The sequence below is a fragment of the Rhinolophus ferrumequinum genome, chromosome 2 (genome assembly GCF_004115265.2).
Source record: "Rhinolophus ferrumequinum isolate MPI-CBG mRhiFer1 chromosome 2, mRhiFer1_v1.p, whole genome shotgun sequence".
Classification (NCBI taxonomy): domain Eukaryota; kingdom Metazoa; phylum Chordata; class Mammalia; order Chiroptera; family Rhinolophidae; genus Rhinolophus; species Rhinolophus ferrumequinum.
The window spans coordinates 4,946,547-5,018,635 of NC_046285.1; positions in this window are offsets into that span (position 1 = coordinate 4,946,547).

Here is a 72,089-nt window from a genome sequence, read left to right on the forward strand (position 1 = left end):
TCTATTTAGTCATTCAAAATATTCATTGAAAACTACTCATTCAAAAATACTTATTGAGCTCTCACTATTAGCAGGCACTTTTATAAGTGCTAGGAACAAAACTGTGTATGAAGAGACATTACTCTTCACTCTAGTATAACTTACATTCTAATGGGGGGATAAAGAGGCTGACAAGTCAAATAAATAAGTAAAATATATACATAGGGTGCCAAAAAATGTATATTTTAAGAAAGGAAAAAAAACTGTATTAAAATTGTAATACTCAATGCATACCAATAACAAAAGATGAATACAGATCATGCATATACACTTTTTTGACACTCTCTGTATTATGCAAGATCAATATAAAACAAAAAGAGGACCAGGAAAAACAGAAGGATAGTTCAATTATCAAATCAAAATACATTGGTGGTTTGGCCCAGGTAGAGGTGGGGGTCGAGAGACTGAATAGAGTTGTTGTATGGTTGTAAAAAATTTTAAGAAAGGGAACTTTCTAAATTAGACCATTGTTCATTGCCAGCATTTGAGCAAATTATTTTTGATAAGTCTGTGTTGGCTCTTAGGATGAGCTAATGTTGAGGTTAAAAATTTAGCTTCTAGGTCAACATTTCTAAACTTCTTAAGTTGCCAACAACAAATCTATTTAATAGATTTTATTTAAGAGATTTTATTTTCTATTAAGAGTATTTATTTAAGCCTTTCACAAATGGATTTATTAGCCCAGCTCTACTAATATTTCCTAACCTCTGTGTAAAGCAGTGTCTTCAAAGCTTGCTTGTTTGTAACAATCACCTGCCTTGCTCATTAACACTGTCAATTTCTGAGGTTCACTGCAGACTCAATAAATCCGAATCTCTGTGTCTTACACAAAACAGTAGTTTTAATAAACAGCCCAGGTAATTTACACGTCCCTAAAATCATTCGCTAATGTGACAAGATATGATGAACAAATCCTTATTTACTCAGCTTTCACTCTTAGATATTTAGAAATCTCTGTACAGCACAAGATCAGTCAGATTCTGTCTTGCTAACCTTACCATCTCCCTTACATTTGTTTATAATCAGAGATTACCACTAAGACACAGAAGGGTAAACTGCCGGGCCCCTCAATGTCATGGGCTCTGCCATGGCCTCGTGCTTCACTCTGTGATCATGCTGAATTGCATAAACCTATGGTCTCAGCAAACATAAGTAGTCTCTGTGTATATGCATCCTTTTACAGAATCATCTTTGCAAACTAGAAATGAGATGTGAGGTACCCAGTGCGAGAGCCAATATTACAACCCAGGATCTTTTCATACCTCGTAAAAATCACACACTTGTGATCCGCTTAAACAATTGCAGCCTCTTGATTTGAAATGACTTATTAGCCTTTTATATGAGATTGTGTTAACATTTTTAGTGAAAAAGAAAATTTTGGTATTTGAAAGGAAAAAACCAATCATCCTCACGAACATGTAGGTTTAAGGTTCTTCACTTTTTGCTATTGATTTACTAATACTACTAAAGATAACTACCGTGCACACACGCACGCAAGCACACACACTCACGCACGCACATGCACACATGCACGCACAAACGCACGAATGCACGCACACGCACGCACACGCATACAAAGGTATTTCAGATTATCAGGAGGTCATTCAGTATAGTTTAGTTATGTTAAGAAAACATGAAAGAGTATGTTTGCCTACTTAGAAACAGATGCCTTGGTGAGTTTTAAATACTCAACTGGCCTAATCGCTTTAAAATATTTAATATAGTCCTTCCATATATGTTTTCAGATTTGTAAAGTAGCTGGTGGTTTATCTTGCACAATGAAAATATTGTAAAATCACTTTTAAAAATAAATGAAGTCCAGCATCAATTTATATAAATATACCAGAGCCTTAAAATTAGTTATAACCTAATCTTTGTTATTTTGAGACACACAAATAAGCCATTACCAGAAAGCACACTCACATGCGTACACACACACACACACACACACACACACACACAATTGCGGACAGATGATTGAAAATGCAATTTTTCCTGGCAAATAAGATATGTTTGTAGCAAACTTAGAGATCCTCAAAGGCAGTAATAGGTGCTTCTGGAGTTTTCGTGGGCGGCAGTGACGGCGGGTGGTGCAGACTTAGCATCCAGTGAATGTCTGATGATGAATGAATAAGTGAAAGAATCCAGATTCATGTTCTTGACTGAAAAATAAGGTGACTTCCTCACCATATGTTTGAATAAAGAGATGTTTAACTACAAACTAGATCACGACTATTGCTTCAGTAATTTGAGACTCTAATCAGATCAACTTTCCACCAGACCCTTGTCATGATCCAGCATGATTGCTCAGGATTGAGAACTAATGACTCCTTCCAGCGCAGACCTTCAGGTTGAAAAAAAAAAAAAAATCTATGCACAGGCATCAAGCTGACGTGCAATTTCAGTTCCTAGAAACATGTTAGTGAAAATGGGTACTTTTTTTTAAAGAATTCCTTTCCTGTACGTGTTGCAGTGTGATATTCACACTGCTGCCTGTGTTTATCATGGGTAGTATCGGTTATACAGTGGGAGCGCCAATGTAATTGAGTGGCTTATTCTAACGTGGGACTGTAGTTTAGTTTACCTCAGGGTGTTCTTATTGCCTAGGAAACAAACAAAACAAAATTCAGTCATCTTTCCTGTTCCTGATTGAGCGATATGCCATCCATAGAAAACAAAGGTCACGAAAGGGGACTTTATTAATTACTTGTGAAAATCAAAAATTAAGAGAATGATGTATTTCAAACAGTAGACTGACTAGCAGGAGTTAAATTCTATTTGGACAAAATAGGGTAATTCAAAGTTATACTAGTGCATTCAGGCTTTAAATCCCCTGTGTAGTATTCAAAGATTTCCTTAAATACATAAGAATGGCAAAACAATAACACTTTTGCAATTTTATGTAAAATATTTTTATGATTCCTGGTATGTTTTTTTAACGGAAGACAATAAATACTGATCTTTAGGGAAAAGTCTGTTATATTTGACCATGTTATAATATCAATAGACATCATTCAGAGAGAAAACACATGTCGCAGAGTGGCAAAAGATATTAGCATCACATACAGCAAAGAATTTATATTTAGTTTATATAAGAAAAGAATGCCCAAATGGCTAATAAGTGTGAGGCAATACAATGTATATTAGAGCAACAATATAATACCATTAACAGCCTAACAATGGCTAAAAATATAAAGACTGAAAAGATGGGACATGGCAAAGATGGAGACCAAGGGAAACTCATATATTGCTGGAAGCAGAGACTATTGATACATTCACTTTGTAAAAAAGTTTGACATTGTCTATTAAAGATGAACATGCACAACTGCTCCTCCGCAGCCACCCTCATGTAGGTATATACACAACGAAAACATTTGTGTACCAAGAGGCATTTACAAGAATAATCTTAGTTTCTTTATTTGTAATAGTCAATATCCAGAGCTATTAAGATATCCATCAAGAGTAGAAATGGATGAACATAATGTATACACACACACACAGACACACACACACACACACACACATAGTGGAATTACACACAAAAATAAAAAAAACTACAGCATTACATGATATGGATGAATCCCACAAACATGATAATTATGAAAGAAACTCAAATACAATCCCAGTTTGTTGAGTTCCATCCGAATCATAACAAATTAAACACTAGGTTTTGTGATGAATGTCCCAACATGGAATGTTAAACATATGAAGAGAAGTAGAAAAAATTAATTACCTGGCAATAAGATTAGCTGTCATTCTCAAGTTCCAGGGAGGAAGTTATGTATAAGTTGGAGGAATGGTGATTTCTCATGCTTAGACTGAGCAGTGGTTACGTGGGTTTTCACTGTATAATAATTTTGTGTATTTAACTTAAGAATTAAATTATACATAACACTGAAGATGGTTTGATGGTATCAGTATTACCAAATATTGTTAGTGAATATGCCAATCAAAAAAATTCTGGATAATAATTTGACAAGTGCTTTTGGATATTATTTCCAATCTCATTCTAGAAATCTCAAAGAATTAATCCAAAGCAAGAAAAATATATATATAATAGATTAATCATTGTATAATTTATAAAAACAGCATTGGAAACCAAACAAATGGCTAGCAATAGAGAATATTTTGCATTTATTAAATGGACAACTGGATTTTTAATATACTTTTGATTATTATGTGCAGAAAATTGACATACATCATACAATATTGAATACGCAGGAAAAATTTTTTTTAGAAACATGAAATATACTTGCTACCGTCTGAACATTTGTATTCCCCCAGAATTTACATATTGGAATTCTAAAGCGCAATTTCATGGTATTAAGAGATGAGGCCGTTGGAAAGTGAGGGTGCAAAGAGGTCTGTGACACAGAAGGAGGCCCTCCCCCAAACATGTGGACACAAATCTAGGACTTTCAGGATCCAGAATTATGAGAAACAAAGTCCTATTGTTTATAAGCCCCTCAATCTGTGGTATTTTGCTGTAGAAGCCGGAACAGACTAAGACAATGTCAAAATGTTAACTTTGGCATATTTTTGAGCAATGTAAATATACATTGTTTTTTCTTCATCATTATTTTTCCTTGGAGGACATTTCCTTGGAGGGCATTTGGTCCTGTGTAAAACATCCATGGAGACATTTGGTCCACAACAAAAAGTCCTTGAAATTTGGTTCTATCAGAAACATCCATGAGCATATTTGATCCACGGCAAATGATCCTTGATATTTGGCCCTACAAAAAATGTGTATGCTTAGAATACGTCCCTGGGTGTAAATAGCCCATAACATTTATGTACACTTTTGGTTTACAGGATTAACACATAAAAAAGTGCTATCATGTTTTATTGACCAATGATTGTGTTGTTGCTGCATTGCCAATAACAAGGATCTTTCAGAAGGGACAAAATATCTCCATGGAGGTTTTGGACAGAACCAATGTCCACTAATCTTTTTTGTTGTTGTTGTTTTTCTATATTTCATGCACTAAGTATAGTTTATTCCCATAATCTGAGACAATAAACAAAAACATACAAACTCGATTCATCTAATATTTTTTTTTCTACCTTTTACTTCTTAATTTCCAATCTGAATATATTTTATTTCACTTTATGACTGGTAGCAACCTCTAGAACTTCTAGTACAAAGTTGAAAAGAAGAAGCAAGAGTGGACATCCTTGAAGTTTCCCCTATCTAAGGAGAAAATATTCAGTGTTTCATCATTAAGTTAGATGCAGGTTTTTCAAAGTCCCTTATCAAGTTTAGAAATCTTCTATTTCAAGTTTCTTGAGAGTTATTATCATAAATACGTGAAGGATTTTAGCAAAATTTTTATTCTCTATATTAAGGTGATCATGTGACCTTTGTTCTTTGTTCTATCAATCTGGTATATTTAATTAATTAAATTTTAAATGTAAGCCACATTAAATTCCTGGGATAAATCCCACTTGGTCATGATGTGTAATCCTACTTATACGTTGCTGGATTCAGTGAGCTAATATTTTATTAATTATTTTTGCTTTTATATTCATGAGGGATTTTGGTCTCTTGTTTGCTTTTCTTGTGATATCCTTAACTGGCTTTGGTGTCGAGAAAATATTGGTTTTATAAAGTGAATTGTGCAGCACCCTTTCCTCCATTTGGATAAACTATCTTTCATATTGTTGCTACAAATAAAGTCCTACGGTGTATCATGCATCTGTTGAATTTTTAAAATAATTAAGTAGGAAACTGTGCAGTGAGTATGCAGCTTATTTTTCCTTATTCCCCAGAGTTAGCTCTGAAATACAGATTTAATTATCTACATCTCTATTATGCTTATTTTGCTAACTAGAACTACTTTTAGGAATCATTTAATCTTTTCCTGAATCCAGTCACAGCATTTTGCTATCCTCTTGGAACTACCGAATCTCATCACCTAATGTACCTGGGAGAGAGGCCATATTTATTCTTAAATTACTTTATGTTTTATCTATATTAATTAGTTATGTCAAATAAAAATATTATTACATGTAATACCTTATGAACTTATGCATTTTTCCCACAGTAAAGTTGAAAACAAGCATAGGGGCTTTAAGCTCTTTAATAAATACTAAAGAAGGACATTCTTATCAGGATAAAAGGCTTATAAATGCAAATTTTGAATTAGTATTAACTCTTCCATTTTTCCCCTTGATTGCATACTGCTAGTTTAAAAGAAATTTGAATCAAAGCTGTGGCGTTTTATTTTTTTATTTATAGAAAATAATTTTTCATAGCAATGATTTTTTTCTCAACTTCCTTGCTTTTAAATACTTCATTCTTATTCTTTTAGCAAATATATCTTTATATGTAACATACCTTCTGCATTCTCTATGCTGTTTGCTTGGATTAGTAATCAAATATTGAAAGACAGAAGTAAGGAAGAAAGTCAGTGAAGGAGGGAGAGAAAGAGAGGGAGAAAGAAAGGGAGAAAGAAAGGAAAAGAAAAATGAAACACATGCAAAAATTTAATTGCTATCACTATGATTTAATGATTTATCATTTACAAATTTATATTCTCATTTCTTAAATGACCATTTCATAATATCCTTTCTGCTGAAAATTCCAGGTACCTCCACAACTCCAGTCTCTACTAATAACCTCAGTTAGGCTATTTATTAAAATTAGAGCTACCAGACACAAACTCCATTATTTTACCACCAGAAATATTACAATTTACCTGAATGTTCATTTAATTTCTCCTTCTGCACTTTGCTCAATGTTCAGGGACTGTCCCTGCTCCTATCCAAGTCCAGCTGCTCCACATGTGTTCAAAATCCCTTCCTTTTTCAAACTTCAACCTTATATTCTCCATCTCCTGCATCTTCACTTTGTTGCTATGTATTATGTTATTATTCTATATTAGCTCATTCCCTTATGCTCCCAAATATGGTGTTCTTAAAAAGCAAATAAACCCAACTCTTTCCCAAAAGCCACATCAGATCTAGTTATATCACATTTCATTGCATCCTATTCTTCACAGCCATTTATAAAAAGGTGTTCACTTTCTTATATAATTTATTTATAGAATATTATATTTTACATATTTTGTTTTGAAATATTTACTTTCACAAGTTACAAATATAAAATAGAGTAAAATAATATAGGAAAACTTCTCCTCCACCAGCTCACTTCTCCATCCTACTCTTCTTCAGAGGTCACCAATTTTCACTACACCCTGAGCTTACATGGTGGAAAGTTCACAAACTTAATTATTTGACCTCTTATTCTTTATTAATGTTTTTCTATGCATTTACATATGTGTGTGTGTGTGTATATGTATATATATGTATGTATATATATATATATATATATATATATATACATATATATATATATATACCTTAAATATCATTTTATTTTATAGGTTTTAAAAATTAAATAGGACTACAGTGTACACATTTTGTGTTATGTTGCTTCTTTTTTTCCTATAGAAATACTATTGGAGATTAGTCCAGGCCAATGCATATAAATCTACATTGTTTGCATTAGCAACTGCATCGTTTTACATATTATGGACACAGGACAGTTTATTTGATAACTTTGGTGTAGATAAATAGTTAACTTGTTTCCAATTTGTTGGTATTATAAATGACATGGCAACAAAACATTTTCGTATACCTGACTGTCTATACATGGAAATTTTCACTCAAATAGTTAAGACTGGAATTAACAGTCAAACATATTGTAAGTTTAGTTATAAGTAATATATTTTCAAAGACTTCTAGGTATCCTGATTGGGTTGAATGGTGACCTTAAAAATATATTTCCAAATCCTTACAACACCGTGAAAGTGAACTTATTTAGAAATAGTTTCTTTGCAGATATAATTAAGTTGAGCATCTTGAGATGAGATTGTCCTGTAATTAGATTGGGCCCCGAATCCAATGAGAGGTGTCCCTCTCATAAAAAAGAGAGAGATATTTAATATATAGAGATACACAGGGGAGATGGTGATGTGTACATGGGGCCAGAAAATGGAGTCATGCAGTCCCAAGCCAAGGAATGCCTGGAGACCCCCTAAACAGCAAGAGGAAAAAAAAAATCTCTAGAACTTTGTAGGGCATGAGGCTTTTAAGGCACCCTGACTGTGGACTTCAAGACTTCACAACTGTGAGAGGATACATTTCTGTTGTTTTAGGCCATCAAGTTTGTAGTAATTTGATATATCACCCAAGGAAAATTAGATAATATGATAGTATCTTTCACATGTATTATTCAAAGAGATGGATTTTTCAAAAAAATTAATCAGACCAAGAAAACACATAGTGTGAATATCATTGTTCTTTCCATTTTTAACATTTTAATACTGAAACATTGTAAACCTACACAAAAATTGTAAAGGATAGTACAATGAACCACATATACCAGTTATCTAGATTCACCAATTGTCACCTTTTGCCACATTTTCTTTATTTTGTTAGTTTTTTCTTGAATTATTGGAGAGTAGTTTGCAGATATAATAAAATTTCACCGTTATTCTTCAGTGTGTTTCCAAAGAATAATGACATTGACATTTTGGAAGAGAACAGGCTGGTTGTTTTGTAGAATGTTACTCAATATTGGTTTGTCTGATTATTTCTCCTGATTATAGAAATCATGGGTTTTAACTGGAATAATACTTAAATAATATTATGTGTATCTCAGTACAACATATCATGAAGCATCGAGTACACCCCACTGTAAAGAAACCCAAAAAGCAATTGGGGATAAGACACACCATCTTTGGCCTACCAAGGGGTAGCCACCCTAGCTATTACTAGTTTCATCGTCTCACTGTCCCATCTTCCATAATTTCTATTGTTAGCTCTAAATATCAGGGAAATATCTCTTCTAAGGTCTAGCCAAGTGAAGGGGCCACTCCAAGGAAATCATTCTCAGAGCCTAGAGTTACCTGCAAGTAGAATAAATGGACATTTCGTTTTTCATGCATGGACTGCAGCCATGCAGTAAATTGGCTGTTCTCCTAGACCAGCAGGAAACAAGAAAAGCAATAGGAAGTCTATGGAGAAAGTAGGCATGCAGTGGTCCACCTGATACACCCAGGTGTGGAGATGATGAGGATTTCCTGTGTGTTAAGTAAACATCAAGGAAAGTATCCGACTTAAGGTAACTTCTTAGCATGAAAATGATGACCGGTAGATAAGGAGATTCCTGAATCAAAAGTCAGTGTGTTGTGCCAGATTCAGACAGATCTCTTCACAAGAGAGCCTCCAACACGGTCTCATTTATACACATCCATTTCATTGTGGGGACAACATTTGGTTACCTGCTCACAGGAGTCATTAATGCTCAACCAGCATAGCCTGAGAAGCATCACCAACAGAGGACTGATATATATACCCAGATAATTAAAACAACGACAAGAATAGCAACAACAACAAAAACAACCTATGCCTAGTTTCCCAAATAGCCCCTCCCTGCCCAATGCCAGAGAAAACATAACAGAAGATTGGCACAAGAAAGAGACACAAAGACATAATATACTCCTCGACTTCAAGTAGCTTGCTCTGAAACCTGGTCTGTGGTAAGATCTGAGCATAAGCTGAATACGAGAGGGAAGTTTCCTATAGGGCAGGATTAGTAATAATAGAATATGTAACAAAAAAAAAAGAATGACGAGCACTCCTAAAATGTTAAGGGACACACAGGGAACTTTAACAGAGGAGTCTTCATGGCTAAGATTATAGAAAATAAACTTGTCTCATGTGTCTGCCTTTCTGAGTTTAGACTATTCACTGGTGTGGTTTACTCTGTAATTGAGACAGCTTTCTAGGACCACTCTCTCTGTCTATGTTCAGGAGTGTCTGATGATGAGGAGGCACAAGGAAAACCAAGTATAAATCAGGAACCCACCTTTGGTATTTGAGAGTCCCTGCTCTTCCTGGTTAAAAGACTTGCTAGCTCCACTTCTACTTTGTCTATCTCGCAGAAGATTCCTCTTTATTTTATGAGAGGAGCCTCTGTTTCTCATAGTTCAGTCTGGCAAGAAGATCAGAATGAGAATAGGGATTAAGGTGAAGTGGAGGTGTGTGTTGGGGTGGAATGTCTTGTTACTCACAGATATGCTAATTACTATTCCATCGCCAATCAATCATCAGTTCCACTGCCCCAGAACACCCACTAGCAATTTGCATCCTGTGTCTGAGTTGAAGCATTGTGGATCATTTCTAGAATTTTATGTCTTTCCTGCTACATTTTGGACTCAGGTTTTTTGATATCAGGGCAATCCATCTTTTAGAGATCTCTCAAAATTGGTTTACTACTCTTGACATTATTTTCTCTTTTGTTGGTACTATTAGGTTATACATTCTTAAACACACATATATATTTTTTAAAAAATCCTAAATATATGTAAATTTAAGAAGAAATGTTAAAGTGAATCATATCACCAACCTGCCTGAAAATCTACCAATACTACCCACTGTAGTTGGGAAAACGTGCTGTTGTCTTACTTCGGCCCACAGAACCACAGAGGACTGACCTTTGTCTGTTTCTCCCACCTCACTCCACAATGCCCACTTCCATCCTCCAGAGAACCCAGACTAACACAGTTTTTTAACTCAGAAAGTATTGAAATGGTCTTGATTAAGAAGAGAAAGAACTAGATCCATGGAGCTGGCCCACTCCATCCCCTAAGGGATTTTTTTTGCCTCCCTTATAAATATATTGTAAGAAAAAGAAAGAGAGTAGTGGACGATAATGACTATCTGAAGCACATACTTATAAAAAGACACATCAGAAAAAAATGACTAAAAAGCAGTGGAAATCTATAACAAAAGCTCTGAAAGGTATAAAAAGTCTTCAATTAGTTGGGTAGGTAGGCAACAGAAACACATAGAAAGAGATCTGACACGTATGGAAAATAAGTAGAAATAACATTTTTAATAGTTCAGAAGTGAAGGTTAAACTAGAAGGAAAATAAAAGCAAATGGGCACCAGGAAAGGGTGTGCTATTAATTCGTCTTAATATGTTTGGAGTGAGGATATTTATTGTGGGCAAACATCTACCAAAGCAATTACACATACAAACAAATTACCATGCCAAAGGAAGCAAACACTCTAATGAATGGACCATTTTTACTGATAACGGCTGATAAGTGAATGCCCTATAATTAAACAATAACTTAATGATGAATGATTTGTTGAGGTCACATTACGAGAACTGTGAAATGAATGTTTTTGGGTTAATTGTCAATACAGTTCCTGACAGAAGAAGAGACATTATAATCAAAGACCCAGGAATCAACCTTTTGTCCAGTGAAATGTTCTCCCTTCAGCAGGACACTGGCATAGGCTATGCTGCACTGGGGTTTAGCAATCTCATTGTGAGACCCCACAATGAGTTTCTAGTAAAAAACCCTCCAGTAAAGAGCTTTTACTTTGGCAAAGTTTCTGCTAAGCCATTAACTGCACACTTGATTTATTCAGCAGGACCAGAATAAGGCAAATTTTCTGTCTTCAGTTCTTCAAGTCCAAGAAATAATATTAATCCCATAACAACTCTAATGTATCGTTCATTTCTCATTTACTAGATGCTCTGCCAGTCATTTTATATAATGCAATCTATTATGAGGTGAGGTGGTAATTGTTTTTATCATTGTGTAGATAAAAGCATTGACAGCAAAGTTAAACAACTTATAGTAAGTAAGTGATTAAAACCGTTTAAACATATATTCGTTCAGTTCGAAACCTGGTCCCTTATTTATTAAGCCATCAGTAAATTTCAAAATTGTCTTTTCCATACTATTCTGTCTCACTTTGAATTTTTATTCAAAGCCCAAAATTTCAACATCAAGGATGTAATGCTGATAGGATTCTCATCTTTTCAGGTACCATATCAAATCCATACCTAATAATTGTTTTCACTTAAACATAAAAATAATGTATTTTTTGAAATAGTATTACAAAAAATACTGAAATACTGGAAAACAATTTTGTTAAGTCAATACAATGAATTTAGATTACACAATGACTACAAATAACTAAATGCATAACTAAATTATATGACAACCTGAGTAGATATATATAATATGACACATTAAAATAATTGGAAGTGATGTGAAGCATTATTTGTAATTAAAATCAAATTTTAAGGCTTTAATATTTTTTCATAATTTCATAATCTTTTTGAAGTTATAGCTACTGTTTCATTTAAATTTACAATTGTAAAGCCAGCTGCCTGTAATGTAAAGCTGACAACATGACTGAAGAGTATGTCTTAAATCTTTATTATGTAATATATATTGGAATGTGGGGTTCTATATAGAATAACAGTTCATTGCTGAAAGAATAATAATAACTCAAGCTTTATTTAATTTTTTCTTCTTGAAAATACATATTTTAGTGATGTGATTTATTCCTATTAATTCTTAAAATTTCATGTTTATAGTTCTTCTGTGAGATAAGAACTAAGTAAGAAAAAGGTAAAATTAACTTGGCTTATTGTAACTATTGACAGTGAATGGCTTCCTTGGAAAAGAGAAACTAACATTTATTCACTATAATCATACACATTAATCATGTCATTCCTTGAATACATATGAAATACTTGTAAAATATGAAAAGAAACAGAATCATTGACATTTAAAAGCTGGAACTGACTTTGGAGATTATCCAGTCTAAGCCACTGGCTTTATAAAAAGATAAAACTGAGGTTTTTTTCAAACTAAATATTTGCCTAACATCAAAAACTAATTAATGGCAGAATACGGATTTTTTGAGGCAGAGTTCCAACGAAAACTAGGAGGAAACCAATAAAAACCAGGCTAAAGGCTAAAGATTTTTAAATTCTGCTTGTAATTCTCACTTCAAAATAAATAGTGTTTTGGTGGAAGATAATCTCCCATGGAGATCTGCTGGAATTAAACATTGACCTGCCATAAATTCAGATTTATTATGAGTGGAAACCCCAGTGATTTTAACAATTGCATGTAACCAATTTTGATAAATTCCTACATAAAAGATGCTTGATTCTTTGGTTCCACAGCCAGAAATGAAAGGCATGTATTTCTAAAAAGTCAATATGCCTAAACAATTTCTTGCTCATACGACCAATTTTAACTATCTCATTATTCAGCCCATTAAATAGTAGCATAACTTCCCAGGGTTTTTTGAATGTTTGTTTGAAAAGACACTGCAATTTATTTATTTATTTTAAACTTGTATTTGTTAAATAAGGAGTCTTACAGGCAGCTGACAAAGTCATACCTAATGTAAGAAAGTGAACACTTAAGTGTGGAAATCAGAGAGAAAAACAAAAGTTAGAGAGGTAAAAAGATTACATCATTGGAAATATATTTCATAACTTGCTGTACTCCCTGGTAGATACAAAGAGAAAATTAAGATCATAGTGTCCTAGTATCACACACAAGGAAAGAATTATGATCAGCAGTATGACTCAATTATTCTATCTTACAAATACAAGCAATTTGCTCTAGAGAAGAAATTGAGAACAAATTAAGCAGGTTATATTGTTTATCAAAAACTGGAGTAAAAACAAAAATAGTAGAAGGAAATCTTTCTCCTAATTAGAAAATACAATTACATATAGAGGGAGTCCAAAATCATTGTGTAGTTTTGAGTCTCAATAACTTTATAACAGCCCGAATATAAAAAAGAATCATTTGAAAGTTTAATTACTTAAATATTCTCTGACCTATTTCTTTTTGAGCATTTTGAATTTTATATATAACTTTAATTACTTTGAGCAGGCAAATAAAGAGAATAGTAAAATATGAGAAAACTATTTAGGGAATGGTCAAACTTTGTGGCATCTACAAACATGGGATAACTGAATCAGAGATTGACGTGAGCCTAAAAAGAATCTGATTCAAATATAGTCCTTCTAGGTCACTTTTATGCTATTGTCTATTTATCCTCACCAAGGAAATCTAATTAATTTTAAAAATGGGTGTAAACTTACAGGATTGGAATAAAACAATATATCCAACTCATTTTTAGTATTCATATTTTTTCAAACTATTCTTGCTTGAATTATTTTAAATGAACATACTAGTATTAAAAATTCAACAGTTGAGACTTTAGATTTAATGTTATATTATTTAATGCAATTATAGTTTGCAAAGAAATCGTTAAAGCAGTGCTACACTGAAATTTAGTTAATCACTGAATGACTAATTAGTTATATATGAATCTATAATCAAACTACCTTTTTTTTGGAAACAAAATCAACAAATCTTGAATCACTTGATAGAATTAATGTCCACACGGTCAAACAAACAAAAAAGACTCTTAAATGCCTTAGTTTATAAAAATTATTAAAAATCAATTAAACAGTTCTGATATATTTCTATATTTTTCACTAAATAATTTAGTTGTAATGTAAAATGTATAGATACTATCAGGAATTGTATGCCAAAAATTTGGACAATCTAGATAAAATGGATAAATTTCTAGTCGTATATAACTTTCCAGGACTGAACCTGAAAAAAACAAAAATCTAAACAAACTAATTACTAACAATAAAATTGAAACAGTAAAGAAAAACTCCCAAAAAATAGAAATCCAGTACCAGATAGCTTCACAGGTGATTTCTACCAAACATTTAAAGAAGAATTAATACCTATCATTCTTAAACCATTCAAAAAATTGAAGAGGAAGGAATGCTTCCAAATTTATCTCTGAAGCCAGCATTATCTTGATACCAAAACCAGAGAAAGACATTACAATAAAAAGAAAATTGCAGGCTAATATCCTTAATGAAGATAAATGCAAAAATTCTCAACAAAACATAAGCAAATTGTATTCAACAATATATTAAAAAGATTACACACCATATCCAAATGGGATTCATCCCAGGGGTGCAAGAATGGTTTTAAATGTGTAAATCTATCAATATGATAAATCACACTAATAAAATAAGGAGAAAAATCATATATAATCATCTAAATAGATGCAGAATAAGAATTTGACAAAATTCAACATCCATTTATGATAAAAACTCTCAACAAAGTGAGTAGAGAAGAAACATCTCTCAACAAAATAAAGCCTACATATGACAAGCCCACAATTAATATCATACAGAGTGGTGAAAAGCTGGAAGATGTTTCCTTTAAAATCAGGGACAAGTTAAGGATGCTCCCTATCACCACTTCTATTCAATATAGTATCAAAAGTCTTAGCCACAGCAATCAGACAAGAAAAATAAATAAAAGTCATCCAAATTAGAAAGGAAGAAGTAAAACTCTCATTATTTTCAGATGACATGACACTATACATAAAAATCCCCAAAAAACTAAGAAAATAAATTCAATAAGTTGTAGGATACAAAATCAATATACAGAAATCTGTTGTGTTTCTATTCAACCGATAATGAATAATCATAAGGAAAAATTAAGAAAAATATCCCAGCTGCAGTTGTATAAAAAAGCATAAAATACCTAGAAATAAATTTAACCAAAGAGATGAAAGACCTGTACTCTAAAAACTACAAAAGATTAAAAGAAGAAATTGAAGAGGGTAAAAGTAAATGGAAGTATATACCATGCTCACAGATTGGAACGATTAATATTGTTAAAATGTCCTTACTACCAAAAGCAATATACAGATTCAATCAATACCTATTAAAATAACAGTGGCATTCTCAGAACTAGAACAACTAATCCTAAAAATTTTATGGCACCACAAAATACCCTAAACAGTCAAAGAAACCTTGAGGAGGAAAAATCATGCTCCCAGATTTCAAACTATTCTACAAAGCTATAAAAATCAAAACAGTATGGTATTGGCATAGAAACTGACATATAGATCAATGGAATAAAATAGAGAGCCCATAAATAAATCCTCTCTTATGTGGTCAATTATTCTATGACAAATGTGGCAAGAATATACAATAGGTTAAAGACAGTCTCTTCAATAAATAGTGTTGAGAAAACTGGACAGATATATGTGAAAAATTAAATTAGGCCACTTTCTTACAAAAATAAATTCAAAATGGGTTAAAGACTTACAGTTTGTTATCAACATTTATTAAAAATTTTTATTAAATTTATTTGGGTGTCATTGGTTAGCAAAATTATATAGGTTTCAAGTGTACAATTCTATAATGCATTATCTGTATGTTGTATTGTGTGTTCATCACCCAGAGTCAGTTAATTATTTATGTGTAATTTGTCTTTCATTTGTGTGACATCAGGAATTTTATTTCAGTTATAGTAATAAATTTATGACTTAAGAAAAAGGAAAAAATTTTTGAAAGTATAAATTAATTAACTAAGAGGTAAGTGAACACTAAGAACTCAACAAAAGGAAATTCATGGTATCAGATGATTTCTAAATTGTCCAGTAAAACTATCACTATTTACAGCAGTCAACTGGTTAAGAGTGCTCAGAAGAATCTTCATTTAACAAAATGACTCATGATGGAATTTGATACTCAATGAACTTATAAAAGAGATTGAAGATCTAATTGACTAAAGGATAATAAAAGTAAATTATTTTAATATAATTTGGCATATTTTATTAGTGAATAACTATGTGTTAGGATCCATGCAATGCTCAGAAAAAGCAGTACCACTGGACAGAATTCACCATGAAATTTAGGATGTCAATTTGATTGAAGGAACTAAAATACAAACAAAACTACCATGTGTGTCTAGAACAGAATTCCGAAAGATAATATGTTGAAACAGTCATGTGGGTTTTTTTTAACAGTTAAAGGGCTGTGAATTCTTTTTATTTTTTTGTCCCTATTTTCATAAACTCTCTTTAATGAGCATCAGTTTTTAATAAAACTATTTGAAAATAAAAAGAATATTTATATTACATAATTATAAAGAATTTACAATTTGAAATAGCATTTAATACAGGCATAACTATTTTCCAGAGTGGCCCTTCTATATCTTATTTATTACATCAGAATTGATTGCACACATATCAATTTTTTTATTTTAATCTAAAAATAACACAAACTTCCCTGTATTTAAATTCACAAAAATATCTCAGCCCTTCTCTTACAGGTATTATTCATATCTCTAGCCAGTACATTTGTGTATTTAATCTTGATCCACATGCCTCAAATTTTAAAAAAGACGTTTCTCATTGAATTCAATTCATTGTTCATGAAAAATATTTGTCAACACTGCTGTCAAAGTGAATGATTAGGCATATTTGTCATGTATGATAAATTGAATTAGGTTGATAGTTATGAAGGGACCATAGTTTATATTTGGTAATATAAGCTAAACAGCTGAATGGCTTCATTTTACTGTGGTCTGCTAAGCAAGGATTTATTATTTTTCCTTGCTTCTCCTTGTCAATGAAAGGTATAGAGCCAAGAGACTTAAGTTTATATTCACTATTTCATTATTTTAAAAAAGCAACTCCAAGGAAATGAAGATGTTCAATAAATTTAAAGTAAAATACTTGCTTCATTCTAGTTTTTCTGTATGTAGTACATTTTAGTTGTAAAAGGGACTTGGAAACTAGAGAGCATAAAATCTAGCCAGTCAGCCCACCTGTGTGTTTCCACTGAGAAATTATTAGTTTCTTATAAGTAACATAACAGTATAATACACTATAAAGTATTACATGTCATTGGCAAATTCATTTATTCCCACTTTAAATTGTCAAGTACATGATGGGATCATATGGCCTGCTACACAGAAATATGTACCTTCTATCCTGCCCATAACCCCTTGAATTAACAACTTTGATGCTAAAAGTATACAAAATTAGCAATGCAAAGCACTGAAAAGAAACCATGAGGATTCGTGAATTGTAGAACTCAGAAACAATAGGAGTGATAGGAGAAAAGGTAATAGTAAACCACAGCTGAACAATGCACCGGAGAGAATTGTTCTAAAAATGGGAGCAAGCTGTTCTCTCAGCCAAGAATGAATGATAGCAAAAAGTAGACGGAACCCTGAAGCAGTCATCATGTGATCAGCTAGACCTTGCATTCTGGAATCTGGGCCATGGAGCCCACAATGTGACTTTGTTAAGTAGCAGGCAACAGTGGCAGTCACCCATAGGCTTGTTAACCTAAAAATAAAAAGCCATAAAAAGCCAAAGTAAGAGGCAACAAGTGTGTATTTGAGAATAAAAATAATTGTAATTTGGGGAAGCACTGATTCAGGCTGAAACCCAAATAGTGTTCTGATTATGAGGTGAAGGCAAGGGGTTTTTTATTAGAAAGGGAAGGAAAATAATTACATGAATAGAAGAAAAGAATGTCTATTGGTGATAATAAGCTAAGCAAGGAATTTCTATAGGTGCTAATAAACTAAGTTATTTGTGTTGCCAATTTAAAGAATGTCCTTAATTTTCAGTCTTTCTAGTCAGAATGTCTGCTTTCCAGTTAGCTGTACAAACATTTATTTGGAATACATTGTTGTTTTAGGCCAGGCCAAAGGTTATCCTGCCCAGTTCAAACATTTCAAAGGTTTGAGGAATAAGACGTGTAAGGTGATTCCTCTGGGATGTTGACTCTGACTCCATTTTGGAATGTCTCCCTTTATGTAATTTTTCACAGGTTAAAGCAGTGAGTGTGGGCACTGAGACCTGAAAAGATGGGCTCTGCTAGTAAAATCTGGATGACTAAAAGTAAGCCTACCACAAAGTTAATATAGCTGGAAAACCCTCACTGTCTCTGCTGCTCTCTCCTCATACTACCGCTGGTAGCAAGCTCCAAGTCCCTCTCATCAGAACCGGCACCCCCTGGTAGTCAAAACAGGATTCATCGAAGATGGATTAATTATAGTAGAATAATTATAATCTGGGGTATGCTAGTAGATGTTCAATTAATAACTGACACTTAAGAAATGAAAAGAAGAAAAAAAACCCTGATTTATGGTACTGCTGATTTCTATGGTATAAATATTTCTACCAAAACCTATTTTGAGCTAACAAAGTGAAGTCCCTGAATGGCAAACTGGGGAAAGATGCCCACAATTGGCTCCCTGAGCCAGTCTGAGAAAGCACGCTGCTGACTGTCACACAATGGGTTGTCAATTGTCATTTACTTTGAAAACATTCATTGAGCTCCTCATATATCAGGTACTGTTTAAGATGTCACAGATATGTGCAGAACGTAGCAAAAATAGTCTCTATTTTTATGAGGTTAACATTCTAGTTAGGGCAGGAAGAAAACAAATAGTTGAAAAGTAGACAATACCAAATTTTTGATAAGTGCTATAAATCAATGAAATAGAGTGACTGGGGATAGAGTGGGTTTACCTTAGAGCAATTAGTGAAGATTTCACATTCAAATCGGTGCCTGATTGGTAAGAAGGAAACAGTCAGGGAAAATTCTGCGCTGAGAGTTTCAGGCAGAGAGGACAGCAATGGCAGGGACCGGTCTGGTGTGCCAGGTACAGAAAGGAGATGTGGTGGCTAGAGGCAGAAAATAGGGAAGAAAGTCAGGGGTGATGAAACTAGGAAAATGGCTGAAGTCAGATAAAGCCTTATAGAGAGAGAATGGTGAGGAAACTGGAGTTTATTCTAAGGGCAAAGTGAAAACTTTTGAGGCTCTTAAGCATGGACCTAAAATTATTGATATTTTGAGAATATGCTAGAAGCAGGAAGACTAGTTAAGAGTCTACTGCACCACAGACTGGTAGGAAATAATTGCCATCCTTATTTCATATGAAAGAGTTTGCCAAAAATCACACTCACCACACAACCTCATGTAAAAATAGGCAAATCATTTGAACCAACATAACAAAAGGAGATGTACAAATGATGAATAAGCACATGAAAGGATCCTCAACATCATTAGTTCATATACGACACACGTAGTATTGATGTCTGAAATTGACTTGCATTATCAAATGTTGCCAAGGACGTTGCATAAATGAAATTCTCACACCTTGCCATTCAACTTCTAGTTAGGCATTTAGCAAAGAGAGAATAAAACATATTTCTACATAAACACTTATACCCAAATGTTCATGGCAGCTTTAATTGTAATAGCCAAAAAAACACTGGAGTCAATCAAATACCCTTCAACAATTAAATGGATAAACAAATTGTAGTATATCCAAATAATGAAATATTGGTAGGCAACAAATGGTAAATATCAAAATAATTATGTTAAGTGAAAGAATCCAGGATAAAAAGCAGATGAGTTATGATTTTATATACAGAAAGTTCTAGAAAATGCAATCATTTAGTGTCATGAAGCAGACCTCTGTTTGCCTGAGGACGAAGAGTAGGGAGAGACAGTTTTAAGGGTGCATGAAAAAACTTTGAAAAGTGATAAAAATGTTCATCATCTTGATTGTGATGACAGTTGTATACACATGTCCAAACTGATCAAATTATACACCTTGAATATGTATGGTTCACTGCACTTCACGTGCGCTCAATATCAATGAGAGCGGAAAACAGCATCAATTGCAGATCCAAGCAAGAAAATATTACTATGTAATTACTCGATCTGAAATGGTAGCAGTTTCAGATTATGGGGAGTTTCAGATTTAAAATCTATTCTAAAGTTGAATCTGAGAAGAGTTTTAGCAGGCTTAAAGGAGTGCTGGGAAAGGGAGCAATGCACCTTGATTTCAAAGCATAGGAACATGGGGAGTGGTTTTTACTTTGTAATCTTTTACCTCCCTCATTATCCTTTGTATTTACTGGGAGAAAGGTGTTTTCACCTTTAGTTACAAAAATACTTCTGGTTGATCTTCACTGTATGTGTGTCTGCTAATTTAAGTAAAACTGATAAAACATTTCAAAATAATAATTATTTTAATCGGATTTTTCTTCTGATTTTCATCACAATTTATTTCCCTTGCAATTAGATGGAGAAGCTGGATGCTGAAATTTCCGAACCATTTGTTGTGTGTTTGACCATAGATGGCATGTGCCATCATATTTCCACTTATAAAGAATATTAGTTAGGGACAAAGAAGAGAGGAAAAATTCATTATATATCCAAAAAATATAAAATAATGCAGAAACATAGCAAAAGTGGTAATATTCTTGTTAAAGACTCAATATTTATCTAAATGTTGCATAATAAATACTTTTAAAATAAGTAAACAATTTAATATTTATAATATTTGTTAGTATTAAAAGTATTTACAGATAAGATTGTTAAACCTTGGAAAATTAAATTACATCTGTGGGCAGTCATACAGCTAGCATTACATGATGTTATTGAACTTGAGTACTCGAATTGTGTATCAAACCATCACTTTCCCTAATAGATTTATTGTAATCTTAGAATATCGTATCAAACATTTACCTTAGAACACTTTAATTTCAGGTTACTTTCTTTTTCTCTAGCTCTAGCAATAACTTAATTGTCTTAGCATGAAAAGCTTATCTGAGATTGAGCTGTCAGAATTGAGCTACGTTACTTTTTCGTTTCATCACAATGAACAGAGAACAACAGAAGTAGTATTCCCCGCTCCTCCCATCTTACTGGGAGAAAAGTAACTAATGAACAATGTAGGACTTCGTTCCCTATACAAAAATGTGTGCGTCTAGGAACAAAGAGCCAAAACTGGAATGTCAAATCGTTTGGCCCATTCGAAACCTGTGTTCCATCCTTATGCTTTTGAATGTTGCTGGGTTAGAAGTCTTAGTACCAGTAAAAGTAGTTTATGTTATGGTAAATATATATATATATATGTGTGTATATATATATATATATATATATATATATATATATATATATATATATATATATATATATATATATTTATGTCTCTTTGGCATGACAAAAGTGATTTATGTCACATACATTCATCACAGTCTGATGCAGATCAGGCAATATTTCCCATTTGGTAACTACAGCTAGTAAATGTGGCTTCCAGCTCCATTGCAGAAGGGAAGAGAAAACTGTAGGTTCAAATGGGATCCTTTTAAGGACCACGTTTGTGAACAGCTAATATTACTTCTAACCAGGTTACATTAACCAAACTAGTCACATGCCCCAATAAAATTGCAAATAAAAATGAAAAAAGTTTTCCTCTGGTCCTTGAAAAAGAAAGCATTATGGTAAATACATAGCAGGGCTTCTACCACAGAACCCAAGAAAGGAATACATCCACATAATGAAAAACATTGATTCTATTGAATTTAAAGCCAAAATTGCTAAAAATTTGCCATTAATAGCTTCCTTACAGCACAGAAGAAGGGACAAAAAAATGAGCAATGTTGACTGGACGGATTGATCCTGATTATTACATATAGAATAATTTTATTGCTCTTCAATGCTTGCTGAGAGACATATGTTTGGAATTTAGGGTATTCTTTAGGATCTGTGAGTGTTTCCACATAACCTCTAAGAGAAGATGATAGTGAACTTTGACAGGCAAGAGTACTGAGGCATCAGTTTGATATAGAATCAGTGTTTGGGCCATGGTGCCAGGTAAAAGTTATGGACAAGCTGCCTCTAGCTGAAGGCCAAGGGTACGTAGAGTAGACAGTGGAGAAAGAGGTTCACGTAGAGGCTATAAGCTCAAGATCATTTGCAAAAGTGATTCTAACATCTAAACAAACATTCATTACAACATCAAACATACTATCCTGTCTCTATTTTTTAAATTTTAACTAACTGTTCTTTTTCTAACCTTCTAACATTTTCTAATATTTCTTTATTAAGGTAATTTTTAGAGATTTACCTTACTAGGTAAATATAGCTAGATATCAAGATATGATTTGAAGGTAGCGTAGGGATGGACATCACCTAGGTGGTTAGTATGATGCAGTATGCATCCACTACTGGAATTCACAGATTTCAATCTTTTCAGAAGGTGAGTATATATATATATATATATATATATATATATATATATAAATTTTTTTTTTTCCTCCACAGGAAAGTTGCATCAACTTGCATAGGATCATTCTTCCATTAGGAAATTTAAGAATGTAAAAGGGATGTATATTGACATAGAGAAGACAATATTGTATATTTATTGAATTTTGTTGTCTCCCAAAATTTTTGAACACTCCACCCTATATTTAAGATATTTATATGACTAATTCCTACATGCCTGAGAAAGAAGCCAGAAACACATTTTCTCAGCTTTCTTGAACACAGGGTACAGGCATTTAAGCTAGGCTTTCCCAGTGAAATGAAGCTGCTTAGACCTTGATTTGGAAAAGTTGTGTGAGGACTTATGGGTTCTGCAGGAAGTAGTATCTGATTGAAAGGTAGAAGATGTGTCAGGCATCGAAGTGCCTCCTTGGTGAAGATTTTGACTTCTGATGCAATCGTGGGGTGAGCTGTGTTATCTGTGCCCTGGGGAACCCACAGTGGGGGCTTTCCTGTACCAGTAAACACTATGATATTAACTCTGACTCTTGAACTATTCCAGAATGCAGTTTTACATTTTACTTTGGATGGGTCTTATTTCATGTCCTCCTGCCTCTCTCCAGTCAATTCTAAATGAAGTCTAATTTCCTAAGCTCTAAATGCTATTTGGCTTTTGTTTACTTGGGAATTTCAGAGCTGATATTCTAAATTTGCTTCCCCATCTTTAGAAATGAAAAAGAGAAAAAAAAAACTGTAATAAACAAGATGGAAAAAAAAACACACAATATGGAGATGGATGAGCAAATTACCAATTAACTAATTACCAAGAGCTATAATTTATCTTCATTGAAATACTGAAACAAGTGTGATTGGCAAATTGAATGTGAAGGGAATGAATCCCATTTGGAGGCTTAATAGAATAGGCTGGTCCAGACTTACAATGGGATGCATTTAAACTATTTTATTTTCCATTAGTGCCCCCTAGAAACATTCTGAGAAGAATAAAAGTTCTATTTTCCCAATATGGAAATAGGCATTGTTTTTCTAGAATTTGGGGGGTAAATCTTGCTGACCAAAGCTCTGCTCATTTGCTGATGGAACTTGGATAATGTCTTCTAAAAAATTACCAAATAATCAGGAAAGGATGATTCAAATAAAGACTGGTTTCCCAAAGCCAATTGATCAGTGCCTAAATAAAACTTGTAAGTACATTTTCCCAGTCAGTGTCAAAGATATTTTTAATTCTATTGAATGTTTGTGTGTGTCTATGTGTCTGTGTGTCTGTGTATTTCTAGAGAGGTGTAGGAGAGAAATAGGCAAAATAGCAGGCCTAAACCTTTCGTGTAGGAGTCTAATCAAATCTACAATGACCTTATAGTGAAGTGGCAGCAAGTGTTCTGGTGTTCTGATCCAGACCCAGGTTAGCCCTAGTTCAAAAAAAGTGATTACCTCAGAGCATCTTTTATTTACTCTTTTCAGAGTGAGATGCTGATACTCACAAGCAGGTTGTTGTGCTAAATAACAAATCCCAGAAATGTTCTTGCTAAAATATGTGAACAATGAAGTCCAAGTTGTCAAAACAGAAAATAGCAAGCATTGGCCACGCTCTACATTGTTTCTGTCTAACAATAATATGGAAAACGTACTTACACCCCAAGATTTGTGCTTGTACCCAGAAATGAAGAAATGTAACTAATCCAATTAGTGATCATAATTACAAACGTGTCACAATTCGTTTGCTTAAACTACTAAAGGAGAACACACTTCACAGAGTAAATAATGACAGTCGTAAAGACAATGAAGATTTGACACTCTAGTTGCTCTTTATGTAATGATAATTTTTCCAGTGTGCAAACTGAGAACATTTAGACAACAATGGCCCAGCATTCACATTTGTAATTTAAAAGGTTTCACAACTCTTTTTTGCTGTATTTTATACAGACAGGATGCGGATGGTTCTTTATATCCTCCTGCTGTGTGCTTTATAGTTACTCTCTTTCCAAGAGCAGATACTCACTTAGTAATTTTTGAATTAATTGTTATGAATTTTGATGAGTCTGAGTATTGAAAACATATCTACTTACAAATAAAACTCATTTCACCTCAGAAAATTCTTATTTTATGGTGATGATAGCTGTAGGTATAGAATCATCTGAACTCTTAATGAATGTTTAATAAATGTCTCAAGCTATTTTATTGTTTTTAATTTAAATTGATAAAGTACACATTAGATGTAAGATTAGCCTTTCCCAAATATAGCTATTTAAAAAGCAGATTACTTATATATGTTTAAACAAAATCAACAAAATTCAGCTAAGCATATAAGGCAGGATTCATAGTTACTCACTAACAATTTTTTAGCTTTAAGTTATTCCAAGTAATGTCATAAAAGAGAGCACACACTAGTAATTACTTATTTTAATTAAATATGACATCATTTTCTTTTTAATTTTTGTTTTTAAATGACTATTATTTTATGATTCCTAAGAAATTATATATTCATATATAAAAATCTATAGGTACAGAAAACTCATTTGAAAACATGATTTTTTAGAACTTTTTAGTTCTTTGTAGATGCTTTTTGAAATATTTGGGATATTCACCACAAACACAGAAACAAAACGTTTATAGATATTTTTATTTGTAGTCTTGATATTAATATTAAAATATTCATACTATTACTTAGTTTATTCTAATCAACAATTGAATAAAAAAAGTCATACACCTTTTGTAATATTATATGATGTTATAAGTTTTGTTTAAATCATCAAATATGATTTGTAAAATTCATGTGGAAAAGTAGCCTATTGTATGTATGAATATTTCTACTTTTCCCATTCTTCCTTCTTCCTTCTTGGTGTTCCATGATTCTTTCTTTTAGCATTTTCTTTCTCTTTGAAAAACTTCCTTTAACCAGTTTTTAGGAGTAGGTGTGATAGTGACAAATTCTGTTAATTTCCTTAGTCTGAGAATGTCTGCTTTTCCTTTATTCCTGGAATTTATTTTTATTGGATATAGAATTCCCAAGTTGACAGCCCCTTTTTTTCTTTGTCACTTGAGAAATGTTGTGCCACTTTTTCTGACCTCTTTGGTTTCAGATGAGAAATCCATCATTCTAATTGTTGTTTCTCTATAGGCAATGCACCATTTCTCTCTGCCTTCTTCCAAGGTGTTTTTTCTTTATTTGTCAAGTTTAGTTAAGATGTGTATTGGTATGTATTTCCTTGAGTTTATCTTTTCTTGTTGTTCTCTCACCTTCTTGAATCTGTAGATCTGTGTCTTTGGCCAAATTTGGGAAGGTTTCAGCCATTATTTCTTCAAATACTGTTTCTGTCCCACTCTCTTTTCCCTTTCCTTCTGGGGCTCTGATGATATGAGTATTGAATCTTTTGTTACAGTCTCACAGGTCCTTGGAAATCTGTTCATTTTTTTCACTCTATAATATTTTCTTTATTGTTTAGATTAAATTTTCTTGATCTGTTCACTGAATCCATCATCTGTCTTTACCTCTCTACTTTTGAATCTATACAGTGATTTTTTTAAAAGTTTTGTTATATTTTTCAGTTATATTAGCTCCATTTGATTTTTTATTATGTCTTTATTGAGAACTTATATACTTTAATTTGTTTTAAATAAATTTCTCATTGATTTGAAAACATTCTTATGATGGCTATTGTAAAGTCTTGTCAGATAATTCCAACATCTCAGTGTTGTTATCATTTTATTTTATTTTCTCATTCACGTGTTATTTTCTGATTCTTGGTAAGATGGGCAATCTTTTATGCTGAACATGTGGTCTATGATGTTGGGAGAACCTGGGTCCTATTTAATTTCTTTACTTTAGCAGGCAGTCACTTTGTTTCAGTTAAGCCCATTGTTCTCACCCTAATTTGGGGGACTGAGTTTCCATAAGTTTAATTTTCAGAGGCTCTGTGATCAGTATCTTTGGTCTGCTTATTTTATGATGCCCCTAGGGCTCCCACGCATACTCGCTAGTGGTACCTGAGGAAGTCGAAGGTTTTCTCCTGGCCCGGCCACTCAGTGTCTCTTGGTAGGAAAGGGAGTGTGGGGACAGAGCCCCAAGAAGCAGTTTCCAGGCTCTCGGCCTCACATAGAAAGGTGCTGGCTCAGGTAGTAAATGGCCATCGACTGTGATCAAATGGCCAGCAGCTGTGGCTAGTTGGCCGTCAGCTGTAACCAGTGAGCCATTGGGCACTAATATAACTGCCGTGGCTAGGCTAGCAGAAAAAGGGGGAGCTAGCAAGAAGATGGTGGCTGAGCCTGCAAGCGGCACAGTGAGGGTTGAGAATTGTGTGGCTCCTGTTTCCTGTGTCTCCAACCCAGCCGCCAGTGAGAGTATAGTGGTGTGACTGCCCTACCTATGGCTCCGTGGGTGTTCCTTTTTGGCCTCACCATGTCCTGCGTTCTTATGTGGGGAGTGGGAGCTGAGACCCTGCATGACAGGGAGTCTCAGGCACACAGGGACAAAAAAGTCTTCCTTATGTGGGCTGGCTGTGGTGTGGTATTCCCCATGTGAGTGCCACCCAAGACCTTGCCTAGTAAAGTTAGGGTCTCTTGAAAATCACATTTAATTTCCGTGATGTCCATTTTATCATTTTGTGTCTTGTTTATATATGTGGGGGTTTTTTGTTTGTTGGATTTTTATTTTTATGCTTAGTGTTTTATGTGTTGTAAAAAATATCTCCTACCCAGTGGTTATAGAAACGTTTTCCTATACAAATTTGCTGGTTTAACTTTTGTGTTTTAAGTCAAGGATCCAAAAATTAATTTTCATTCATGGGGTGAGGTAGGGATTGAGGATTTATATATATATAAATATATATATATATTTTTACACATATTTTTCAAGTTGTTTCAGTACTATGAATTGAAACAACCATGTTGTCTCCATTGAATTACCTTTGCAACTTTATATAAAAATCAATTGACCTTACACACTTGGGCTACTTCTGGACCCTCTATTTTGTTCTATTGATCAATTCCTCTAAAAGTAAGCCGATACCACATATCTTGAGTATTATAGACTTACATTAAGTCTTGAAGGCAGGTTGAGTGAGCCTTCTAATATGTGTCTTCTTTTTTAAAAAGTTTTGGCTATTCTTGGTCCTTGGAATATTTATATGTTTAGAATCAGATTGTTAATATCTACCTGCTAGGAATTTCTACTGAAACTATATAGAAACTACAGATAAATTTGTAGAGTATTGTTTGTTCCACCTAAAATTCATATGTTGATATCCTAACTCTTAATACCTAAAAATGTGGCCTTATTTGGAAATAGGGTCGAAGAGCTAATGCTTTAAAATTGAGCCATATTGGAGCAGAGTGGCCAATATGAGTGGTACTTTGAGTGGTACTTTGCTATGGCAGCCTCAGAAACCCAATATAAGAAGAAAGGACATCTTGACAGTATTGTCTTCTTGTTCATAAACCTGTTACGTTCACCCTACGTACTTAGGTTTTCTTTAATTACTCTCTGAAATATTTTGTAGTTTTCATTACAGAGGGTTTTGCATATCTTTCACTAAGTTTTTTGTTTGTTGATGCATTGTACAAGATACTTTAAATTTTTTATTTCTAATTATCTGCTACTTGAATATAAAAATTCACTTGATTTTTATGTATTGACCATATGCCCTGCCTTAGTAAATTCACTTTTTAATTTGAGTAGTTTCCTTTCGAGGACCCATGACTTTATTTGATTTTCTTGCATTATTTCCCTGACTAGGATTTCCAATATGTTAACTAAAAAAGGAGCAAATGGTAGTCCATTTCTTGTATCTCATCTTGGAGGAGGCATTAAATATATAATTGTTGAGTATTATGTTTGATATGGGATTTCCTTAGATGTCCTTCATCAGATTGAGGGACTTCTATTGCATTCTTAGTTTGCTCAAAGATTTTATTATGAAGGGCTATTAAATGTAGCCAATTTTTTTTTTGGTTATTTGTTTGTTTTTGCTATTTAATTTAATGAAATGCTCATCTGATAGTCTCCTTAGCCCACCTGCTAGCTTAATTTATGTAGATATAGACAGTAGAAATTTTCATGAATAATTAATACTTTCTCACTCCAACTCAACTCTCTTTACTTTTTCAGCCTATCAAAAACACACATTTAAAACTAAAAACATTCTCAATAAACTGTACCAGTCTTCACAAATAAAGCATATGCATTCTTCCTGTGACAAAGATGAAAAGGCTATGTTTTTTCATACATCTCTACACTTTATACCAAGTCAGACTTCAATGAATTTAATTACTGCAATCATTGTAGTATGAAATCTGTAATGTAAAAGAATCTACTGCTTAGTGATAAAACAATTAAGTGGTGACGCAAGATGTTTAGAAACATTAACTTTTGATAGTGTCACATTATTAATTAATCTATTATAGACCTATCTATAATTTTATACCTGTGACTTTACTGTGTTAAATACAACATGCATATTGGAAAAGCAACATTTAGCCTTTTGCATTTCTCAGGAGGGACTGACTCAATTGTCATAAGATTTAACCATGTGTAAAGATCAAATTACGGTGACTTAGTCCCAAATAAGTCACCTTGATCATTTTTTCTAGCTCTACAAGATTAAACCTAAATCCACCTAATCAGAGTCTAAAATCCTCCAGCTAGTTATCATAAACTGGTAAAATTGTTAGCCAGGGTACAGATGGTATGATATATCTTCTTTTATTTGTTACTTTTCAAGAAAATGTCTAGGCATTATTTATTCCTGTATGTCTTAGGAAAGTTAACATAAACTCTTTTAAAGATGACTAATTTTCTAGTACTTAGTAAAACTGACCATCATTTCTACTAAAGTATACAGTTACAGTATTTGCTACATTTTCTCTAGTCAGCACAAAAAAATGAACAGCTGGTCTTTGGTGTCCAAGTTGATAATCAAGGAATATATGAATTGCACAATTAGTGTGGTTCATGCTGTGGTGTGCCACCCAGATTCACTTCAGGAGTCTGGCACAGATTCTCCTAGCTGCCTCTTGTCGTTGGCCTCCAGAAGAGAGCTGCCTGCCCTCATGTATGCCCTCTTCTCAGCAGCAGCCCTCATGTAATAGAAGGTCAATGTAGGGATATAAGGCCCGACCCACTTGCCTTGACTGGGGACCATTCTGAGGGATGGTCCAGATCCAGAACTTCGGAAGTTTTCCTGTGGCTTCTGTTCCAATGACATCATGGTTCTGTTTTCCTACTTTCCTCGTTAGTGCTGTTGTTCCTGGAGCTTTTCCCAAAAAACCTTCTACAGAAAATCTCCAACTTAGCATCTGTTTCTCATACAAATAACCTAACATAATGAATCACAATGTTTTATTTTTCAAAAGCACTTTACCTCTAGAAAGTGTTTCCTTTTAATTCATGGAATAGTTTCTCTTATGCTCTATTCACCAGTTAGATCTCCTGTATCCTACTAATCATTTTAGTACCAGTTCAAAAATAATCTCCTCTTAGAAGAACCCACCTGATCTTCCCCATCCCCGACAAGGAATTGTTGCTTCCGTTGTGTTACCATATGAATCAAGTCATGGCTGTTTCCCAGCATGCATCATATTATAAGCTAGTGATTTATTATTACTAGAGAAAATATATTTATCAGCACTTCAGTGGGGTTTAGACAGGCAGAACTACCTGGGGCACTAGAGAAGGGATATGGTAGCAGGATTAACCTCATGAGAAAAAAGTAGAGCAGAGAACAAAGATACACTGTGCAGGGTGCTCCCTGTGATGGGCAGATAATTAGAAGGGAGTGGGCTTTCCATGGCCGAAGAATGTCAGGGTTGATGGTATTGACGGGGCTGAGGTTGTACAGGGCGTGTATGATTCTGCGCTATACACTGAGAGTCAGGAGTAAGGTCACTACATCCAAACACTGCTGAGTGTCATTGTGTTGCTTATGGGAAATAGTCAAGTAGGCCAAGATTCATTCAGGTTTGATGTGGACGGCGCTAATAGGTAAGGAGATGAGGAAGGCACAGAAACATAGCAGTGGCACCACTGGCACCCATAAGAAGACTCTGAGCAGCTGGCCCTTCTTCCATGGACACATCTGTAGCTTATGGGTGGACTGTAAGTAACTTCATCATTCTCACCTTGGTATGGCTACAGTAGTGTGATCAGGTTTCAATCTGTCATCCTAATGGAAAAGTTTACTCATAATTATAGATTTGCATACCTCTATAGGCAGTGTTTTACGTGTTTCAAATGTTTTAAGTGTTTGCCCCAACTTTAATTCTTTAGAGTATATCTGTTTTTCACTGATTTTTCCTCTTTCTCCCAAGGCCATTATATCAGAAGCAAGTGTTGATCTCTCTCTCTGGGTTACATCCACTTAAAACTAAAAGCAGTGGGAACTAAGGTTATATTTGCTCAATTGTTATGCCCCATTAAGAATACAAAATGTACCCTTAATACATATAAAATGTACCCAAAAAAGTGTCGTTAAGTGGTAGATGATTATTTTGTATATAAAAACATGATTTTCATATATTATAATAAATCAAAAGTTTACAAATTGGTATTTTCTGTATCAATATGTCTTGTACTTACATAAAAAGTAAATATCTCGATTCTTAATTGAGTCTTCTAGTTCAAAATGCCTGTTTCCAAACATAACTAGAATACCTACTGGAAGTAAAAATAATTTTTTACAGTGAATAGGAATTCAAGTCGTTGGTGAACATAAAACAACAAATAGCCACAATAACTTTCTATCCGCAAAGCACTCTATAAAATGACAGTTGTGGGGTGCACAAATACAGTGCTGTGAATGTAAAATGTAACCCAAGGAACTGACAAAATGAAGTGACTGGAATTACGGTTCTCCTATGTTGTATAAATGTCTTGTAACCAAACATTTTTATAAAAGACAGTGAGAATTGCAAAGAAAATGTAGCAGAAATACTTGATTTCAATAAACAAGGTTATAAAAATTATAGAGTCTGGCTTAGCAATACCTCTACGATCTCTGTGAGTGGTAGAGTTTAATAGTCTTCTATAAACTCAAGTCTTTATTTTGGGTATTTTGATAGAGCTCTCAGAACTGAAAATACAGCAATCCAAGGCCTCTTAGTTAGACACTAGCTGCTTATCACAACTTAACAGAAAGTGAGATGAACCTTGTCAACAGGACAATATACAGCATTTTGGTGGAAAATCCACTAAGACTAGGCTGCACACAGTTATATGATAAATATAAAATAGACCAGGTTTTCAAAATTATTTCCCAGCAAAGACATTGCTGAATGACACAGAATTGATATGGTGTGGTGCAAAAACAGCTGATAAGGTACTAGACTCCAGTCTACACTAATCGAATTCCAAACTCTAAGGCCCAAGGGAGTTCAAACTCTTCCAGCCAGGGCTACAAACTCTAGCCAATTCCATCAGAGTCATTATAACAATATGCAAATGGATTGCATAGCTCTCTCTCTATTAGAGGAAAACACAGGAATATATGAGAGAGAAGTTTTTGAAGAAAGCTACATAAAGAAGTGCTTTATATAATGAGTTTAAGTAACAACACATTTAGGTATGAAATGGTGATGGGATCATTATTCAACAAGCCCTCTTTTATTCATTCATTCTTCAAATGTTTATTAATTACATACATACTAAAGCCCAGTATAGAATATTTTTACTAAAAAGTTAACTAAAAAATCCTGAATGAGACACAAAAAAGCACTTTTCTTAAGGACAAATATTATATTCCACATGTGAATGAAATCATATGGTTGTTGTCCTTTTCCATCTGTCTTATTTCACTAGTATAATTCCCTCAAGATCCATCCATGTGTATCAATAAGTATTATCGATTGCTGTGCACAGACTTATTTTCAAGGCCGGATACGCAAGACACACCACCACAAGCCCGGATGAAGGGATTAAAGAGTTTTATTACAAAGTGAAAGTAAGTAAGACGAGACAGAGATTAGGGGAATATATTATTATACCACTAACAAGCAAGGAGGCAATTCATCGTACCACCAGAGCCCAGTCAATTAGACCCGTAGAAACTGCAACGGCCTTTCATCAACATGGGCAAAACATCATGTGCAGAAACAGCACCGGCCCTTCATCAGCGTAGGCAAAATCTCAGTCAAGTGAAATCATCAACCCGGGCGGAATATCTTGCAGCAGCCCAGGCGGCTGGAGAACAACATCTACTGCTGTGCCCTACTCGGCTTTCTGGGGTTTTGAGGACTTCACTAACAACAGCGGCAAGGAGCCAATAAGCATACGTGTTAACAACACAAGGAACTGGTCTCGGATCTGGCTAGGAGCCGGGGCCGGTCTTTGGTACGAGATTAGATGTGTCGGAGCTCGGCCCACCTGCGCCAAGGCGAAGGCCAGGCTCCACATCCTGTAAATATTTTCTTGGTCCTTGGCAGGGTAGCCAATCCTTCCAAGGCCAAGCACGTACCCCAGCCACTGTGAGAGTTTCCATCCCCAAATGTTCCCATGTAGACCTTCATATTTTCTATTCCTTACACCATGTCATAGCAAATGGCAATATTTCATCTTTTTTTTATGGCTGAGTGGTATTCCATTGTGTGTATGTGTATATATGTATATTCATCCTCTTTATCCATTCTTCCGTCAATGGACACTTATGTTGTTTCCATGTCTTGGCTATAGTAAATAATGCTACAATGAACATACGGGTACTTACATCTTTTCAAATTAGTGTTTTCATATTCTTTGTAAAAGTAGCTAGATGAGGAATTGCTGGATTGCATGGTAGTTCTATTCTTAATTTTTTTGAAGAAACTCCATATTGGTTTTCATAGTGGCTGCACTCATTTACAATCTCACAGTATATGAAGGGTCCCTTTTTCCCACAACCTCTCCAACACTAGTTATTTATTGTCTTTGATAATAGTCATTTTCACTGGTGTGTGGTCTTATCTCCTTGTGGTTTTGATTTGCATTTCCCTGATGATTAGTGATGCTGAACATCTTTCATATGCCTGTTGGCCATCTGTATGTCTTCCTGGAAAAATATCTATTCAGATTCTCTGTCCATTTTCTAATCAGGTTGTTTGAATCTTACTATTGAGTTGTATGAGTTCTTTTATATATTGTAAGATATTAATCCCTTATTAGAAATATTATCTGCAAACATCTTCCCCCATTAGGCTGGTTGCCTTTTTATTTTGTTGATGGTTTCCTGTGCTGTGTAAAAGCTATTTAGTTTGATGTAGTCCCATTTGTTTATTTTTGTCTTTGTTTCCCTTGCCTTTGGAGTCAAATTCACAAAAACACCACCAAGACTTATTTCCAAAATCTTAGGGCCTATGTTTTCTTTTATGTATTTTATTGGTTCAGGTCTTATATTCAAATCTGTAATCCATTTTGAGTTAATTTTTGTATATGTTATAAGATAGTGGTCTAGTTTAATTTTTTCTCATGTGGCTGACCAGTTTTCCCAATGAACTATCAGAAAGAGAAATGAAGAAAAGAATCCCATTTACAAGCACAACAAAATTAAAATACATAAGAATAAACTTAACACAGGAGGTGAAAGACCTGTACACTGAAAAATATAAGACACTGATGAAAGAAATTGAAGAAGACACAAAGAAATGAAAAGATATTCTGTGTCCATTGATTAGAAGAATGAACATTGTTAAAATGTCCATAATACATAAAGCAATCTACAGATTCAATGCCATCCTTATCAAAATCCCAATGGCGTATTTCACAAAAATAGAATTTAAAAATCCTATAATTTACATGGAACCACAGAAGACCCCATATGGTCAAAACAATCCTGAGAAAAGAAGAACAGAGCCAAAGGTTTCACACTCCCTGGTTTCAAAATATACTACAAAGCTATAATAATCAAAATTGTATGGTACTGGCAGAAAAACAGACACACAGACCAATGGAACAGAATTGAAAGCCCAGAAATAAACCTACATATATAGTCAACTAATTTATGACAAAGGAATTAAGAATATACGGTGGAGAAAGGAAAGTCTCTTCAATAAATCATGTTGACAATATTCTATTTTTATCTATCATGCTTCATATATTCAATTTGCAACATTTTATTAAACTCTATATATTTGATTTTTATACTCTTAATGTGTTGTCTATTTCTATAAATAAACATTTTTAAAAAGCAGGCTATGGATATGAAAATTTAGAGAGACCATAATTAATTTATTTCACTTATATTTTTCCATTTATGTATGTGTGGCAGGTAGAATGATGGTACTCAAATATGTCCACATCCTAATCCCCAAAACTTATGAATATGTTACCGTGCATGCTAAAAAGGATGTTACAGATATGACTAAGTTAAGGATTTTGAAATAGGAAGATTATCCTAGACTATTTATGTGGGCCCAATGTGATCACAAAGATTCTTCTTATAAGAGAGAGAGGAAGGAGGATTAGATCAGAGAAGTTCATGTGATAACAGAAGCAGATATAAGAGTTGGGGAAAGATGTGGGGTAAAAAAAAGAGATAGGGAAGAAAGGAAGGAAGGGAGGGTTAGAGGGATGGGCAGAGAAATACGAAGGTATTCTGTTTTTGGTTTTGAAGATGGAGGAATGGGTTAAGCCATGGATTGTCAGAAGCTTCTAAAAGCTGGAAAAGGTAAGGAATGGATTCTTCCTTAGATCTGCAGAAGTAACACAGTGCTGGTGACCCATTTTGGACTTCTGAATTCTGAATCTCTAAAATAATAAATCTGTGTTGTTTTAAACCATTAAGTTTGTGGTAATTTGTTATAGCAACAATAAGAAACTAATACAATATGCAAAGTGGTGGTGATTTATGAAATTCAGACTACGCCACCCCAAAATATGCCATTTATTTCCAGGAATAAAGAAACATTCTTATCACTAGGGATGGGTAGTGGAGGCTGAGAGAAATCTGTATAAATAAAGTTGGTTAAACTTGGTTAAAATAATTCTTATTTTCCTAGTCACTTTTTCATGATTATTTAGCCTAGCCCAACCCCATTTGCCTTATCACATTTTCATAATTTACTACTGTTTGACCAACTTAGCATATAAGAGTTTGACTCTGATTCTTTGGGTCTTCATTTTTCTTTTAAAGGCTCCAATGTACATATAAAAAAATAATTAAAACATTTATGCTTTTCTCCTGTCAATCTTTCTTATGTCAGTATAATTCTTAGGCACAGCTGGAGACAGACAGTAGCAGAGTATAGGAGAACTTTTTTCTTTCTTACATTAAAAAAAAAAAAGTCTATGTCTAAATGAGTTTGTAAAGAATTTTTTCCAAAAATATAAACTAATTTTTTAAGTTAGAAAGTATGATATTATTATTTATTAAAAGTAGTATTTTCTTATTGATAAATAAAAAAGAAGAGTTGTATTATCTTAAGTTTGGTGAAATATGAAATACATTTCTGTAATGGCTGGATTTTGCATAATGAACATTAGTAATCAGAAAAAATATATATAGGAATAAGGAGGTGATTAAGTGTGTTACTTTCTTCCATTAGAACCTATTTTTAGTTCAAAGAGCTTAATATACATAGGGTTAATTTTAGGATACGTTTATGAAAATGATGACAAGTAAATTTGTTTGGACTAGCGGGCCTTACTGGTATCGACTGGGGAAATCATGAACCACTGTGAAACAAATAGATCTTTAACACTACTCATTGCAAAATCTGCTTGTAGCTGTGATATCAAAATAGGCTTCTCTGAGGAATGTTTATCTTTTTGAGGTATTGTATGAATCTCCAAAGTAAATTTTCAACGTGTCACATAGCATTCATTCCAAACTAGACTATTCCAAAATTACTCTCCAAAATTTGGCAAAAATTTATTCAACAACTTTCCTATGATTTGATTAAAAGTACAGAGACAATTAAAAAATCATTTATTTATACGGATTAGTTTCCTGTTGACTGTAACTGGTAAAATATTGGGACATGTACTACAATGCCACCACTGTTCTTCACATCCACTCTGACTGCCTTGTAGAATATATGTCAGAATAAAGGCTAATTCTGACTATTGTGAGTGGAGGCATAGTCTGAGGTAGGTGCTAAAGAAAATGGCAAAAGCACCAGGTGTAAAATTTCACCTCACTTATTCCAAATAAGAATATCTGGATAACATTCCAGATGCTATTGCTATTTCACTCATGACTGGAATAAATGTAGACTGGGTGAGATGCTAAAATGCTTTTGACTCACAGAAAGAGATGGTAAAGCACTAACTTTGATTAAATGATTTACAAATAATTAGTTTCCATTTAAAAATATAACAGTTTAGATAAATGTCTAAGTGACCTCTTACAATGCAAAATACAATTAAATGTGTGTCTCTTTCTTTTGAAAGATGGCAAACGGTCACCTCATTGGTGTAACATATTTAAGATAGCTATTCTTTACTCCTGAAAAGTTAATTTAGTCCTATTCTAGTTACCTTCGAATAATGTTTGCCACCGAATTTTTAAGATTATAGCTAAACAGGAAATAATTTAGTATTTCAATATTTCAGAATATTAAAAAGCCAATATTTAGGATTTATTTTTGCAGTTATCAACACAAAAGATAGTTATTCACATTTCCTAAAATAAAAGTTTATACAAATTTTACTATAACTGCATTTTCATGCTAATAGTAATTCCAATCCTTATTAATTAAATTACTTAAATGAACTGATCATATAACACATAGAAAACCATCAAATTTTAAAAATATAAAAAAATTACTTTGAAATTCTGTTGATTCATCTGATCATACTATATTATAAATTGTTTATTTAATAATATACTCATTCCCAGCAAAACTTTTTAATAGAAGTTTATAAAGAAAATTACCCAGCTGTGAAATTGGAAGCAAAACTGTTGCAACTCAACTGAATTTTATTTTTTATTATTTTGCCAACAGTAATCTGCACTTGATTTTATAGTGCCTCCAACTAAAAAGGATTATCTAGTCAGAATATATCAGTACATAATAAATGTGCTTCATTTTTTCCAAGTTCTTTTTGCTGACAGCCAAAATGAATGTTTGTCTCAGTGCTGGCACCAGGGGTACTTCTGCAGAGACTATTTCATGGTCCATTGAACCCTAAAGGACATTGTTTTTAAAGGCATATTATCAGAAATGGAGAAGCAAGCCATCTGAGAGGCTATTACCGGTACTACTGCAACTGGAGTATGTCCTTCTGGTTTAGTTGGTATTTTCAAAATACTACTATCCCAAAGATATCGGCTTTAAATTGTGTATTACTCAAAGTCTTAACAATATTACCCACTTGATAAATAAAATATCTATAGGTGCGTATTTGGAGGGTTTAGCAAGGTAAGCATGCAAGTTTTAATGCCCTAAATAATATATACTTACAGATATAACAACTTTATTTGTCATCATTCAAAATTTTCATCAGAAATTCCTGCTTCCTTAAATCATCACCGGGCCTTCCAATTGCTAGAAAGAATTATACACTTCATAACCTTCTTTTCCCTCTGTGCTGTATGTTTAAGACATTTATTGATGCCCTTATTACCAAGCATTGTGTTGTTTGTTTACATGCGCTTTCCCTACAAGACTAAATGACTTGAGGGCAGAGTCCAAGGGTTTTCATCCTTACATCCTAATTTCAAGCACAATGACTGACTGACAACATTGAAAGAGTTCAATTTTTGAATATAGAGTAGCTATCAAAAAAAATGATACTATAATAGCTACATCACAAATGTTGTAGAAGTCATTCAACCTCTATGTTTCATGTTTGGTAATTGGCATAATTTCCTAATGTATTTTTGTTTAAGCTTTGTTCACATACCTTTCTGAACATTTTCACAGACACACACAAATATATACCTTCTTGTATTTACAATAAATATAAGAAAATTCAATTAAAGCAAAACCACTTGGTGAGCAGAGATTCTTATCATTCTGTTTATGAACAATAGATGCATACAGTTTGATTTGATTTTATGTGAAGCTTTTTGCTAATGCATTTATTTAATTTGGTAATTTATAAAATCACTGAATTTTCTAATTAGAAAACACTATGAAGATTATCAAATTTCTGTACTTTGGAGATTAAATAAATAGAAAAGATTGAAATCACTTTGTACAAATTGAGATGCCTAGACAAGATTTTTTTTGACATAATTAATGGTCAACTCTATTAGGAGAGAGAATTATTTCTAGCTGCCACAGCAAACAAACCTCCAAAACTCAGAGCCTTCTGACAATAATTGTTTCTTACTTTAAAAAGTCCGCAAAAATCCTGTGCATGGATTTTTATATCAGCTTTACTCGTAATTACGACACTTGGAATTAACCAAGATGTCCTTCACTGGGTTAATGGACAAATAAATTATGGCCCCATCCAATCAGAGGGATATTACTCAGTACTAAAAAGAAATGAGCTATCAAGCCATGAATAAACATGGAGGATCCTTAAATGCATACTACTAAGTGAAAGAAGTCGATATGAATAGGCTATACACTGTATGATCCCAACTGTATGACTATTGAGACAGTTGAAAGGTCAGTAGTTGCTAGGGGGTAGGGGGAAGGAGAGTAGAATAGGCAGAGCATGAGGGGATTTTTAGGGCAGTGAAACTATTCTGTATGGTACTGCAGTGGAGTATACATATTATTATACATTTGTCAAAACCCATAAACTGTACAACACCAAGAGTGAACTTTCATGTAAACTATTGACTTCACATGCTAATGATGTGTGAACGTGGGTCCATGCATTTTAACAAATGTCCCACTCTGGTGGGGAAGGTTGATACTGGGGGAAGGTGTGCATGGTGGGGGGCGCGGAGAGCAGGGCATATATAAGAACTCCCTGTACTTTCTACTCAATATTTCTTTGAACCTAAAGATGCTCTGAAAAATAAAGTATATTTAAAAGGGGAAAGAGTTAAATGTGGCTTAGAAATTTTTGTTTCATCTTGAAGCTAGTCATTTGGAACAATGCAGAATACACCTTTGCTCCTGTACACTGAACCATTTCAGCTCCCTTCATGTCCCACATTCTCTGGGCCTCTGTACCTTTACACTTGCTGCTGTCACTGCCGTGGGATGCACACTTTCCTGCATTGTTTTCCATTCAACTATCTGCAAGTTGTTCTTTCTGAAAGAGCCCAGGCAGAAGCAGAGTCTTCTTAGACCCCTATTTTTCCTGGAACAAACAGAATTCAAGCTATGACAGCATCAATGAAGTGTAACCTGAAAATTAACTTTTCTTTCTTTAGAAAATTTGGGGTCTCCATCTGCCTGCCTGCTGCTCATCCAGAGACGTGTGTCTGTCCAAGATTTCTACACATGACTCATTCCCATTCAAGAGAAACAAATCAACACAATTGCAGAGGAAATCCACACCAGTAACAAATACTGCAGTCTTGGAGTCATAAATAAAATAAGACCAATCTAACATCTGACACTTCAAGAACTCAAACAACATGAAAATGATGGACAAGCCTGAAATAGCAAAGCAAGTAAATTTGGAGGAGTCTATTGATGAAAGAAAAAGAAGTTTTAAAGTATCTATTTATAGAAAGAGATGGACAGTATAAGCAAAACATAAAGAGACATGGATAAAGCCAAGAGATAGAACATGTATATAATAGAGTGTTAGAGGGAAGTACCATTAGTGCAAGAAAGGAACTAATAAGAAGAAAATATAATTACCAGAATGAAAGGGATTACCAATGGTTGAGCCAGATTTTAAAATGAGACTGATATTTAGTATTATCTTGCTAAATTTTCATAACTATGAGTGTAAAATGCCAAGACAGAGAGACAGAAATAAAGAAATGAAAACCAACTGTCATCACATTTTTGATAGCCAGTCATATTCCACATGACAAGAATTTGTTTAAGTATTAGGAATTAACTCTATTCTTAGAAAAACTGTCAATCAAATTCTAAGGCAAAATGAAGTTAAACATTCAACAAACTCAAAATGTCTTGTTCTAAAATGAAGAAAATCAAGATCTCAGAATAAAAGAATGTTGGAATTTTTTAAAGGCAAATAAGTATGACTCAGAAGACAGGATATGTTAGAGTAGAATTAAAGGAGACTATTTTAGAATATAACATGTGGAAGATCATCCATTGACTGGTAGATGTTAAATAGTATACAATTAAATTTTTGTCTTTCTGTATTTAATAACATTATTTTAGAATAAAAGATTGTTATATCATGTTAATGTTTTCAATGTCTTTATATTTTCCAATTTTTAGAATTAAGCTGTCAATAAAATATAGAAGGCCATCATATTTAAAAAGTAACTTATAACTCTTATAAACCGGAACTGTGCAAATAAAACTACAACAAACAGAAATCAGAAGGTAGAAATTGGCAGAAGAGGTTGGAGAAAAAAGAGAAATAGCAAATAGTCTCATAGTCAGCTTAATATAAGTAAATTCTGTCTAATTAACAGATGCTCAATGAGTTTCAATTATATAGATTAACACTAGATTATATAAATATATTACATAAATATGCAATATAAATTACTAAATAGCTACAACATATTTTAAGTTAAAGAGAAATTAGTAAAAGCCTATAAATATGTCAATGCTGAAATTTAGAAGATACTAGATAAAGAGAGAGGAGAATGAAACTAATTAAAGCTAGGAGCCAAGAGATCCTGTTCAAAACTAATATATCCACAAACAGAAATGTAAGTATGTAAATATACATTTATAGCACAATTATTTGAAGAACTAAATAAAGAAGAAAAGTTAGGCAATGTTTGCCTCAGGAGAGACGGGCTTCAAAAGGGGTATAGTGAGGAAAATAAACCTTCACTTGTACTACATTTTGTGCCCTCATGTACTGTTACTGTGATTTTTAAGTGGTATGCACAGATCACCTGACTATTATGCTGACAATAACTAAAAATAATAATAGCTGTAAAAACATATTAACTCTTTCAATCTTTAACATTTAATTGTGCATAAAAAATCTGGTTCCTGTGAAGCTTGTGCTAATTTAAATGATCAGACTTTCAAAATGTTGATTGAAATAAAAGAAATCTGATAGAGGCTCACATTTTGTCTTACTTATATCCATGTAGAAGAAGAATGTGCTTAAGTGCTTATGTTAATCTAATCAAAATCAAAATACAAGTCTTCATGGCTTTCAGAATTCAGTGATGGCCATTTAAATACAATTTTCAATCATAATTATATATTACAAAAGGTTAAAGAAAGCTTTCAGTAGGACTGAAATCATCCCTAAATCTAGGTATCTTATAAGATGCCTTCATCGGAAATAATATTTTCAAGAACAAGTTATGAAGTAGAAGAGTATTTGCTTTAATACAGCTACATGAAAGAATAAACCATTTTCTAATATTTATTTTGCTGACCAGCACTGAGAAGTTTCACAAGTTGCTATTGTAAAGAAAAAACCTGGACTCATAAGGTTGAAACTTATATTAGGGGAGGGAAAAAAAAGATGGAACAAAAATATTAACAAATGGCTATGAAGTTTGTGGTGATTTGCATCTACATATGGAATAAACACTTTACCATGGGCAGAAATTCTATAAATTGTAAGTTGTAAATTGTCTAATTCTCATAAGTATCATTCAAGGGGGATAGTATAGCTAAACTCCTTTCTTTATTAAGTAAAAAAGGGCCAGGCTTTGAATTTGATAAAAATAAATATATCTATAATTTTAAAAACAGTAGGTTTTAACAGTCCTACCAGGATTGCTCTAATTTCTAACGACAAACAAAAACCAGCATTAAAATAATGCTTTTCAAAATTAAGAGTACTCTACAAGACTTAGAAAGCCAAAAAGACTTTTGCCTGTTGTTATATAATTTAAGAAAGAGAACCGGTAATATTTTGCAATTACGTTCGTTTTAAAACCCTACTCTGCAATTATTCTACAATATTTCCTGGTAAGTATTAATAAATCTCCAAGTTTTATTTTTCTAAGATTTTTCAGCACACAGATATTGCTTAAAAAAAAAAAAAAACAATTCCAGAAATGTTTTACATAAAACACAATTTCTATTATTTACCCTATTTTCCACAGATTTCCAATTTAAAATTTGAAATGTGTATTATTGAAAATTAATAGCCCCTAGCAAGTGTATGATACATTGTGAATGATGATGACAGACAGGTTAATCAAGCATAAAGAGGAAAAAACAATGAAGTGAAAATAAAGAAGCCAGGAAAAAATAAACAATGGCAATAATTCTATAGGAAGCACACTTTGATTTCCTGCTTCTTATCCTCTCCAATATTTTTGTTAATATATCTCATACTTAGTAGAGGTCTTATACATACTTAGAGCTAGGGTCCTGAGAAGGCATTGCTCTCCTTGTACTGAAGTTCGTTGCAAGGAATGAAGTCAGTCTAATCTGTCCAATTTTTACAGTATGGTATTGCAACTATTCTTCTGGGTTTGCTGGAGAAAGTCACAATTTACATCTTTTGATCCTGTGCAATTAATTATCAATAGTTTCCACTTTCACGCAAAAAGTCATCTTGATTTGGATGACATATGATCACTCTCTGTATAAAGTTTAACTAAGAAAAGCTCAATCACATCAGAAAAAATCGTCACCATACCCTTGATGTTTATAAGGGGGGAAAAGATTATTTTAAAAACAGGCTTAAGAAATTAAAATAATAATTGGCTGACAAAACTGAAAAAAATCAGAGATATTTTGGCTTTAAGTGTGACTGCAATCGAGCCTTAAAAAATGTCATCTGGTTTCTCTTTCTCTCAGCTCTGCTTTCTTGAGGGTTTGGCTTTCTTCTCAAACAGTCCCTTGAACTGTGGCAATAAGATACCTATCAAGAGCTTCACAATCATATGTTTATTTCTTCCAAGTTCAGCATAAAAGAAAGGCTGTTTCTTCTCTGTGGGCTTAACCCTCCTGGGCTTAAATTTAGCCCCATGCCCATGCTCGAATGAATCGTTGTGGTAGGGATAGTAGAGTACTGCCGGAAGCCCCAGCAGAATGCCTATCACAAGAACTGGTAGTAAGGTCTAGGCCATACGAGCAAGATGGAGATACACCTAACGAAAATAAAGATGCCATCACCGGAACGGGGAATGCATGTCAGGTTTTCAAACAACAAATGTTCCTTTAAACAGATAGAAACTCATCTGGCTGAAACGTACACGTCAAGCTTCATTCAGAACCCACGGTAAACTCAGTTACGATTTATTCCACAGCAGTAGTTTTTTGAATTTCTTACAATTTCTCCACCAATAATATAAATCAACCACTCTCTTGCCATTTTCTTTTGCTCCAAACCTCCTACTACCAAGTAATATACTCAGTTAATTCATGATTTCCAGAATATAGCCCTAGTTAAGTAAGTAGTAGTTAATTAAGTCACTAGATGAGAACAAAATCACCTTAGTCAACTCCACCTTTGACAATGTCTTTGAACAGAGATTATAAGAGGGGTCTTATCTCCCTTAGAAAGAGGAGTAAGTAGACAGATAAATGTATCAATACAGATATAGATATCTGTATCTATAGATAGATAGATGAAAAATAGATAGATAATAGATAGATAGATAAATAGATAGATATAGATATCTATTGGTTATTTTTTATTTACATATTTATATATTTACATAATGTATCACAAATTCTGGAAATATGTCAAATATAAACTTTGAAGAAGACTCTGTAATTGGGGTAGTAATTTATTAATAATAAAACTAAAAATAATTGAAAGAACAATTCCTCTATTATTGTGTCAAGAATAAAAGCAGGAATATTTCTATATATTTTATAAATATTAATTTCAAAAGATTACATTGTCCTTATAGCACAAAAATAATTTGAAATTTGGACATAGTAATAAAACCCAAAAGCTGGAAGAATGCCATGTCCCCTTTCTTGTCTTGAAGAAATGGATTAAATTTTATTTCCCTAATGAATAAACTCTCTCTAGCAAGGCTACTAAATGTTGAACAATATTTCTCTTTTCTGTAGGATTTTGGCACTAGAATGTGTTACTATAAGGAAGATTTTTTTTTTTCTGTCAATATCGGGAATGCCAGATTCTAGTTTTCCTACTAATAAAGAAGGATATCACTCAATTTTTAGTGTGGGTGCTGCAATACAAAGACTATGGTAATCATACCTTTATGAGCTTCCTTAGGACAAAATGAATAAATCTCTAAAGTTAAAAAGGCAGGGTCTAATTTTAGCTTGCATTATTTCTTTTTAGCCATGTAATTTATGTGAAATGGGGTACTGTCCTCCAGGATGCAGTCTGTGTTCTAAATTAGACTAAATTAAGCATGTTGTAAATACATGGTGTTGTTTTATCTAGAACCAGGATTTACTTCCAGGAATCAAGAGGTGAAAACGGGAGTGACTCCACTCATTGTTGTCCTCTAGTTATCTACTTGCTAGTGATGATCCACTAGTAAAAAAATTTGCTTCCCATCTTGGCCACCTTAGGTTCTGATGGTCTAGAGGTCTTAGTCCCAAGTCAATGAATGCTTCCACCAAGAGACATAACAAGCCACAAATTGAGAAAAAAATATTTACAAAAGATATATTTGATAAAGGACTATTATACAAAGAACTCTTAAAAGTCAACAATAAGAAAATGAACAACCTGATTTAAAAATGAGCAAAAGACCTGAACAGACACCTCACCAAAGAAGATATGTAGATAGCAAATAAACATATGAGAAGATGCTCAAAATCATATGCCATTAGGCCATTGCAAATTAAAGCAACAATGAGATTTTACTACACACCTGTTTAAACGACCAAACTTCAAAACACTGACAATACCAAATGATGGTGAGGATGTAGAGCAACAGGGACTCTCATTCATTCATTGCTGGTGAGAATTCAAAATGGTAGCACCACTTTGAATGACAATTTGACAATTCTTACAACACTAAACGTACTCTTATCATATGATCCAACAATCATGACCTTTATTATTGGAAACTTACGTCTACACAGAAACATACACAGAGATGTTTATAGAACTTTATTCATAATTGCCAAAACTAGGAAGCAACCAAGGTGGCCTTGAGTAGGTGAATGGAAATTAAACTATGGTACATCCAGACAATAAAATATTATTCAGAACTAAAAGGAAACACACTATCAAGTCATGAAAATGGATGGAGGAATCTTAAATTCGTATTAGTAAGTGAAATAAGCCAAATTGAAAAGGATGCATACTGTGTGATTCCAACCATATGACATTAAAGAAAAGGTAAACTATGGAGAAACAGGATTAGTGGTTGCCAGAGGGATGAATAGGTGAAGCAGAGAGAATTTTTAGCACAGTTATACCATTTTGTATGATACTATCACGGTGGATACATGTCATTACATACTAGTCAAAACTAATAGAATATGCAACATGGAGAGAACCCTAACATGAACTATGGACTTTGGGTAATAATGAAATGTCAATGAGATTCCATGATAGTTACAAATGTATCACTTTGGTGGGGATGTGTATAGTGGGGGAGTGTGTGCACATGTGGGAGCAGAGAGTATATGAGAAATCTGTGTATCATCTGTTCAATTTTTCTTTGAACCTAAAAATGCTCTAAAAAATAGCCTATTAAAAAAAAATCTCTTTGAGACTTTCCCACCATCAGTAACATGAATTCTAAGAGTATTAAAAATTTAACTATTATTAAGTCATTAAAGCTGAGGGGGGGGTGGTGAATGTTTTTTGATTTATAGAAACTTCTTAATTAAACGAATAGGTAAAATACAAATTCATCTAAATTTGTGCCACCTGAGATTCCATTATGAACTACTGGGATTTTTTATCATAAAACACTTAAATAACCATTTTGACAAATTTGAGATTGAAAATAATGAAGATATGCTCAAGACAAATTATTTATAACTAAAAATCACAAACTATGACCAACTTAATATAAAGACTTCATTTATGTTATGTTGTGAATTCATTTTATATTAAATTACTGCAATGACAATGCCTAGATAACATAATAAAATGGTGTTTATATATGACCTAGTATATTTAGATGCTGTAAAAGATCTGAAAGAGAAAAAAAATCTATTTTTAAAGTATCCACCTTGTTTATTAGGAATTATATTTCAGTATAAGCAAAACTTGAGTGAAGGAGTTTGCAATGCCGAAAGAATGTGACATTTACAAGAAAATGAATCTTTGCTTGGACAGAGAGTATATTGAATGTCTTGGTCTAACAACCACATTGCCAAAGAACAGATTATTTCACTACAAAAAAAATTTACCCGTAACAAAAATGTCAGGAATGAGCATTAACATAACACATATGAGACCGTTCATTGCACCTTCAAGATAAACATGAGTAAAAGAGTCTATTATTTTTTACACTTCTCAAATTTTCACCATTTCTAAAATAATCCATATCATAATTCACTGTCTCAGGGACATCCAACCCACATATGTATCCTATTTTTATTCTCTATATTCAGTGTGTGACTGTCATGTGGATTTCTAATATTCACCTCTACCTACTCTTTTCAATTGCCAGGGACTTATCCAAGTCATAGGACCTAGAAACCTGTTGGCATAATAAAAGAAATAATGACATCAGCTTCCAGTTAACATGCTTCAGTATTCTTATAAATATATGTACAGTAGCAGCCGTAACTTTTCTTGATCAATAATGAGTTCCTAACTCTGAAAGAATAAGAGAGGAAAATTAAAATATGCTTGAAATCAAAACTCATTGAATAGAGGTGAGTCCATTCCCACAAAAATGTCTATTATACAAAATTTATTTCTCTTCAGAGCCTCTTAGGGCTACTTTCAAAGCTTTTACACACATCTTTGATATCTCTGGTCTTCACTAGAAGTTACCAGTGCTACATCAACGCAACGCTTTATGTCATTGGACATAAACCTTTATGACATTTTCCTTCCAGGTAACACCACATCTAAATCCTTCTTTAAAAAAAGAAAAATCCCTTTATTTTTCCAATTCACTTACTACTACAGTAAGTGAAAAACAATAGTTATTAAACATTTCATTTACATACACAATTTAATATATTAGAGTCTTCATTTCAATGGAATAACACTATATTTACCCAACACATAATATAACGGAGGACTTCCAGGCTCCGTTGGGTCAAAGTAATATTTTTGTATATAGGGACTTCCAACATGTGATATAGTAGCTCATGCTATATAATCTTGACAAGAGAAAGTATTTTTCACCCTTTCCTTCAAACCTCAATTAATTTTAATTCCTCTAGTAAAAACCTGAGTTAATTGTCTTCAAAGTGGTGTGTGAAACGCAATCCATTGAAACATGAAGAAAATACATTGATTTCTTGTTCCAGTTACCAAGAATTACTTTACAAACCACCTCAAACTTAGCACTGTAAAACAACATTTATTTAGCTCATAAATGTGCAATTTTAGACAGAGCTGAATGGGGACAGCTTGTCTTTACTGTACATGCTGTTAGCTAGGGATGCTCAAAGGATGACAGTTAATGCTGTGTGTCAGCTGGGACTTCCGCTGGGGATGCTGGGAGGAATACCTATCTAAACACGACCTGCCAGCCTCCTGAGTGGGATCAGGAAGGAGGAATCCCTGAGAGGGCTAAGAGGAACCTAGATAGCCGTGGACGTCACTTCCTGAGCACCCTGTTAATTGAGAGGGTCACAAAGCCCTGCTTCGCTCTACAGAAGACATAAACTATAACTTTTGATCGGGAATGACAAGGTTCTAGGAGAGTACGTGAGACAGGAAATATTGTTGTGGCCATTTTTCAAAAATAAAATTGACCCTTTAGATTTATTTTTACCAAAAAATAAAGTGGATAATTAATCTTATTTATATTTCATATGAGGTTTAATATGGTGCCTTCTCTTAGGCTGGTCCTTATGTTAAAGAGTGACATGTTATTTACTATCAGTGAATTATCATGAAGGAAATGTGAAAGTTCCAGAACAAAGAGATGTTGAGATTGATGCCGTTGCTTTTTTCTTCATTTCTAGCCTATGATCTATAGCATTCTGTGACCCTGGTTAAGTAGATTTTCATATATTACCGGCTTTTAACTAAACCATTCCTCCTAAAATTTCCTTACAAAAAAAGAGTTCTGCACTGAAACTGCAGATGTAGAGTAATGCTAATAACACAAACACATGTGAACAGTGAGGAAATAGGAGTTAACACTTTGCTTCTCTCCAAAGAGGTTGTAGTTTGGCCATTAGACAATATAAAAATGATAATGACCTAGCCATACAAGAAGAGAAATTGCCCCAAATTTTTGTTTTAAATGATCAAGGGGATCATTTGAAATATTGAGAAAGTATATTACTCTAAGTTTATATTATACAATGACCTGTTAACAAATTCATCACAATTTGGGCACAGTTGACAATTAAGCAAAACCACCTTAAAAACAGGTTTTTAAGATCATACAATATTCATACCATAATTTATTTAATGTCTCTAAATACAAGGATAAGTATTACAAGCCAATTCAACAGTTTATAATATAGCAGTTCAATATGTTTGGGTGGATAGAGATGTATCCACCCAAATTTTATTTTAGTATATAAAACTAAAATAAGTAAAACTAAAATAAGTAAATACATACAATTATGTATATAAATATATACACGATTAATATGTATAATACTTGCATAAATATATATCACATCTATATAAATCTATGTAAACTATCTGTTTAATACATATAAAGAAATATATGTTAGATTCATTTTTTGTCAGCTTTTCCTTTTTCAATCTTTTAGCTGCTTGAAAGCCCACTTGCATGGAAGATGTTCAACAATCATGAAATAACTATGCTTCGTAGAGCTAGAGAAACCACCTGAAGGTTGCAGGCACCAGTCACGTGCATGAACCCTCTTGGACTTTCGAGCACAGCCCAGCTTCTGGTGAAACAAGGAAGAGTAGAGTAAACAATCCTAGTCCAAGCCACAGAAAATAGACACACGGCCCAGGAGGGCACTAGCTGGAAGTCTGACTATGAATTTTGACCAAATGAAATTGAACGGTTGTTTCTCAAACTCCCTAAATTATTGGGCATTTTGTTAAGCAGCAACAGGAAATTGAAGATGCTATTTTGTTACCTGGCTTTTCATGTAAACTTTCTTGACATATCCCTTAGAATTCAGGGGGTTTCATAAAATGTGATTGTCTTTCAGAAACTCAGAAATATACCTTGAGTTTAAATGCCTAATATTCCAAAACCACAATATTCACATAATTTTCAAATAATATGTATAATTTGCACATACATATGTATTTTTCTTACATTTGAATAATGTTTCTTAGAAGTTGAAAGATCAAATAGAAGATCTGCCAAAGTACCATCTAGTCTGAGTATGTTTATGAAATATTAGTGAACTTAAAAAAATGTTTTAAACTTATACAGAAATAATAGAAAACACATTCAGTATTCTGTGAAATTATACACTTTATACTGCTACTTACTAGCTACTTACTACTTACCAGCCCTGTGACCTTGATCAGATTCCATAACCTCTTTGAAACTTTATTTGCTTACCTTCAAAATGGGAATAACAAAAGTACCCACTTCATAGAATTGTTTTTAGGACTAAATGAATAAATCAATGTAAGGACTTAAAACAGTGCCTAGCACATTTTAAATTCCTAGGAAGTGTTACCTTTAATTATTTATCATGGGTACTTATATAGGTCGATTCTCTAACAAATCAATTTTTTCTGTTTTCTACATTTCCTGACCATCATTGGCATTGCAATTCAATCTTACAGGTTCACTTATTGGATATATTTAAAATTATAGAAATTTACTGTATGAATGATTACATTTTCTTTCTCAAAAAGTATGTTCTATGAACTCATTAATTTAAACATTTATAGAACAATTGAAATTTATCAGACATAAGTGTTAACAATAAACAATGAATTAGATTTAATTTCTGATCTTAAAATGCTAATAGTTTTTCAGTGACCTAGAAAGACAAGCAAACCAACCAAAGATAATACAAAATAATACAGACTATAATTGAGACAGTAGGGTATATGACAGCATTAGATAAGGGGCAACCTATTCAATGTTATATGAGAAGGTTTGGTGGTGGAAAATGTCAACAGATAACACCATGAGGAAGAGTTAAGCTTGAGCTAAGTCATTCAAGATGAGAAGTACTTAGCAATACAGAAGACTGTAGAAGAGAAATTTCAAAAATGTAGGCTACAGATGAAATTTATATGGATAGAGACTATGGAGGAGTAACAACTGATGGAACCCAAGAAAGGTACAATGCCAAGATCAAAACAGAAAATTTTAATATGTAATCTAATGAGCATTACCTCTTTAAAAGGCAAAGAGCCATTGAAATTTTTAATTTCCGTTTGTTGATAAGATCTGATTATACATCTGTATTATAAAGACTATTATAGAAAGTAGCCTGGAAGATGGTTAAAGTGAAAACAAGGCCACTTGATGATAGCTAGTCACCAATCAAGAGGAAATAATTGCTCTTGATTTTTATTACTGGTTCGAAAATAATTACTCTCCCTAATTTGGGAAGAGTCTCCAGTATTGTCAATATTTATTCAAGTAGTTGAAAGTGTATGATTATAATAAATACAATACCTGAGCAATACAAATCACCCAAAAGAAAACTTAGCGAAACTAATTGTTGCATGAGAAGTGTGTGTATGTGTGTGTGTGTGTGTGTGTGTGTGTGTGTTTAATTCACTTCTAAGTTCTTTATATTCTTGATATTATTTCTCATCACATTATAAGGTGAACTACTACATGTGCAGAACAAAAACCTAAGCGTATTATTTTGATTTTTAGAATGACGATATATTTGGTATTATAGAATTCAAGTAACAAAGTTTTGTTATATCCAAAAGAATACTTCTTAGGAATCTGGGAGTACAACTCCCAAAATGTGACTTTTTAGGAGGTGTTTAAAATTTCTCTTTTAATTCCTTATCCCCACAGAAGTCATGAACTCCCCAAAGGGGATTAGTTTAAAGGAGATTTAGTTTATTAGAGACAATAATCTCTGCCCTAACCCTCAAATAAGTTAATACATTTTAAAGAAATTTGCTATGTTCAGATTGCTACTAGGAATTTAAACTCCTTCTAATAACATTTTGTCATAACAGTGACAGAGTTTTTCTTTTAATATTAGCACACACTACGACAATGGGGAAGAATACCTGAACTATATCAATATAATTTTAGAGTACAAGAAACAAGTATATTTGAAAAGAGTAATAACGGCATGCCTATAGATGTCATGAAAAACAGGGCAATATATGCTGTACCACACTGGAAGGGCTGAGGAATTGATGATCAAGACACTGTGTTACGATGCCACTGACTGTATTCCCTATGCTGTACTCCACATCCCGTGACCATGTATATATATATATATATATATATATATATATATATATATATATATATATATATAATTATAATTGACGTTCGATATTATTCTATATCAGCTTCAGGTGTACAGCGCAGTGGTCAGGCACCTCGTACAGAGTCTATGAAGTGATCCCCTTGATAAGTTCAGTGCCCACCCGGCACCCTACATAATCTTTACATTATTGATTACATCGCCCATACTGATTTCAAATCCCCATGACTATATTGTGACTACTAATTTGTACTTCCTAATCCCTTCATATCCTCCCCCACCCCCTGCCCACTCCCATCTAGCAACCATCAATACATGATGTCAGAGGGGTAGTAGATGGGGGCGGTGTTTATCATTTTGTGAGGGGTGTAAAGGTCTAACTATTATGTTGCTTTGAAACTAAATGTTTGCACCTGAAACTAATTTAAAAAATTAAAAAGGGTGCAGTTTGGCACTGACAGTACTAATGATGATACTGATAATACTCTCTGCTAGCGAGATCCTGATATGAATGAAATAGTTAATTTTTAAAATGTGCATTGAATTCCTTAACAGCATTTGATAGCATTGCCATAACTAAGCATAGTAGTCAAAAGATGTTTTTGATAAAAAGTAAACAATGAAAAAAAAAAAAGACACTGTCGAAGGTGGTGTGAAGCAGGGGTTGAAGAAAGGAGTTTTTAAAAGTCTGAATAAGGAGCAATGACCTTCAGTCCTCTCCCAGATTCATCACCACCGTTACTACTCTTTCTCCATCCAACAGGAGGCTACAGGTTTAATTTTTAGAAAAATGGAAGCATAGAAGGCCCAGATTAGGGAAACCAAACACTGGAAGGAAAGCAGAGGAAAGGCCCTACTAGATACAGGGCCAAACTCTATTGACAAATCCCAACCAGAAGCTAGGGGACAAGGGAGCCCTAGACATGCAAACTGTATGGATTAGTCTAAGGTGACCAGCTAGAGATGCAAAACAGGAGAAGGATAGAAGATGAATCCGAAAGAATAAATGAAGAACATTCATCACACAGTAATAAAAGATGAAAATGCATATGTGAAGAATAACAAGAAAAGGCTCTCAAAATTAAAAATTGGATATATAGAAATTAAAATGCATATTGTATATGTACGAGTTTCTGATAAGTACATTTGTGAACTTCTTGCAACGATGTTGCTAACCTTTTTTGATATCAGAGGGATTATTCATTATGAATTTGTAACAAGTGGATGAACGGTTAACCAAGTTTACTATTTGGAAGTGCTGAAAAGGCTGTGTGAAAAAGCTAGACGACCTGAACTTTTTGCCAACAATTCATGGCTTTTGCATCACGACAACGCACCAGCTCACACGGCACTGTCTGTGAGGGAGTTTTTAGCCAGCAAACAAATAACTGTATTGAAACACCCTCCCTACTCACCTGATCTGGCCCCCAATGACTTCTTTCTTGACCTGAAGATAAAGGAAATATTGAAAGGAAGACATTTTGATGACATTCAGGACATCAAGGTTAATACAACAACAGCTCTGATGGCCATTCCAGATAAAGAGTTCCAAAATTGCCCTGAAGGGTGGACTAGGCCCTGGCATCTGTGCATAGCTTCCCAAGGGGAGTACTACGAAGGTGACCATAGTGATATTCAGCAATGAGGTATGTAGCACTTTTTGTAGGATGAGTTCGTGAACTTAATTGTCTGACCTCGTATGTATATTTATATATACACATATTTTTTAGAAAGTTTGCATGTTTGAAAGATAACATTTGGGAAATTTTAATAATATTAGAGCAAAAAGATAAGTGATACGAAGTAGCAGAGAAATTTTTAAAAATTAGAGAAACTGCCCTGGAGGTTTCACATTCAGTATTATGAGTTCCAGAAAGAGTAAAGATAAAACTGAGACAGAAAAATTTAGAAATCTCTCCAAATTGAAACAAATTAGTCTATAAATTAAGAGTTCCCAATATGTGCTAGAAAGGATGAATAGTAAAGCCCTTCCCTTACCTAAAAGATAAAAATGGCAAATTTTCTGAACCCCAATTGTAAGGAATAAATTCTAAGTTTTCAGTCGCCAAAAATCAGTTCTGTAAAACGAAATATGAATCAGAATGCCCTTTGACTTCTCAATGGCCACAATGCACACTTGAAGACCCTACGGAATAGTCTAAAAGTCTGAGAGAAAATGTACAACCAAATTTCTAAAATCAGTTATGTCTCTAATTCAAATTTTGAGGTGAAAAGATGTATATTTTGATACATGCAAGTATTCAGAAGTTTCAAAATTCACAAATTATCCCTAAAGGAAAATTTTGTAGAATTGTGTCCATAAGACAATGGTCATCTGTCTGTCTCCAACATCGGATTGTTCTTTCTTTTTCTTTGTAGGCTAATCTCTTTATGTAAACATTAACATGTGCTGTGTGTGTTTGTATGTGTTAATTTTTGTATCTTTTTCAGACAACTATCACTCAAATTATTTATCTGTTAATATATGTATGCATGTAAATATGTACAAATACATTTGTATGCTTTTACCTGTATCTAACAGAAAAATCTTAAATTCAGATTTTTAATTTGAATCTGTTCAGAAACTGAGATGATAGTGTTAAAAAAAAAAGCTAGGCCTTGTTTTTGGACTAATTTACCATGTGAAGTAAATATGTGATCTTTTCTTTTCAAATTCATATAGCAAGAATGCAAAGAGCAAGGATTATGGGGTTCCAGTCTCAAAACTATTATTTTGCAAGTTATTAAATGGAAATATGAATGGAATCAGTTTTCTCATCTTTAATATTTGAACAGTAATAACACCTAGCTCATGGATTGACTGGGGGCTTAAATTATGTAAGGTAAAATGACTAGATACAACTGGTGTTCTAAAAATGTTTCATTGGTTTCACTTCAGCTTGTCCTATTTCTTTCCTCAATCAGAGCATAAAAAGAAAGATGGGATTTTACCATAGGAAATACATATTCAAAATGGAAGAATATCCTGGATAGAGAGAGTGGAAAAGTGAAAAGTATTCAATATTACGTGGGACTTGAGCCACAAGTAGAATGACTATATCAGCTGCCATATGTGTAGAACTTTCGGGGTAGAGAGTCATACCTAAAAAGTAATGTTAGAAGTTTTGCTCTGTTTGTGAGATATAGTTCTCCTTTACTGAATTTTTAGAAATAACTTCAAGCCTTTTACCAGGTTTCTGGGGTTGAATTTATATGTCTTTCGAATATAATACAATACTGATACTACATTGAGGGAAGAGAAAGAAAACTGAATCCTATTCAGATGCAGAAGAAATCATTGTAAATAAGCTTATTATTTGTAGGTATCACCTTCAATGGCAGTCCATTCTAAACAGATTTTTTTTTCAGTCACATTTTGACCAGAAATGACCCAATGTGCCACTTTGTAAAATGGCAAATGCCTAGTGTTTAGACATTTTCACATATTTTATCTTGGTGGTGTTGAAAAAATGTATCCCTTTATCATGCGGGTGGCATGCGGGATCTCTGGTCCCGCTCCCCACATAAGAACACAGGATATGGTGAGGCCAAAAAGGAACTCCCATAGAGCCATAGATAGGGGAGTCATACCACTATAGTCTCGCTGGCGGCTGGGTTAGAGACAGAGGATGCGGGAGCCACACGACCGCTACCTGCCGTCCACTTGTCTCTGCCAACCAACCTCACTTGCTAGCTGCAATCCGCCTCTCTGCAATCTGTAATCCACACTCCGCCATGCCACGCCATGCCAGGACGCCACACCAACATGCCACATCACTACACCCCCATTTTGCTGCTAGCGTAGCCACGGCAGTTATATTAGTGGCCCGTGGCTCACTGGTTACAGCTGACGGCCAACCAGCCACAGCTGATGGCAATCCAATCACAGTTGATGGCCATTTACTACCTGAGCCAGCACCTTTCCACGTGAGGCCGAGAGTCTGGAAACCGCACTCCTGGCTCTGTCCCCACACCCTTTAATGTTCAGTGAAATTTCAGAATGACCTCTCATAGAAGGCAACCTAAGATAAATTAAATTCAATTCTTAATTTTACAGATGAGGAAATCCTAACCCTAATAAGTGATTGAATTTTCTAAAGTCACACAGCTAGCAACTGGCAAAGGAAGGTTCAGACCCCACATGTCCTGAATCTTTGCTCAGTTTGCATTAGGGTAACTTTACCTTGTATTTATCTGAATAATCAGAGATTCATTAAATAATTTAAATATGGTTATACTTCTCTAGAATTAAGTCAATATAACACCCTAGTTTTCTCCAATAATATTTTTTCAGCGTAGACCTCTGAATGTTCAGTCTCAGTCCTTGTGGAAATCTTCAAATGCTTGCTTGACCTGAAACCTAAGCTTGTTGGCTAATGGTTGGCTAAAACCATTGCAGCGTAAAGCACAGTGTTTGAAAAGCATTTCCAAACAAAAACATTCACTGCAGCAAGAGTCATTCTTAACTTAAATGTATTTCTAATATTCTTTCCAGTTTCCCATAATGATTTCAATTATCATTACACATCTACATTTTCAAAATCATAGTTGTGTGATTCCATGAGGGAGCTTGAGAAAACCATTAATTTCCCCATTTGCAAAAGTCTGTTAGCTTCACCTCGGGATTCAGTTGGAAAAGTAGTTTGAAGTGCTAGCTGTTACAACTCATTGTTATGTTTCCTACTCGCTGAAGCAAAGCTGCCCTAAATGAAGACAAAGTAGAAACATTATGCCTGTCAAATGAAGTTACTGGGATCTGACAGAAGCTGTTATTGCCTTAGCACCAAATTTCAAAGTCCTCTATGCATGAGCTGTTTCATTATAGGAACCTACTGCCATGTGATTTTTTTCCATAACAGCTAAAAAGTATTTTGTTTTATTCACCTATGTACAATGATGGGATTACCAGTGTGAATCCAAAAGATATCATCAACAGTGACATTGCCATTGATCTCAATGTGGTCAGGACAACACTAGGGCTTAGTCTCAGGGGTATCATAATAGTGTTTTGCATGAGGAAAAACAAACTAGTGAGCATACAAAGAGAAATCTGTGTCTTACACGAGAAGATTATAGTTGGGTCATATGAGAAATAGAAGTTGTTTGAAATAGATTACTTGGAAATTTCATAACGAGTTGCCAAAAATTTAATCTGAGAAAAATTTAATTAATATGTGGAATTATATGACATAGCAAGATACAAGTATTTCAAAGGTATTTTATTTTTATCTTGAAAGATAATAAGCATAGGATATGCTGTAATATTTAAAGATCAAATGTTTTATTTTGTGACTCGTCTTCTAAAGCTAAGCAAACATTTGTTAATTTAATACTCAAGCATGTTTTGACAGTGATTTACTTCTTTCTATAAAACGTTTACATTTTTATATAGTAAAAGCTATACATATTTTCCATTTGAGTTTTGCGTGTGATATCATGTTTATAAAGGCCAGTCCCATGGGAATATATTAATATTATTCAATATTTTAGGGGAGTATTTTTGAAGTTGAATATTAGTTTTAATATCTGTGCATTTATGTCATCCATAATTACTATTTTTGTCTTTTATGATTCGAGCCATAGATTTTTTTTTTTTTTTCCCCAAACAGTGAGCCAGGCTACCCCAGGACATTTATTGAATAATTCATTCTTTCTCCACTGTTTTAAAATGTTATCTCTATGATGAGCTAAATTCATCATAGTTCTCCTGAACAGCACTTTGGGCTTTCAACTCTGTGACAGACTGATTTAGAGATACTGTGCAAATATCACAATAAATTGTAAGAATATGATAGTATATATTAAACTGTATGATTATAACTTTTTTCTCATACCTTTTTTTGTTTTTTTTTTTTGTTTTTAGCTCATTTCTTCTTGGACGTAAACTTCATAATTGAGTAAGGTTCTTTAAAACTCCCTTTGTGCTTATATTGAGAGATGTTTATTGTTTTCCAACATAGAAATGTTATGCCTCTCGTATTAATATCACATCTTTTGTTCCATGGCAGAATTTTGAACATTTTTGTATAGTTCAGCAAACTTCTTTTTGAAATTCATTCCTTGGTATTTCACGTATTATTTATTTACTGCTTATTGTTTAATTTATTTAGCTGCTATTTGTTATATCTATATTTTCCCCACTTTATTTTTAACAGAGTATTTTTCATATAGTAGAAATATTTTGATGTTTGTTTTATTTGTATGCTTGTTTTAACTAGTTTGCTTAATTCATTTAAACATTTCAGAGTGGTTTAGCGATTTTCTTTGATTTTTTTTTTATTTTCTTTGATTTTTTTGCTAGACAAGCATATCATCTGCCAATAATGATATTCTGCATTTTCCCCCAAATTTTCAAGTTTACCAATTTTTTTTTTCCTGTTTCACTCCAAAATGCTAGAACAATGCTAAATATGAAGAGTAACAATAGACATATACATCTTTTTTCCTATAAGTTATTTGAAGATGATAGGTAGGTAGAGGTAGATAGATAGATAGATAGATAGATAGATAGATAGATAGATAGATAGTATAATTCTGTAATGTAAATTACATACTATTCTCTGATTCACTTCGACAAAAGAACATATTTTAGTCACCTATGACTAGAAAACAGCACTGTTTCTTACATAGGAAATGTTCAAAAATATTTGTTAAATGAATGAATAAGTGGGTAAGAAGTAAAGCAAAGTAAATTTTATATATAAATACATAATAGGTGCACTTTATGAAAAGTACCTATTTCACGTCAGGCAACATTTGCATCTTATGGCTACGTATTTTTCTCCATATTTTAGCTTCCTTCCTGTTCTTTGTCAATTTCTTTCTCAGGGTTGTGATTTCTGCTCCTGAAAGCTTTCTCAAAGCCGGAAGCCTGAAATGCTTACAGACTTTGTTCACACTGAATGGCCTCCCGGTCAATGTTTCACAGGTTTCAAGGGAACACATATGACAAACACATTTGGTGGTATTTGACTAGGACAAGGTAACCTTCTTTCTCTGAGAACTGCCCTCAGTTGGTGTATCAGCACTCCGTGACTCTGACCAACCTGCCTCCATCAGACAAAAAAGGGCATCAGACCAAGCCAACAATAGAGACCCTACCTAGGAATTTGAAAGTAGGACTGAGAGCTCAGATACTGAACAAAGGAGGTAATAAACTTGAAAGCTACCTAGAGACTATAGTCTACTTGATTTGTATAATGCAGTAAGAAACCCAAAAACTAGTTTGAGAGACAAATGAAACAAATAGAAATATGGACGGTGAGAAAAAATAATAGAGAAAAGTTTTCCATGATATCTCGTTTATCTTTATGTTTTAGTATCTTATTCTCTCATATCCTGATAGTTTTAACTTTGCTTTCAATTTGTGTTAAATACCATTTTGTTTTTATATAAAATCCCTCTTTTTTATTTCTTTGGTAGCTTTTTGTTACATTCGTTATCATCATCATTGTCATCATAATGTATTGGGTGGAGACAGGAGCCAAGATGGCAGAGTAGATAAACGCTGGGCTTGCTTCCTCCAGTGACCAAATTACAAATAAATTATAGAACAATCAACCAGGAGAACCATCTGAAGTTTGGCTTAACAGAAGTTTTATAACTAAAGATTTAAAGAAGAAGCCATGTGGAGATTGGTAGGAAGTGGGAAGACACGGCATGAGCCAGCCCTCCACCCTCTGTGTTGGCTGAAAATTGGGAGGGTTATCTCAGCCCTGGACGTCCCCATCCCCCAGTGGAGCAAGATAATATTTCTAAGGCACTTAGAACAGTGCCTCCCACAAGTGTGTGTGTGAGTGTGTGTGTGTGTGTGTAATTGCATATATCATTTTAGATATTCTTGCTTGTTGCTGTTACAAGTGTTCTTTACTTATTTCTAAGTATATGCTCTACTTTTGTTCTCTAAGCTTCCTCATCTTACTTCTCCCCCTCCACCCATTTAAAATACTTATTTATGTTCTTATATCAATCAGAGACACACAAACACATGGAAAAATTTTAATGTTCTTGGACAATCCATGAGAATTGGGTTAATCCAAGAAGATAGCACTGGACTCCCAGGCAATCTGACAACCGTGGCCCGAACTGATTTTCTCTGATGTAGAGAAATAAGAGTTGTGACTATATATGCTGAATGTTGTGGAACAGTTCAAACTAATTACATGTGATCAAACAAGTGGACGAGATTCTAAGAGATACCATTACCCTCCCTTACCTTCAGGTATTTCCATATCTATTTCAGGCAGTTGCAAATTCATCATTAATTTCTAACAAAGAAAGACTAGAGTGTTCATTTTATGACATTAATATACTCTGGAGCTTTTTCCTAACCATCCCCATTACAATTTTGTAACTACCAAGTTGTACTTCTTAATCCCTTAACATTTTTCACCCACTGCCCCAAACACCCTCCCATCCGGCAACCATCAGCTTGTTCCCTGCATCTATGAGTCTGTTTCTGCTTTGTTTGTTCATTGATTTTGTTCTTTATATTCCACATGTAAGTGAGATCATACGGTGTTTGTTTTTCTCTGACTTATTTCACTTAGCATAATATCCTCTAGGTCCATCCGTGTTATTGCAAATGGTAAGATTTCAATTGTTATGGCTGAGTAATATTCCATTGCATATATTAGACTGGTGCAAAAGTAATTGTTTCCACAATTATTTTCAATCGCAATTACTTTTGCACCAACCTAATATGTACCACCTCTACTTTATCCATTTGTCTATTGATGGGCATTTGGGTTGCTTCCATATCTTGGCTATTGTAAAGAGAACAGCAGTGAATATAGGGGTGCATATATCTTTTCAAATTAGTGTTTTGGATTTCTTCAGATAAATATCCAGAAGTGGAATTGCTGGGTCATAAGGTAGTTTTATTTTTTATTTTTTGAGGAACCTCCATACCATTTCTACAGTGGCTACACCAACTTGCAGTCCCACCAACAGTGCACAAGGGATCACTTTTCTCCACATCCTTACCAACACTTGTTGTTTTTTTAATTTATTGATGATAGAAATAGGCAAATTTTAAGAGGAAATTTTAGATAAGAACAAATACCTAATCTGAGCACAAAATTCATCCCTAAATTTACAAAGAAAGAAAACATCACAAGTTAACAGGGTTTACTTTATAATTAAAAATTATAACAAATGCTAGATTATTAAAAGTAGACTTCTAAAGACTAAGAATCTTAAGTATAAAAACCTGCCACTTTTTATTTGAAATTAAATAGTTTAAAGGAAGTAAACAGATCCACAGCCCACTATTATTGAGAATTTCTGGCCATAAAAAAACACTGGCTTCTTCCAGAAAGAAGGAAGCAAGACCTTTGGGTAAGGATTAGTTCTGGCCCTTGAAGTTATTTTTCTCTTTGCAATCCTTATATACCCTTGTTCTCATCTTTGAACAGCCCTCCAATTGGTAATGTTTCAATACTTCTGCTCTCTCATTTTGTTTTTACTTTTAAAGTAAAAGTTGGAATGGGTTTCAAGTAGTTTACATTATTTTCACATTTTCTCTAACTATATTAACGATTTAATAAACTGAAAATTTTCCGCAATTCCATAGAAAAATTGCAGTGCATGTGGATGCTGTGTGTAAATCAAATGCTGAAGAATAAAAGGTATAATTTATACCAAATCACAGTTCTTTAAAAGAAAAATTTTATTTTTGGTTGCCGTTATCATAGACAAATATTACATCAACCATTAAAACAACAGCAACAAAATGTGGGTGAGATGGCAACATAAGCAAATAAATCCACTTCATAGAAATCACAGAATTATAATGTAATTTGTATTCATAAATTCTATACCAGAAACATTTCTTTGTTTTTAGGACTTGTAATGGACCCTAACTTTGTCTTCAAATATGCAGAACCAAAGTTTAAGTACAACTATATTTATATCATTAGATAACAACCTTCAAATAAAATTCAACACAAGATATTTAACACCTCAACACTGGAAACTCTAAAACATTACTGAATGATACAAAGATCTAATTAAAGACTTAATATACTGTGTTCAATGGATGGAAGTGTTAAAATGTTTATTTCCCCAAACTGATTTATAGATTCAATACCATGCCATTCAAAATCACAATGGAAAGTTTTATAAAATCGACATATGGAGTATTAAACTTATATGGAAATGCAATGGATTTATAAAAGCAAAAAAGATCCTGAAAACATAAACAGTTTTGGAGAATTAATAGCCCTGGATTGGGAGACTTATACAAAGCTACAGTAATAAAGTTTGATATTGGTCTAAAGATAAACAAATAGATCAATGAAATGGAATAGAAGATCCAGTTAAGGACCTACCCATTAGATATGAAAAATAAATTCATGTTAAATGTGCTGGAAAAACTGGTAAATAGATGGGGGAAAATGGATCCCACCCCTATTTATACCACATACAAAAATTAATTTGAGATCACTTGTAGACAGGAACATAAAAGTCTAAAATTTCAAAGTCTCTGAAACAGTAGGTGGCAAATTTTCTTAAAGGGAGGAATAATAAATATTTTATGCTCTAGGGCCATACTCTTTTTGTCACAAATATTCAACTATGACATTGTAACACAAAAATAGCCATAGGCAATAAATAAGTGGAATGGCCTAGCTTGTTCCAATAAAATCTTATTTACAAAAACAGGCAGCTGACCTACAGGCTAACCAACCCTAAGATGACCAACCCTAAGAGAATATTTTTTATGAACTTAAGCAAAAATGTATATATGTATGTATATATATATAAAATTATAATATATATTATATATGTAAATTGTATATATAATTTATACAAATATATATTAACTATATAAAATAACTTTATAATATGATTTTATAAAATATAAATTTCATTTACAAAAGTAAAGAATTTTTTATAAACTTGAGGTAGTCAAAAGTTTCATAGAAAAGACACCAAAAAACACTAATCATAACAGAAAAAAATGATAAATTGAACAAACATTTAAAAAGTAACTTTTGTTCATTAAAGGGAATGTTAGTGTAATAAAAATGCAAGCCATAGACTGGGTGAGAATTTTTTGAAGTAAATATATCTGACTAAAAATTTATGTATAAAACATATAAAGAATCCCTACAGATGAGCAATAATAACAAAACAATTAAAAATGGGAGAAAGGCTGGAACACTTGCTAGAAAGATGATATGTGAATGGTCAATAAGCTCATGAAAAGTTGTTCGATATCATTTTTCACACTGGAATTACAAATTAAAACCACTAGAATGGCAATCATTATAAAGATGAACAACACCAAATATTGGCAAGGATGCAGAGCAATAAGAAATTTTATTGCCAGTGGGATGAGAAAATGTTTCACGGGTTCTTATAAAGTTCAACATACACCCACTTTATGACCCAGCAGTTCAACCTGGTATTTCCACTAAAGAAATGAAAGCACACAGCCACAAAGAGATTTGTATACTATTCATAGAAGCTTTACTTATAATAGACGAAAACTGGAAACAACCCAAGGACCCATCAAAGAGAATGGTTATACTGTATGTTTATATAATGTAATACTGCTCATAAGTAAAAAAGAATAAACTATACATATGATAATATAAATGAAACTTAAAAGCATTGGGAAGAACAAAATAAGCCAGCGAAAAATGAGAACCTACTGTATGATTACATTTGTGTGAAATTCTAGAACTAGCCAAGTTCATCTATAGCGATAGAAATCAGAACCTTGAGTCCCTGTGGTGGATTGGGTTTCTGGGGTAATGTCAACATTCTGTATCTTGAGATTGGAGATACATCATTCAAATAATAGAACTTTCTGCAGGTAGCATAGTTAACTGACAGCCCCAGCTGCCACTCCGTTCAACGTAAGAATAATCCAATGAGCAATCTTTGCTCAGGGACTCTCCATTTACCTAGTTGAAACTTTCTCAAAACTTTACCATGATCTGAAACATCTACCAAATCCTTTCTGACCCTCTCTTTTCATAGATGTCAGGCTGTCCCTGCTTACTTGATCCTCTTTCTCTTTATCCTGTGCAGGCTTTTCCTCCAGTAAAATCTCTTACACATCAAATCCAATTGGTGTCTGCTTCTCAGGTGATGTACAGGGGTTTGGGTTATGCATTTGTCAAGACTCATAGAACTGTGCCCTGCACACTTCACTGCACTGAGCTCTGTGCATTTTACAGTATGGGAATTTTACATTTAAAAATCAAAATCTGCAGAGCCAGACTATCTTCAAACCTGCGGGTATTCTTACATAATATCAGTACTAGGAAAATATACTTGGAATACTTTCCAGGATAATATATCAGTCACAGATACTTAGACAGAGGCACAGACACAAACATTCACCATATTGTTTGTTAGGTGCTTGACTTTAAGAAAGTGGGTGCATTCACAATGCTAATTTGAGACCAAAGAATCTAAGTTGAAATGACGTGTGTTAAGCTCGTTTCACTCATTAATAGGTGAGCCTTCTGGACAGAAGCCAACTATCACAAAATATATACCTTAATATACCTTAATAAACTACAAGTTACTTAGTAAATTACAAATCTTGAAACCCCAGAATTGTATATGAATTTTCAAAGTATAAATTGTTCTCAACCAACTCAAAATGAATATTCTACTGTGTTAGCCAACTCAACCCTTCATTTTTAATTCTTCCTTATTTTTGCATGGATATTGAAAGCAATGAATCATCATCTGTTTTCTAACTCTACATTTCTTGCTATTTTCTAAGGTTACATTTGCCTCAATATTATGTATCGTTCCTGAAATTTGATTTCCGACTACTTTGTATAATTCTCCAGAAATTACATTTCTAAAAAGATCTTTCTTTCACACTTTCTCAAATCTATTAAACATTCACTGTGTTTTGATGCCTCACTCCCCTCTCATTTACTTATAATAGATACATAATAAATGGCATGTGTAAGGGTTATTTTCCTTTATCTATGAACCACAAGGGATTTTAGTAAATATCTGTAATTGCCAATTTTGTATACAGCAAAATTTAATTTTTCTGTTATAATTTCAGGAGAAGGTATAGATGGATATTGAGTCTAATTAAGACAGCTGAAATGATGCTGAGGGAAAAGTGGCAACCTGGATGTTCTTCCACTAGTAAAAGAAAAGGGTAAACATAGCAAACTCTCACTTAGTAATCATCAAAGTTTCATTGGTCACCTGCCATGTATAGTCAGGCATTGCATTGTGTACACCTGGGAGTACACAAACAAGACATTTTCCCAACTCCAACAGAAAATTGAAAATGTAATGAGGATGACAAACAAGCAAATCAACAGTTACAGTAAAATGTAAGTGCTCTGATGAACTCACTTGACAGAGGCCCAAGTTGCTCAGTAGGAAAAACAAAATGCCTAAGACAAGCAAGGAGATGATTTTATTCAAGTTATTGCAATACAGAGAACACTCATCAATAAGGAACATATCAAAAAAAATGGAAAAAAGCTGAGGTTTTATAAATGAAGGGAATCAACAGAAAGGACGGAGATGGGTCTTATGTGAGTCACTGAGGAAGGGTACAGGTGGGTTTTTCTCTAAACATACGAGGGCAGGATGGCCCTTTACAAACAGGAAAGAGTGGGAGGTTTCTCCACCACCACCACTTCCTGGGAGCACAGGCCTCAGATAAAGTTCAACACTGAGACATTTTATTGACCGTCGTACACCTTCATCCTCTTTTGATGTCTCACTCCTCCAGGGAACCTGGGGAAGAGGGATGTAGCAAGGTGGACATTCTTGGAAGATTGGGGATGAAGAGCTTCTGTAGGAGATTACCCGTGATCTGAGCCTCAAAGGGAAAGTAGGACTTACTCACATGATAAAACAAGAAACAAAAGGCAGGTACATTTGGGGAGTGTCAAGTAATTTAGAATGACAGAATCACATATAGGGTGTGAGTCTCAGGGTGGCAGCAGCTGAGACCTGACATATATAAGGGCAGGAATAAGAAGAAAATATATTTAAAGGAGTTTGGTTTTGATGATGAAGACATTGGGGGAACCACTGAATCCTTTTACAGAGGGACATTATATGATCAGATTATGTAGATTGCTTTAAAAAATATAGAGAGTATATTTTTATATAAATATATATTTTATATATTTATATTTTATATTTAATATAAATATTTATATTTTATATATTTAAAAATATAGAGAGTATATAAGAGTAGATAATGAAGTCATACCTGAAAACAGGAAAAAACAGAATGAAGACTGCCGTAATAACTTGTAGGATGAATATGGAAAGTCTGAGCTAAAATTACACTAGGGAGCACTTGTGGCAGACCATTAACTCTTATGTGACACAATCTCTTATGATTTGTCATTACTAGCTGGCCTATATGGATAGTTTTTTATTCCTTATTTACCCATTTGCATAGAAAAACTCAATATTTGACAACTCCTCTGAGATCAGCTGTTTAAAAAGTCATCATGGCAGAAGTTTCTTTGATAACTTGGGTCTATATGATGCAATATTTTGGGCACATTTACATTTTTCCTTTGTTTTCCTATTCTATTATTTTAGTTCTATATTTATCTATATTTTCCCCCACCCCTCCACCTCAGCCCCCACAAACTCCAAGGTAAGAGCCGTCCTGCAGATTACTGTATGCGTTTTCACTTTTTGTGTATTCACTAAATGGTTAATTACCAAGCATATGCATACATCATCCTGCTTGGTAACTATGGGTCAAAAAATCAGTGGATTTTAATGACTGACATTCAAAATCTAGCATGCAAATCACCTCAATTTACATGTAAATGTAAATATGCATGGTATATTTAAATATATTTACATAATGTATTTTTAATATATTTACATTGAAATTCAGCTGAGAGTGAAATCTAAATGTGTAAGTTGCTGAGAGTGTTATTTTCCTGGCTTCCCTGTCTTTTGCAAAATCTCAATGTCAGTGAAAGTGATTGAACTGTAGAAAAAAATGGTCATTTCTTCAAAGGCTACAGCATGTTTACTTGGAAAGTGTTCCTATTAGGATCATAGCTTCCTATTTTTATAAATGTGCACACTTTTTAGTAAAGAATGAAAAAATATTTACGATAGTAACCATGTTGTAATTCAGCCTGTAGGCAAGAGGCTCAGAAAATGGTACCTGTAACCTATAGGGACATATTCCCTCATTAGATTAACAATCACTGAGGCAACCGTACATCATTAAAACAGAGAAGTGCTGCACCGGTGATGCAGAAATAGGAAGCAGAACAACGTGTGGTGTCCCTTCATATAGGAAAACAGTAGACATTCTGTAGATGTGAGATTCATGTTTGCTTTGAATAAAATATGATCACCACCTCTAGAGATAAGATACAAGATAAACCACAGCTACATTCAAGGGATGTATTTTCATTTATCTGGTTTGTCTATGTAAGAGCACCGAATAGAAATTGAGTGTATTGGAGTTAGTAACTAGATTTTGCACAGTCAGTGGGACAAAACTGATTTTTCACTCATTTAATCTAACCATTACACTATCAACCTCAAAGAGGTTGTTTATAAGCCTTATTTCCTTTGCAGAAAGAAATAGGCTGTGTTAAATAACTGGATTTGGGGCAAAACCTATTTTTTTCTTTCCCCTTATCACATATTTCCATTTCTAAATGAAAACTGCAAACATAGCTATTGTCATTTGCTCTCAGTTATAAACTTCGTAAATTACCATTACAATTCTCTCAGAATTGTTTTGATAACAATATTCATTTATGTCTAAAGTACTGGGGGATGTGGTCACATATTGGATCTGCACTGTAGGTAATTATGATGTACATAGTTATGTTATCTGAAGCAGAGCACTTCTCATGGAATCAAAACTGTTCACCTCTTAGGGCTTTCAAATAACTGCCCAATTTACCTACTCATTCAGAACATGGCTAAACTCTGTGAGCATCCCATTTTAAAATAGACCAGGTCATATTAATAAAGGACAACTTTTCTTTCAATGGTCTACTGCAAAGAGATATAGCACAATAGTTAATAGATAGTTGATGTCAGAAAACACCCGTATTTTAATTAGTTGTCCAATGCTTTTCTGTACCTCAATATCTTTGTATTTAAAATGTCAATAATAATATTTACCTAACAGAAAATGTTACCTGTCCAAAGTCCGAGTACCCAATGCTTCTAAAGACCAAAACACAAAACGTCAGAGTTTAGAGTAAGGGAGGCTTTATTGATCAAGAAGATAGGAGCCCTACTAGTTCCTCAAATCCATCTTACCAAAGTACAGAGTTCAAGCTTCTTTTCTGTCAAAGGAAGGGGAAATGGGAGAGGCTGTTTCTCTAACCCTCAAGCCCCAAGCACAATTCCTCTAATGATTAGCATGTCTATAAGCAAGACTAAACAGAAGCTCTCAGCCTGAAGGCCATGGGAACACAGCAGGCTTGAACAAGATGGAGTCAGAGAGACCAAAACATTTCACTCTGTTAATTAACAAAAATATTAAATTTCTAAAATTTAATTTTAAGCATTGTTTCGTATTGTAGAGTTTATTGTATTACAAAGATTTAATGTATGTTAATCACTTAGTACAATCAAGTTCTCAACTAGATTGCTAACCTTATTGAAATTGTATCCGATTTTAGGACTCTGGTAAGTATGTACAAAGGTGGTAATTATGTCGTTGAATAAAGATGAGAGAAAGGATGCCAACATAAGAAATGTCCAAACCTGTGGAGAATTTTAATGAGTTTATTTGAGCCAAACTGACAATAATTGCCAGGAAGAAAAATATCAACAGATTAAGAAAATGCTCTGAAGAATGGCAGTTTTGAAGCTTATTTTATACCTTAGAATCAAAGGAGGAGACATAAGGAGGGTTACATAAAATCCATTCATGGTAGATTAAGGGTGTGGGAGAAAGCAAAGTGGGGAAATCTCTGGAATTGGATAAAAAGTAAAATGAAGTAACACATACTTCTTTTACATTGAAGGGTACGTGACAGTTAATAATTAACATCTATAGCATATAAAGATGGTGTTGGGGAACAAGATAACAGTGAAGGTTCTGTGGCCTCGTGCTCTCCTAGGTGGGCGTGGCCGGAGGGGTCTGGAAAAAGGGATTACTCTGACATTCCAAGGGTATGTTATTTTAGATGCAAAAAGACAATAGACAGGCTCACTTAAGGTAAAGGTTGATCTTTGTCAAGGAAGCTACAGATTCAAGATGTGACTATTGGCCATGACCCACTTTTAGTTAGGAATTTTTAGGTTCAGATTATCCTATGTGGATAACTTCGATCGCTGAGTTTGTAGGGCCTGCTATGCTGTCCTCACCTGAGCTTGTCATCTTTAGTATCTACCTCCTTTTTCGTTCACAGGGACAATGTAAGAAACTAAAAATCAAAACTTTATTAGTTTGCTTTTAGTGACTTTTCAAGTTTTCATAAAACATCTTTATTTTTCTTTCCCTCAAATTCAGTGGCTTAGATTGTTGTCAAAAATTCAACTGAAATTCTAAAATGAAAGTTACATTTGAGGTAGTCTTGATTCCAATCCTTTCCTAATTCTCTTCATATAATTCACATCCTTTGAATTTTGTAAAAGGAAATCTCAAGCATCACACTTAAAATGCAAGTCATAATTTTAACTTGGTGAATTAAAAAACTTGAAACTATATATTCAGAGAACTTGGAAAGTGTATGGTTTTGAAAAAAATATAATAATCAAATTTCAGTTATTTTATTGAAATGAAAGATTTAAATTATCGTGCTTTTTTCCTAAGTAAAATTTATCAAACAAATTTCTACTCATATTTGCCTTAACACTGTTAAGAGTTGGTAATTGTTATTAATTTTAATATAATTCTGTGTGATTTCAATTCTCAGCCAAAGAATTCAAAGATCAGAACAGTGAAAGTCACACCTAAAATCAAGAGTGAAATATTTACTCACACTAAATTAATCACTTCAATTTTTTGGAAAAATACATGGAAATTTCTGAAATAGCCTTAACTTAATGGAATATCCATGTGCCTTGTTATCTCACTAAAGCCGTATTTGTTCTTGTACCCCAAAAACACTTGATAAGATTTTACTTAGTATATCCATATGTTGCCTAAGAACAGGTTCTTGGGGTCATCACAGGAAAGAATTCAAGGGCCAAGCCACCAGTTGATTTATTAAAAGAAAAGAAGAGAGTACACTCCCAAAAGGGTGGGAGAGTGGGCAGGCCAGGACAAGAGCAACTGCACCAAGGAACAAAAAGGCTTAGGAATTTATTATTTCTAAAATGAGGGTGTGAAACATTCAAGTTTTAGGGGTGGCACTATAGGCATTCCTAGGCAGGTCCTCACTGACCACTCTTTTCGGTCTGGAGATATGATTCTCTTGTCCTCATTTGGCCCATGTCAGAAATGTCATGGAGACACAAGGGGTTGAGATTTTCCCTGCCCACAGTGCTAATAATATTAGAATCCATTATAATTAGCTAAAGTTCAACTTGAGGAATAAGATGGCATTGCTGCGTCTTCTCTCAACCACCAAAATCTAATTCTGGCCGGTCTGGTAACTACACCTTTTTTAAGAATGAGCTCATCTCCTCCCTCCTTTGTTTTCCCACATTTCCTTCTTCCCTTCCCCCACCCCTTCTCTCCCTACAGCCCTATTCCTTCTGCCTGTCGTAACACATATATGAAACTAGTGATCCTCAGTGCATAGGACAGTATGGCATATTCTGAGTAAAGAAGTTCAGGACATGTCTTTCAAAACATGCCTCTTTGATACATTGATTATTCTGAGCTGAAGGCATTGGAAAAACAGCAAATGCAAGGAGAGGCTTTCTCTGAATTCCCTATTGTTATAGTAGATATCCTCCCCAGGAGTTTTATCAACCAGGGAAGATGACTCTTGTCACAGGAGAGGGGCCTAGAATTTCACATCACAGCCAATAAATGTTGTCACAAACTATCATATGCCCCATCCATTCTACTAAAGGGCCATTCATCTTTTCTAGAAATCATTTCCTCTCCCCTAAGAGGCCTATATCTTCCTTCCACTTCCCCTATTAAAATGGTATATAAGTTCTTAAATTTCACCACTTTTTTGAGCATTCACTTTTTCCTGTGATGTCTCTGTGCATATATATTAAAAATGTATAAATTTACATACCTTTTTTCTATTAATTTGCTTTTCAGTTTATTTCACAGACCCAGCTATCAAACCTATAATGGTAGAGAGAAAGTCTTTCCTGTCCTCATTGAGGTTCCAATAAACTTTTTGAATAAAACAAATACACCCCCAAAGCAATGAATTAATTAATGAAAGGCATATGTGTTCTCATATATCTTCCTATTCATTATGAATAACTAGGTGTCACAATCATTTAGTTATAATTTATTGTACATATATCTTTCCCACTTTTGTAACTTTAATCCTGAGGGATAGAATAGGTATTCAATAAATATTGGTAAGTGAAAGACAGGAAAGAAAAAAATAAGGGAGAAAAGTAGAAAGGAAGAAATGGAGGGCAAATACAGAGTAGTAAAGAGGAAAAAAAAAAGAAAATTATCTAGTGAAATAATTAAATTACATATTTTATATTGATATTCAGACCTGCTGGATTATGCTAATTACCATTTTCATTTTTAAATAAAATAAAGTTCCAATTCATTACCCCCTCCAAGTTGACTTCATCTCTTTGTATTTTAATTATTAGGTTATTTATTGAAATGGTCTTAGCATATCTTATGAAAAGATTTATCTTTACCTCAGTGAAAGACAACAACCAAGATAGCAAAAACTATCACAAAAATTTTTTTGATAGTCAATCATGTCTTTTTTAATGTAATCACATAGAATTTATAACTAAGTAGGGTCTATTCCTATAGACCCTATTAGCACT